We start from the raw sequence: 63,396 nt of genomic DNA, 5'->3' as shown, positions 1-63,396 counted from the left end.
ACACAGCGAGAGAGAGAGACACACAGCGAGAGAGAGACACACAGCGAGAGAGAGAGAGACACAGCGCGAGAGAGAGAGACACAGCGCGAGAGAGAGACACACAGCGAGAGAGAGAGACACACAGCGAGAGAGAGACACACAGCGAGAGAGAGAGACACACAGCGAGAGAGAGAGAGACACAGCGCGAGAGAGAGAGAGACACAGCGCGAGAGAGAGACACACAGCGAGAGAGAGAGACACACAGCGAGAGAGAGAGAGACACAGCGAGAGAGACACAGCGAGAGAGAGAGAGAGACACACAGCGAGAGAGAGACACACAGCGAGAGAGAGAGACACACAGTGAGAGAGAGAGAGACACAGCGCGAGAGAGACACACAGCGAGAGAGACACAGCGAGAGAGAGACACAGCGAGAGAGAGAGACACACAGCGAGAGACACACACAGCGAGAGAGACACACAGCGAGAGAGACACACAGCGAGAGAGACACACAGCGAGAGAGACACACAGCGAGAGAGACACACAGCGAGAGACACAGTGAGAGACACAGTGAGAGAGACAGCGAGAGAACCAGCGAGAGCGACATTTACAACAACTCAATTCCTCTGATTAACCTATTTTATTGTTACGTTCCTTTTTAAAAATGTTTATTTTATTTATAAAATACAAAAAAAAAGTCCAACCATACAACAATCAGGACAGGAATAGGACAAGCCTGCATTTCCCATTCCAGCAGGTGTTTCTCTCCACAGATCAACAACAACCACCTGTCTGTCAAGTATTCAAAGCCCCAGCCTGAACAACTCACGGACGGAATCTTCCAGAAGATCCATCTCAAGTAAAAGACTACCAAGGTGGATGGAAACATCTGATCTGTGGTTAAAGGGGGACATGTCGGGTTGCGTAACACCGGCAACTCTCCCAGAATTCACAGGTTTTCAAGAAATCACAGTAGGAAGTTTCCCCGGAAAAGGATGGAAGAAACAGGTCATCTGGAATCGTCCGACCGAGATTTTCGGAGAACCTGGGAATTTGTGGAAAGTTACAGGAATTTTGTAATCCCGGTGATTTGAATAGAGCAGATGACTACAGGGTCTAAAAACAAGGCTCTGTTCAACATCACGGTCAAATGGGACTTTCAAAGCTTCTTATGGAAATGTATGTTATGTCATGTTCTGTTAAAACCCTCGTTCTGTGGGACAGGTCATGTTGAAGACTGGTCTGTCATGTTCTGTTAAAACCCTCGTTCTGTGGGACAGGGTCATGTTGAAGACTGGTCTGTCATGTTCTGTTAAAACCCTCGTTCTGTGGGACAGGTCATGTTGAAGACTGGTCTGTCATGTTCTGTTAAAACCCTTGTTCTGTGGGACAGGTCAGGTTGAAGACTGGTCTGTCATGTTCTGTTAAAACCCTCGTTCTGTGGGACAGGGTCATGTTGAAGACTGGTCTGTCATGTTCTGTTAAAACCCTCGTTCTGTGGGACAGGGTCATGTTGAAGACTGGTCTGTCATGTTCTGTTAAAACCCTTGTTCTGTGGGACAGGTCATGTTGAAGACTGGTCTGTCATGTTCTGTTAAAACCCTCGTTCTGTGGGACAGGTCATGTTGAAGACTGGTCTGTCATGTTCTGTTAAAACCCTTGTTCTGTGGGACAGGGTCATGTTGAAGACTGGTCTGTCATGTTCTGTTAAAACCCTTGTTCTGTGGGACAGGGTCATGTTGAAGACTGGTCTGTCATGTTCTGTTAAAACCCTTGTTCTGTGGGACAGGTCATGTTGAAGACTGGTCTGTCATGTTCTGTTAAAACCCTTGTTCTGTGGGACAGGTCATGTTGAAGACTGGTCTGTCATGTTCTGTTAAAACCCTTGTTCTGTGGGACAGGTCATGTTGAAGACTGGTCTGTCATGTTCTGTTAAAACCCTCGTTCTGTGGGACAGGTCATGTTGAAGACTGGTCTGTCATGTTCTGTTAAAACCCTCGTTCTGTGGGACAGGTCATGTTGAAGACTGGTCTGTCATGTTCTGTTAAAACCCTTGTTCTGTGGGACAGGTCATGTTGAAGACTGGTCTGTCATGTTCTGTTAAAACCCTCGTTCTGTGGGACAGGTCAAGTTGAAGACTGGTCTGTCATGTTCTGTTAAAACCCTTGTTCTGTGGGACAGGTCATGTTGAAGACTGGTCTGTCATGTTCTGTTAAAACCCTCGTTCTGTGGGACAGGTCAAGTTGAAGACTGGTCTGTCATGTTCTGTTAAAACCCTTGTTCTGTGGGACAGGTCAAGTTGAAGACTGGTCTGTCATGTTCTGTTAAAACCCTTGTTCTGTGGGACAGGTCATGTTGAAGACTGGTCTGTCATGTTCTGTTAAAACCCTTGTTCTGTGGGACAGGTCAAGTTGAAGACTGGTCTGTCATGTTCTGTTAAAACCCTTGTTCTGTGGGACAGGTCAGGTTGAAGACTGGTCTGTCATGTTCTGTTAAAACCCTTGTTCTGTGGGACAGGTCAGGTTGAAGACTGGTCTGTCATGTTCTGTTAAAACCCTTGTTCTGTGGGACAGGTCAGGTTGAAGACTGGTCTGTCATGTTCTGTTAAAACCCTTGTTCTGTGGGACAGGTCAGGTTGAAGACTGGTCTGTCTGCCCATGCATTAAAACCCTTGTGTGTTCCAAATGACAGCCTATTCTCTACATAGTGCACTACTTTAGACCAGGACCCTATTCTCTACATAGTGCACTACTTTAGACCAGAGCCCTGTGCAGTACTTTAGACCAGGACCCTATTCCCTACATAGTGCACTACTTTAGACCAGAGCCCTGTGCAGTACTTTAGACCAGGACCCTATTCCCTACATAGTGCACTACTTTAGACCAGGACCCTATTCTCTACATAGTGCACTACTTTAGACCAGAGCCCTGTGCAGTACTTTAGACCAGGACCCTATTCCCTACATAGTGCACTACTTTAGACCAGAGCCCTGTGCAGTACTTTAGACCAGGACCCTATTCCCTACATAGTGCACTACTTTAGACCAGAGCCCTGTGCAGTACTTTAGACCAGAGCCCTATTCCCTACATAGTGCACTACTTTAGACCAGGACCCATGAAAGTAGTACACTATATAGGGAATAGGCTGCCATTTGGAACACAACCGTGACATCATCAAATCTAAAATAATAAGGAATCATGGTTGGCTTGGAGAGTCCCGCCCCTTCTAGTGTGAATCAGTCACTGGAGCAGCCATCATTGGCTGGCTGGCTGGCTGCTAAAGGTGAAAGGTTAGAGGTCATCCTGTAGAGGTCATCCAGGGTCAAAGTTCAGAGGGCGTAGCTGTCACCAAGACAACAGGTCATTGGACAGTAGGAGGACGGAAGCTGCCTTTCTGACTTCCTGGACAAATCCAGCCAATCAGGACAAAGGCCCAGACTGTTGCCGGGGCAGACAAGTTGAGGATAATACAATGCATCCAATGGATGAGGTGCTTTTTAGCCTCTGTCTTTCTCTCTCCATTTCGTTCTTGTTTTTCCCGTGTGTGTTATTTGCGGAGGGGTTTCTGACACTCTAACAGCATGGGGTAGATGTGCTCTACAGCCGTGGCTACAGCCTGCACATTTGGTCCTGAGAGAGACAGACAGACGAGACACAGACAGACAAAGTTAGTCATATGAAATGCGTTGGGTGTGGTTGGACACGGTTTTCAAGTTTCCACAAAAGTGACAAGACGTAAAAGTAAAGTTTGATTGTGGACGGTGTGTGTGTGTACCTGTGAAGGTAAGGCTGTCGCTGGACGGTGTGTGTGTGTACCTGTGAAGGTAAGGCTGTCGCTGAACGGTGTGTGTGTGTACCTGTGAAGGTAAGGCTGTCGCTGAACGGTGTGTGTGTGTACCTGTGAAAGTAAGGCTGTCGCTGAACGGTGTGCGTGTGTACCTGTGAAGGTAAGGCTGTCGCTGAACGGTGTGTGTGTGTACCTGTGAAGGTAAGGCCGTCGCTGAACGGTGTGTGTGTGTACCTGTGAAGGTAAGTCTGTCGCTGAACGATGTGTGTGTGTACCTGTGAAGGTAAGGCTGTCGCTGGACAGTGTGTGTGTGTACCTGTGAAGGTAAGGCTGTCGCTGGACGGTGTGTGTGTGTACCCGTGAAGGTAAGGCTGTCGCTGAACGGTGTGTGTGTGTACCCGTGAAGGTAAGGCTGTCGCTGGACGGTGTGTGTGTGTACCTGTGAAGGTAAGGCTGTCGCTGAACGGTGTGTGTGTGTACCTGTGAAGGTAAGGCTGTCGCTGGACGGTGTGTGTGTGTACCCGTGAAGGTAAAGCTGTCGCTGAACGGTGTGTGTGTGCACCTGTGAAGGTAAGGCTGTCGCTGGACGGTGTGTGTGTGTACCCGTGAAGGTAAGGCTGTCGCTGGACGGTGTGTGTGTGTGTACCCGTGAAGGTAAGGCTGTCGCTGGACGGTGTGTGTGTGCACCCGTGAAGGTAAGGCTGTCACTGGACGGTGTGTGTGTGTACCTGTGATGGTAAGGCTGTCGCTGGACGGTGTGTGTGTGTACCTGTGATGGTAAGGCTGCCGGTAGAGAAGACCTGGACGGTGGCCTTGAGGGTTTTGATCCTGTAGGTGGCAGCGGGGTGGAGCTCTGGCTCATAGCTACACACACACACACACACACACACACACACACACACACACACACACACACACACACACACACACACACACACACACACACACACACACACACACACACACACACACACACACACACACAGCCTTTCAGAAAGTATTCCCCTTGACGTTTTCACATTTTGTTGCGTCACAGCTTGAATTTAAAAACAGATTAAATTGAGATGGTGTCACTGATCTACACACAACCACATAATGTCAAAGTGGAATCGTTTAGACATTTTTTACAAATTAATTGAAAAAATGAACAGCTGAAATGCATTGTGTCAATAAGTATTCAACCTCTTTGTTATGACAAGCCTAAACAAGTTCAGGAGTAAACAAACATAAGTTGTATGGACTCACTCTGTGTGCAATAATAAGTGTTTAACATGATTTGTGAATGACTACTTCATCTCTGTACCCCCACACAAACAATTATCTGTCAGGTCCCTGAGTCGAGCAGTGAATTTCACAACACAGATTCAAGCACAAAGACCAGGGAGGTTTTCCAATGTCTCACAAAGAAGGGAACCCAACACAGAGTACCACTTTTCAAGTATGGTGGTGGCTGCATCATGTTATGGGTATGCTTGTCATCGGCAAGGACTTTTGAGTTTTTTTTAGGATAAAAATAATCACTGGGAGACAAATTCACTTTTCAACAGGACAATAACCTAAAACACAAGTGATTCTAACATGTATTGACTCAGGGGTGTGAATACTTATGTAAATTAATTTTCACTAAATTAGCAACAAATTCAAAAAACATGTTTTCACTACGTCATTATAGAGTAGTGTGTGAGTGAGCCGATGTGAGTTAGACCTTTAAAACAGGTCAACATTCACAAGGCCGCAGGGCCAGACGGATTACCAGGACGTGTGCTCCGGGCGTGTGCTGACCAATTGGCAGGTGTTGAAAATATCAGTGAAGACATGTCCCTCCCTGATTGAGTCTGTAATACCAACATGCTTCAAGCAGACCACCATAGTTCCTGTGCCCAAGAACACTAAGGTAACCTGACCCGTAAGCACTCACGTCTGTAGCCATGAAGTGCTTTGAAAAGCTAGTAAATGGCTCACATCAACACCATTATCCCAGAAACACCTAGACCCACTCCAATTTGCATACCGCCCCAACAGATCCACAGATGGCGCAATCTCTATTGCACTCCACACTGCCCTTTCCCACCTGGACAAAACTAACACCTATGTGAGAATGCTGTTCGTTGACTACAGCTCAGCGGTTCAACAATAAAGCTCATCACTGAGCTAAGGACCCTGGGACAACTTTTTATATTTTTTTCATTTTTGAATTAATGTCCTGCAAGTCTACACATTTTGCCAGTGGGTGTAGAGAAAATGTTGCAATTTTAAAGCAAGTTTGCTGCAAGTCTACACATTTTACCATGAAATTTGACATTTTAGCCATTTAGCAGAAGCTCTTATCTTAAGATAAGCCAGGTGGGACAACTACATCACACATTCGTAATAATTAATTTTTTACCTCAACAAAAAGTAGCAAGATCAGAGCTAGTAAGGGGGGGGGGGGGGGGTTTGGCGTGGTTGCTGTAGGACTGCTTAAGATACTATTTGAAGAGGGCGGGTTTTTAGAAGACGGGAAGGGACTCTGCTGTCCTAGCTTCAGGGGTAAGCTGCTTCCATCATCGGGGTGGGAGGGTCAAGAGACCAGCGGGAACATCCCTCCTGTAGGGGTGGGAGGGTCAAGAGACCAGCGGGAACATCCCTCCTGTAGGGGTGGGAGGGTCAAGAGACCAGCGGGAACTTCCCTCCTGTAGGGGTGGGAGGGTCAAGAGACCAGCGGGAACTTCCCTGCTGTAGGGGTGGGAGGGTCAAGAGACCAGCGGGAACTTCCCCTCCTGTAGGGGTGGGAGGGTCAAGAGACCAGCGGGAACTTCCCTCCTGTAGGGGTGGGAGGGTCAAGAGACCAGCGGGAACTCCCCTCCTGTAGGGGTGGGAGGGTGAAGAGACCAGCGGGAACCTCCCTCCTGTAGGGGTGGGAGGGTCAAGAGACCAGCGGGAACTCCCCCCCTGTAGGGGTGGGAGGGTCAAGAGACCAGCGGGAACATCCCTCCTGTAGGGGTGGGAGGGTCAAGAGACCAGCGGGAACATCCCTCCTGTAGGGGTGGGAGGGTCAAGAGACCAGCGGGAACATCCCTCCTGTAGGGGTGGGAGGGTCAAGAGACCAGCGGGAACCTCCCTCCTGTAGGGGTGGGAGGGTCAAGAGACCAGCGGGAACATCCCTCCTGTAGGGGTGGGAGGGTCAAGAGACCAGCGGGAACTTCCCTCCTGTAGGGGTGGGAGGGTCAAGAGAATAGCGGGAACATCCCTCCTGTAGGGGTGGGAGGGTCAAGAGACCAGCGGGAACTTCCCTCCTGTAGGGGTGGGAGGGTCAAGAGACCAGCGGGAACTCCCCTCCTGTAGGGGTGGGAGGGTCAAGAGACCAGCGGGAACTCCCCTCCTGTAGGGGTAGGAGGGTCAAGAGACCAGCGGGAACCTCCCTCCTGTAGGGGTGGGAGGGTCAAGAGACCAGCGGGAACTCCCCTCCTGTAGGGGTGGGAGGGTCAAGAGACCAGCGGGAACCTCCCTCCTGTAGGGGTGGGAGGGTCAAGAGACCAGCGGGAACTCCCCTCCTGTAGGGGTGGGAGGGTCAAGAGACCAGCGGGAACTCCCCTCCTGTAGGGGTGGGAGGGTCAAGAGACCAGCGGGAACCTCCCTCCTGTAGGGGTGGGAGGGTCAAGAGACCAGCGGGAACCTCCCTCCTGTAGGGGTGGGAGGGTCAAGAGACCAGCGGGAACTCCCCTCCTGTAGGGGTGGGAGGGTCAAGAGACCAGCGGGAACTCCCCTCCTGTAGGGGTGGGAGGGTCAAGAGACCAGCGGGAACATCCCTCCTGTAGGGGTGGGAGGGTCAAGAGACCAGCGGGAACATCCCTCCTGTAGGGGTGGGAGGGTCAAGAGACCAGCGGGAACATCCCTCCTGTAGGGGTGGGAGGGTCAAGAGACCAGCGGGAACTTCCCTCCTGTAGGGGTGGGAGGGTCAAGAGACCAGCGGGAACCTCCCTCCTGTAGGGGTGGGAGGGTCAAGAGACCAGCGGGAACATCCCTCCTGTAGGGGTGGGAGGGTCAAGAGACCAGCGGGAACATCCCTCCTGTAGGGGTGGGAGGGTCAAGAGACCAGCGGGAACATCCCTCCTGTAGGGGTGGGAGGGTCAAGAGACCAGCGGGAACCTCCCTCCTGTAGGGGTGGGAGGGTCAAGAGACCAGCGGGAACCTCCCTCCTGTAGGGGTGGGAGGGTCAAGAGACCAGCGGGAACATCCCTCCTGTAAGGGTGGGAGGGTCAAGAGACCAGCGGTGGCAGATATAGAGTGCTCGGGATAGAGAGATTTGAGCAGAGCCTGAAGGTAGGGAAGGGGTAGTTCCTCTTGCTGCTCTGTAGGCAGGTACCATGGGGCTGAGAGGAGATGTAGGAAATGTATACAAGGCATTTCGTGCAATTCTTATTTTTGCCATGGCGCGGAAATCAATTTGACATTTTACAAGTCATTTCTTGCAATTCTATTGATTTTGTCATTGGGTGGAGAGAAATGTTTGCAGTTTTGAATAGGATATCTGAGTGAGCGTGACTAAGAAAATGAATGGGGGGCCCCTAGGTCAGTAAATCCACCATGATTACTACAAGTTTAGATAGCTGGCTAGACCAACTTACCAATCTGAAACAATATTAGCTGAGTGACTGTCAGTACCCACGTTTCCGTCAGTACCCACAGTTTATGTGGGTACAGGGGCTAATTGAGTGACTGTCAGTACCCACATTTCCATCCACAGTTTATGTGGGTACAGGGGCTAATTGAGTGACTGTCAGTACCCACATTTCCATCCACAGTTTGTGGGTACAGGGGCTAATTGAGTGACTGTCAGTACCCACATTTCCATCCACAGTTTATGTGGGTACAGGGGCTAATTGAGTGACTGTCAGTACCCACATTTCCATCCACAGTTTATGTGGGTACAGGGGCTAATTGAGTGACTGTCAGTACCCACGTTTCCATCCACAGTTTATGTGGGTACAGGGGCTAATTGAGTGACTGTCAGTACCCACATTTCCATCCACAGTTTATGTGGGTACAGGGGCTAATTGAGTGACTGTCAGTACCCACATTTCCATCCACAGTTTATGTGGGTACAGGGGCTAATTGAGTGACTGTCAGTACCCACATTTCCATCCACAGTTTATGTGGGTACAGGGGCTAATTGAGTGACTGTCAGTACCCACATTTCCATCCACAGTTTATGTGGGTACAGGGGCTAATTGAGTGACTGTCAGTACCCACATTTCCATCCACAGTTTATGTGGGTACAGGGGCTAATTGAGTGACTGTCAGTACCCACGTTTCCATCCACAGTTTATGTGGGTACAGGGGCTAATTGAGTGACTGTCAGTGCCCACGTTTCCATCCACAATTTATGTGGGTACAGGGGGCTAATTGAGTGACTGTCAGTACCCACATTTCCATCCACAGTTTATGTGGGTACAGGGGCTAATTGAGTGACTGTCAGTGCCCACGTTTCCATCCACAGTTTATGTGGGTACAGGGGCTAATTGAGTGAGTCAGTACCCACATTTCCATCCACAGTTTATGTGGGTACAGGGGCTAATTGAGTGAGTCAGTACCCACGTTTATGTGGGCACAGGGGCTAATTGAGTGAGTCAGTACCCACGTTTATGTGGGCACAGGGGCTAATTGAGTGAGTCAGTACCCACGTTTATGTGGGCACAGGGGCTAATTGAGTGACTGTCAGTGATTTGACACAACAATTAGTATAATTAAAACGGTGCAATAGCTAAATGTGTTTGTGCATCAGCAGTTTCTCTCTCAAGTTGGGCTGAGTTAACACCCCTGCCCAATGTTTCATTTATTTATTTTATATTTTGGAAATTGATCCACAAAAGGGGGCATCTGTCGGCCCATCAAAAGAAACAGGAGATAGACTAGTGTCCTGTCCAGGGGGTGTCCTGGTACATCAGAAACAGCAGATAGACTAGTGTCCTGTCCAGGGGGTGTCCTGGTACATCAAGCTGTCTCACTACAGTAACAGGAGACAGACTAGTGTCCTGTCCAGGGGGTGTCCTGGTACATCAAGCTGCCTCACTACAGTAACAGGAGACAGACTAGTGTCCTGTCCAGGGGGTGTCCTGGTACATCAAGCTGTCTCACTACAGAAACAGGAGACAGACTAGTGTCCTGTCCAGGGGGTGTCCTGGTACATCAAGCTGTTTCACTACAGAAACAGGAGACAGACTAGTGTCCTGGTACATCAAGCTGCCTCTCAACAGAAACAGGAGACAGACTAGTGTCCTGTCCAGGGGGTGTCCTGGTACATCAAGCTGTCTCACTACAGAAACAGGAGACAGACTAGTGTCCTGGTACATCAAGCTGCCTCTCAACAGAAACAGGAGACAGACTAGTGTCCTGTCCAGGGGGTGTCCTGGTACATCAAGCTGTCTCACTACAGAAACAGGAGATAGACTAGTGTCCTGTCCAGGGGGTGTCCTGGTACATCAAGCTGTCTCACTACAGTAACAGGAGATAGACTAGTGTCCTGTCTAGGGGGTGTCCTGGTACATCAAGCTGTCTCACTACAGAAACAGGAGATAGACTAGTGTCCTGTCCAGGGGGTGTCCTGGTACATCAAGCTGTCTCACTACAGAAACAGGAGACAGACTAGTGTCCTGTCCAGGGGGTGTCCTGGTACATCAAGCTGTCTCACTACAGAAACAGGAGATAGACTAGTGTCCTGTCCAGGGGGTGTCCTGTACATCAAGCTGTCTCACTACAGAAACAGGAGATAGACTAGTGTCCTGTCCAGGGGGTGTACTGGTACATCAAGCTGTCTCACTACAGTAACAGGAGATAGACTAGTGTCCTGTCCAGGGGGTGTCCTGGTACATCAAGCTGTCTCACTACAGAAACAGGAGATAGACTAGTGTCCTGTCCAGGGGGTGTCCTGTACATCAAGATGTCTCACTACAGAAACAGGAGACAGACTAGTGTCCTGTCCAGGGGGTGTACTGGTACATCAAGCTGTCTCACTACAGAAACAGGAGATAGACTAGTGTCCTGTCCAGGGGGTGTCCTGTACATCAAGCTGTCTCACTACAGAAACAGGAGATAGACTAGTGTCCTGTCCAGGGGGTGTCCTGGTACATCAAGCTGCCTCTCAACAGAAACAGGAAATGGACTCCTGCCCTATGGGTTGTTCTGGCTGGGACACCCTTTACTATAGAAAGGCCTCATCTACACGGTCACACACTGCTGTGTTGAGAGTGGAGATCTGTGGAAACGTTTGGCAATGGTTGTTGCAGTGACAGTGTGTGTGTTATCCATTGCTGGGGTGACGACGTAGTCTGTTTTACCTGGCGATGGGCCGGTTGTTCTTGGTGAAGTCGATGAGTCGGATGGCGAAGGGCATGGAGCACACTGCCAGGACATTCACCACCTTGAACTCTGAGAACCTCACCTACACACACACACACACACACACACGATAGTTTGTGGTGGGCTGTAGTTAGGGCTCGATTTACAATTTCTTAAGGAATCAACACTTTCGTAAGGAATCGATTCCTGTCATTCCTGTCATGAACAGGTTAGTACCACGCTCTACCAACTGAACCCAACGGGTCATTAACAGGTTAGTACCACGCTCTACCAACTGAACCCCACGGGTCATTAACAGGTTAGTACCACGCTCTACCAACTGAACCCCACGGGTCATGTACAGGTTAGTACCACGCTCTACCAACTGAACCCCACGGGTCATGTACAGGTTAGTACCACGCTCTACCAACTGAACCCCACGGGTCATGTACAGGTTAGTACCACGCTCTACCAACAACCACACGGGTCATGTACAGGTTAGTACCACGCTCTACCAACTGAACCCCACGGGTCATGAACAGGTTAGTACCACGCTCTACCAACTGAACCACACAGGTCATGAACAGGTTAGTACCACGCTCTACCAACTGAACCCCACGGGTCATTAACAGGTTAGTACCACGCTCTACCAACTGAACCCCACGGGTCATGTACAGGTTAGTACCACGCTCTACCAACTGAACCCCACGGGTCATGTACAGGTTAGTACCACGCTCTACCAACTGAACCCCACGGGTCATGTACAGGTTAGTACCACGCTCTACCAACAACCACACGGGTCATGTACAGGTTAGTACCACGCTCTACCAACTGAACCCCACGGGTCATGAACAGGTTAGTACCACGCTCTACCAACTGAACCACACAGGTCATGAACAGGTTAGTACCACGCTCTACCAACTGAACCCCACGGGTCATGAACAGGTTAGTACCACGCTCTACCAACTGAACCCCACGGGTCATGAACAGGTTAGTACCACGCTCTACCAACTGAACCCCACGGGTCATGTACAGGTTAGTACCACGCTCTACCAAATGAACCCCACGGGTCATGTACAGGTTAGTACCACGCTCTACCAACTGAACCCCACGGGTCATGTACAGGTTAGTACCACGCTCTACCAACTGAAACCCACGGTCATGAAAAGGTTAGTACCACGCTCTACCAACTGAACCCCACGGTCATGAACAGGTTAGTACCACGCTCTACCAACTGAACCCCACGGGTCATTAACAGGTTAGTACCACGCTCTACCAACTGAACCCCACGGTCATGAACAGGTTAGTACCACGCTCTACCAACTGAACCCCACGGGTCATTAACAGGTTAGTACCACGCTCTACCAACTGAACCCAACGGGTCATTAACAGGTTAGTACCACGCTCTACCAACTGAACCCCACGGTCATGAACAGGTTAGTACCACGCTCTACCAACTGAACCCCACGGGTCAGGTACAGGTTAGTACCACGCTCTACCAACTGAACCCCACGGTCATGAACAGGTTAGTACCACGCTCTACCAACTGAACCCCACGGGTCATTAACAGGTTAGTACCACGCTCTACCAACAACCACACGGGTCATGTACAGGTTAGTACCACGCTCTACCAACTGAACCCCACGGTCATGAACAGGTTAGTACCACGCTCTACCAACTGAACCCCACGGGTCAGGTACAGGTTAGTACCACGCTCTACCAACAACCACACGGGTCATGTACAGGTTAGTACCACGCTCTACCAACTGAACCCCACGGGTCATGTACAGGTTAGTACCACGCTCTACCAACTGAACACCACGGTCATGAACAGGTTAGTACCACGCTCTACCAACTGAACCCCACGGTCATGAACAGGTTAGTACCACGCTCTACCAACTGAACCCCACGGGTCATGTACAGGTTAGTACCACGCTCTACCAAATGAACCCCACGGGTCATGAACAGGTTAGTACCACGCTCTACCAACTGAACCCCACGGTCATGAACAGGTTAGTACCACGCTCTACCAACTGAACCCCACGGGTCATGTACAGGTTAGTACCACGCTCTACCAAATGAACCCCACGGGTCATGAACAGGTTAGTACCACGCTCTACCAACTGAACCCCACGGGTCATGAACAGGTTAGTACCACGCTCTACCAACTGAACCCCACGGGTCATGAACAGGTTAGTACCACGCTCTACCAACTGAACCCCACGGGTCATGAACAGGTTAGTACCACGCTCTACCAACTGAACCCCACGGGTCATGAACAGGTTAGTTCTCGTACCTTGAAGCCCAGTTTCTGCAGGGTGCGGGCTAACCTCCGGGCTCCCTGCTTAGCCTCATCCTCGCTGGGGAGACAGAGAGACAGTGACACAGATCAGTGTGTGTGTAAATGATAGCGTTGGTGTGTTGCGTGTGTGTATATTGTGGTGTGTGTGTGTATTGTGGTGTGTGTATTGAGGTGTCTGTGTGTGTATTGAGGTGTGTGGTGTGTGTATTGAGGTGTGTGGTGTGTGTATTGAGCTGTGTGGTGTGTGTATTGAGGTGTGTGTGTGGTGTGTATTGAGGTGTGTGTGTGGTGTGTATTGAGGTGTGTGTGTTGTGTGTATTGAGGTGTGTGTGTGGGTGGTGTGTGTATTGAGGTGTGTGTGGTGTGTGTATTGAGGTGTGTGTGTGGGTGTGTGTGGTGTGTATTGAGGTGTGTGTGTATTGATGTGTGTGTGTGTGTATTGAGGTGTGTGTGTGTGGTGTGTATTGAGGTGTGTGTGTGTGTATTGAGGTGTGTGTGTGTGTGTATTGAGGTGTGTGTGTGTGTGTGTATTGAGGTGTGTGTGTGTGTGTGTGTGTGTATTGAGGTGTGTGTGTGTATTGAGGTGTGTGTGTGTGTGTGTATTGAGGTGTGTGTGTGTATTGAGGTGTGTGCGTGTGTGTGTGTATTGAGGTGTGTGTGTGTGTGTGTGTATTGAGGTGTGTGTGTATTGAGGTGTGTGTGTGTGTGTATTGAGGTGTGTGTGTGTGTATTGAGGTGTGTGTGTGTGTATTGAGGTGTGTGTGTGTGTATTGAGGTGTGTGTGTGTGTATTGAGGTGTGTGTGTGTGTATTGAGGTGTGTGTGTGTGTATTGAGGTGTGTGTGTGTGTATATTGAGGTGTGTGTGTGTGTATATTGAGGTGTGTGTGTATTGAGGTGTGTGTGTGTGTATTGAGGTGTGTGTGTGTGTATTGAGGTGTGTGTGTGTGTGTGTATTGAGGTGTGTGTGTATATTGAGGTGTGTGTGTGTGTATATTGAGGTGTGTGTGTGTATATTGAGGTGTGTGTGTGTGTATTGAGGTGTGTGTGTGTGTATTGAGGTGTGTGTGTGTGTGTGTGTATTGAGGTGTGTGTGTGTGTGTATTGAGGTGTGTGTGTGTGTGTATTGAGGTGTGTGTGTGTGTGTATTGAGGTGTGTGTGTGTGTGTGTGTATTGAGGTGTGTGTGTTGAGGTGTGTGTGTGTTGAGGTGTGTGTGTGTTGAGGTGTGTGTGTGTTGAGGTGTGTGTATAGTGAGGTGTGTGTATAGTGAGGTGTGTGTATAGTGAGGTGTGTGTATAGTGAGGTGTGTGTATAGTGAGGTGTGTGTATAGTGAGGTGTGTGTATAGTGAGGTGTGTGTATAGTGAGGTGTGTGTATAGTGAGGTGTGTGTATAGTGAGGTGTGTGTATAGTGAGGTGTGTGTATTGAGGTGTGTGTATAGTGAGGTGTGTGTATAGTGAGGTGTGTGTGTGTGTGTTGAGGTGTGTGTGTGTGTGTGTGTGTTGAGGTGTGTGTGTGTGTGTGTGTGTGTGTTGAGGTGTGTGTACCTGGTAGCGCCGGTACAGATGATTTTCCCTGAAGACCAGATGGAAGCGGTGATCCTGGGTTTGCGGAGTTTCATCAGGACTTTCTAGAAGTTACACACACACAGGATAGGACTATACAATACACACTGTCCTCACATAGTTACTAGTCACAGAGCACCTAAAGGACTCTAGATACTCTACGCAAACAGAACCACGGAGAGTCGTATATGGCCCGGTCCAAAAATTCATCTGCACAGAAGTGCATAGAACTAAAGCAGAGTAACACAGTTTGTAGATCAATTAAGATAAGGGCACCAGGTTCCCTCAAAACGCCCCGGGTTCCCTCAAAGCAAAACGTACCGGGTTCCCTCAAAGCGAAACGCACCGGGTTCCCTCAAACGCACCGGGTTCCCTCAAACGCACCGGGTTCCCTCAAACGCACCGGGTTCCCTCAAACGCACCGGGTTCCCTCAAACGCACCGGGTTCCCTCAAACGCACCGGGTTCCCTCAAACGCACCGGGTTCCCTCAAACGCACCGGGTTCCCTCAAACGCACCGGGTTCCCTCAAACGCACCGGGTTCCCTCAAAGCAAAACGCACCGGGTTCCCTCAAACGCACCGGGTTCCCTCAAAGCAAAACGCACCGGGTTCCCTCAAACGCACCGGGTTCCCCTCAAACGCACCGGGTTCCCTCAAAGCAAAACGCACCGGGTTCCCTCAAACGCACCGGGTTCCCTCAAACACACCGGGTTCCCTCAAAGCAAAACGCACCGGGTTCCCTCAAACGCACCGGGTTCCCTCAAAGCAAAACGCACCGGGTTCCCTCAAAGCAAAACGCACCGGGTTCCCTCAAACGCACCGGGTTCCCTCAAAGCAAAACGCACCGGGTTCCCTCAAACGCACCGGGTTCCCTCAAAGCAAAACGCACCGGGTTCCCTCAAACGCACCGGGTTCCCTCAAAGCAAAACGCACCGGGTTCCCCTCAAACGCACCGGGTTCCCTCAAACGCACCGGGTTCCCTCAAAGCAAAACGCACCGGGTTCCCTCAAACGCACCGGGTTCCCTCAAACGCACCGGGTTCCCTCAAACGCACCGGGTTCCCTCAAACGCACCGGGTTCCCTCAAACGCACCGGGTTCCCTCAAACGCACCGGGTTCCCTCAAACGCACCGGGTTCCCTCAAACGCACCGGGTTCCCCTCAAACGCACCGGGTTCCCTCAAACGCACCGGGTTCCCTCAAAGCAAAACGCACCGGGTTCCCTCAAACGCACCGGGTTCCCTCAAACGCACCGGGTTCCCTCAAAACGCCCCAGGTTTCCTTGAGATCACAAAAAAACTCTAGAAACGTTGAGAGGAATTCTGGAAAAACCAATTCTCTGGCCAACTGAGTTGAAAGGTGAAACAACATTACAGGTCACAGGTGGTGTCCTCACCATAGACATAGAACAGGCTTGGAACCTACAACCCTGGCAATTTGACTGGTAAACTCACAATGGCTGGCTGGTATTGTGATGCAATAATTTCCATGGTAACGTAGAATTTTCATTCAAATGATGCTAACTGATGTGGCTCATGCAATGTATTGTAAAGTCAGTTGAGTTGATTCGACAAATTACAGAAAAAGATTGAGGGGTACACTTTCTGATTTTACTTCCTGCTTTCCTCCTAAACTATGTTTAAAAAAAATACAGGTTAAGACACTAATAATTCCATGCGGGAGTGTTTGAAAAGTGCTAGCGCCGTTGCTAACAAGCAAATCTGGTTCCATTGCTGCAAAGAGTTATGGGATATTAGAATCCTGTAGTCTTAAGAGCTAAGTCAAATAATACAGGTTATGTGTACACTCAAAATGGCCGCCAGTCCACCCATTATGCATCTGTCCTTACCCCATATTCAGGTTTATAGATTACGTTGACCCCCTCTAGAGCGATGGTGCGCAGGTTGAGGTGGCAGCGTGTCCTGAATACAGCCACCACATTGGTGATAATGATATCCAACGCTACGTCATTACTGGGCTCCATGGGGACCCACTGGACCGGAGCTCTGTGGCTGGGTCTGGGTGGCTGGGCCCGGCTGTCTGGCTGACAGGAAGTGGATTACAGGTGCATGACAACCGCCTGGATGCGAACACTAGAAATCACAGAGACAGACATCCCTAGTATTAGATATCTCATTCCGCTAGCTAGATGAATGAAGCCTTCACCAATAGCCATTCGATATCCCAGCATCTCAGAGTAGGAGTGCTGGTCTAAGATCAGTTTTACATTTTAGATCACAGTGTATCAGATTACATGGAGAGGGGAACTGATCCTAGATCAGCACTTCTACACTGAAAGGCTTGATACATGTACAGTTGAAGTTGGAAGTTTAAATACAACTTAGCCAAACACAATTAAACTCAATTTCACAATTCCTGACATTTAATCCTAGTAAAAATCCCCTGTTTTAGGTCAGTTAGAATCACCACTTTATTTTAAGAAATGTGAAATGTCAGAATAATAGTAGAGAATTATTTATTTCAGGTTTTATTTCTTTCATCACATTCCCAGTGGGTCAGAAGTTTACATACCAAATACTAATTGAGTGTAGCATTGCCTTTAAATTGTTTCACTTGGGTCAAACGTTTCAGGTAGCCTTCCACAAGCTTCCCACAATAAGTTGGGTGAATTTTAGCCCATTCCTCCAGACAGAGATGGTATATTTGTAGGCCTCCTTGCTCACACACACTTTTTCAGTTCTGCCCACAAATGTTCCATAGGATTGAGGTCAGGGCTTTGTGATGGCCACTCCAATACCTTGACTTTGTTGTCCTTAAGCCATTTTGCTACAACTTTGGAAGTATGCTTGGGGTCATTGTTCATTTGGAAGACCCATTTGCGACCAAGCTTTAACTTCCTGACTGATGTCTTGAGATGTTGCTTCAATATATCCACATAATTTTCTTCCCTCATGATGCTATCTACTTTGTGAAGTGCACCAGTCCCTCCCGCAGCAAAGCACCCCCACAACATGATGCTGCCACCCCCGTGCTTCACGGTTGGGATGATGTTCTTCGGCATGCTAGCCTACCCCTTTATCCTCCAAACATAAAAAGATGGTCATTTTGGCCAAACAGTTCTATTTTTGTTTCAACAGACCAGAGGATATTTCTCCAAAAAGTACAATATTTGTCCCCATGTGCAGTTGCAAATCGTAGTCTGGCTTTTTTATAGCGGTTTTGGAGCAGTGGCTTCTTCCTTGCTGAGCAGGTTATGTCGATATAGGACTCGTTTTTACTGTGGATATAGATACTTTTGTACCCGTTTCCTCCAGCATCTTCACAAGGCTTCATTTTGCTTTATCTTGGCCAGGTCGCAGTTGTAAATGAGAACTTATTCTCAACTAGCCTACCTGGTTAAATAAAGGTGAAATATATATATATTTTTTTAAAAGGTCCTTCGCTGTTCTTCTGGGATTGTTTCTCACTTTTCGCACCAAAGTACGTTTATCTCTAGGAGACAGAGCGCGTCTCCTTCCTGAGCGGTATGACGGCTGCGTGGTCCCATGGTGTTTATACTTGCGTACTATTGTTTGTTCAGATGAACATGGTACCTTCAGACGTTTGGAAATTGCTCCCAAGGATGAACCAGACTTGTGGAAGTCTACAATTTTTTTCCCCTGAGGTCTTGGCTGATTTCTTTTGATTTTCCCATGATGTCAAGCAAAGAGGCACTGAGTTTGACGGCAGGCCTTGAAATACATCCACAAGTACACCTCCTATTGACTCAAATTATGTCAATTAGCCTATCAGAAGCTTCTAAAGACATGACATCATTTTCTGGAATTTTCCAAGCTGTTTAAAGGCACAGTCAACTTAGTGTATGTAAACTTCTGACCCACTGGAATTGTGATACAGTGAATTATAAGTGAAATAATCTCTCTGTGAACAATTGTTGGAAAAATGACTTGTGTCATGCACAAAGTAGATGCCCTAACCGACTTGCCAAAACTACAGTTTGTTAACAAGAAATTTGTGGAGTGGTTGAGAAACTAGTTTTAATGACTCCAACCTAAGTGTATGTAAACTTACTACTCCAACTGTATATGGACCAAAGTCTCGATTGATACAGAAAATGTACAGATTCTGTCAAAAGTTGGGACATACCTCTCATTACAGGTTTTTATTTTTTACAATTCTCTAAAATTGTAGAATAATAGTGAAGACATCAAAACAATGAAATAACATATGGAATCATGTAGTAACCAAAAAAAGTGTTCCATCTAAATATATTCCATATTCTTCAAAGTAGCCACCCTTTGCCTTGACAGCTTTGCACACTCTTGGCATTCTCTCAACCAGCTTCACCTGGAATGCTTTTCCAACCATCTTGAAAGAGTTCCCACATATGCTGAGCACTTGTTGACCGCTTTTCCTTCACTCTTCGGGTCAACTCATCCCAAACCATCTCAACTGGGTTGAGATCGGGTGTTTGTGGAGGCCAGGTCATCTGATGCAGCACTCCTTCACTATCCTTCATGGTTAAAATAGTTGTACACAGCCTGGAGGCGTTTTGGGTCATTGTCCTGTTGAAAAACAAATTATATTCCCACTAAGTGCAAACCAGATGGGATGGTGTATCACTGCAGAATGCTGTGGTAGCCATGCTGGTTAAGTGTACCTTGAATTCTAAATAAATCACTGACAGTGTCAACAGCAAAGCACACCATCACACCTCCTCCATGCTTCAAGGTGGGAACCACACATGCGTAACCAAAAATCTCAAATTTGGACCAAAGGACAGATTTCCACTGGTCTAATGTCCATTGCTCATGTTCCTTGACCCAAGCAAGTTCGGTCTTCATATTGGTGTCCTTTAGTAGTGGTTTCTTTGCAGCAATTCCACCATGAAGGCCTGGTTCACGCAGTCTCCCCTGAACAGCTGATGTTGAGATGTGTCTGTTACTTGAACTCTGAAGCATTTATTTGGGCTACAGTTTCTGAGGCTGGTAACTCTAATGAACTTATCTTCTGCAGCAGAGGTAACTCTGGGTCTTCCTTTCCTGTGGCGGTCCTCATGAGAGCCAGTTTTATCATAGCACTTGATGGTTTTTGCCACTGCACTTGAAGAAACGTCCAAATACATTTTCAGGATTGACTGACCTTCATGTCTTAAAGTAGTGATGGACTGTCGTTTCTCTTTTCTTATTTGAGCTGTTCTTGCCATAAAATCGACTTGGTCTTTTACCAAATTGGGCCATCTTCTGTAAACCACCCCTACCTTGTCACAACAGAACTGATTGGCTGGAACGCATTGAGAAGGAAAGAAATTCCACAGGCACACCTGTTAATTGAAATGCATTCCTGGTGACTACCTCGTGGAGCTGGTTGAGAGAATGCCAAGAGTGTGCAAAGCGGTCATCAAGGCAAAGGTTGGCTTCTTTGAATAATCTCAAATATAAAAATATATTTTGATTTGTTTAACACTTTTTTTTGGTTACTACATGATTACATATGTGTTATTTCATAGTTTTGATGTCTTCACTATTAAAATAAAAACCCTGGAACGAGTAGGTGTCCAAACATTTGACTGGTACTGTATACCTGACCATGTATATTAACTATCCACTTCAGCTTTGTTTTATGAAGTTGTTTTGTGTACCATAACATACCGGGTTTGTCTGTAGATGTTCTTGTTCTTCTATCAGACTCGTCTCAAGTAGAAAATAGAGACAATTAGTTCCACAGATGGACGTCAATGACAATGAGGATTTATCCGGGAACTCCTCAACAGCTGCTCCTTGCAGCACACAGACCAGGGATGTTCATACGACCCCGGTCAGAAAAAACGATATACTGCAAATGTTAAAACATTACATTCAAAACATTACATTCAAGTTTCACAATTAACATCAGAATGGTACAGAGAGACATTATCTAAGTAAGATAAAAGGGGGAATAACGTTAAGCTAATTAGTAAGTCAAGTGAACTAGCTAGCTAGCATCACCAGAGTAGCACTGGCTAACTTACCACGGCGTCTAGACACACCGCTCTGTTATATTATTACAAAATAAGTTGGTTGTCAGGTTTCTGCATCATTAAAATCAACAACAACAACAAAAAGTCTAAAGATATTGAATAGGAGTTGAGCTTAGCTTAGCTAGGTCAGTTTAGTTGCTACCCGGCGTTGCGTAGTAACGTACCCGTGTACGCCTGACCTGCACAATCACCTCGTAACTCATTGGTCGTTAACGTTAGTTCGCTTGTTACCTAGTTACATCAATAGTTAGTTAGACACACAGGCTTGCAAACAAAGAGGAAATTGACATGTAGCCCGGTACACGTTTCAGCTCGCTAGCCAGCCAATTAACAAAGAAAATGGCTAACGTTGTTAGCTCTTCAGGGGCAACTTGCTTTTTATTTTTATTTTTAATTTTACATTAGTTAGCTAGTTTGATGGGATTCGCCAAGACTGTATTTTCTTCTTAAGTGGAGATATACCTCACTGAACTGTTGCCAAAATAAAAAACAAACGCCATTATCACGGGGCGAAATGTAACGTTATTTGCTCTCGCTTCTGTGTTCAGCCGATAACCTTCTGGCTAACTGCTTCCTGTTTAGAGTTTGGTTTTAAAAAAGGGAGGAGTTTTTCCGACATAAGAATCTCTGTGGTTATATCACCCTCTTGTGGACAAAGATGTCTCCAATTGATATTTCAATGATGGTTAATTAAATCCAATTGTTGGATGTCCCACCCGGAGAGAATGAACAAAAATAATAATAATAATAAAACAATTTAATTATAGAATTGACACATCGTATATAATGAAAATGGAGAGAGTATGGAAGAAAAAAATATATTATAGAATTGACACATCGTATATAATGAAAATGGAGAGAGTATGGAAGAAAAAAATATATTATAGAATTGACACATCGTATATAATGAAAATGTCGTGCAAGTAATGGACTGTGTTGAATTACAAATAGCATTTATAAAAACACACGTCGAATGTCAACGTCGCAATGCTTGTAATTGAGCAACACCAATGTTTATATGAAAGCTCGTGTCCCATTCGAGATATGTCTTCTAGTCTGGGAACGCGTTTCCATGTTACAGTGCGCCTCTTTAATTGTTCAGAGCTTTTCAACGGAGGAGAGCACGGTCACACAGGTAGGAGGAGCGATCTCTGTCAATCATAAACTCTGCCTCTACACCGTAAATTCGCAAAAATCGACATTTGATCAAAAGGACTTTTATCAGAGCAACCAATGAGGGAATTAGTATCCGGTTTAGTTCCAAGACCGTGTGTTTCCGCTCACAGTGTTGCCAATGTCGCAGTTTTTTTTTTGCAATTGGGTAACTTTGAAAAAAGATGTCTCCGGTGGAAAATGTGAAATGGAAGTTATGGAACTCCCTCTTGTGGCGAAAAGTCCTCACTGAAACTGACAGGAGGCTAAATGTGGAGAAGGATACACAATGAGATCGGGTGCAGGCCAGGCAACAGGCTGTTAGCCAGCCTGCCAGCTTAGTGGAGTCTACCATTAGTAGCACAGTCAGTGTAGTCAGCTCAGCTATCCCCATTGAGACCGTGTCTGTGCCTCGACCTAGGTTGGGCAAAACTAAACATGGCGGTGTTCGCTTTAGCAATCTCACTGGAATAAAGACCTCCTCCATTCCTGTCATTATTGAAAGAGATTGTGGTACCTCACATCTCAAAATAGGGCTACTTAATGTTAGATCCCTTACTTCCAAGGCAGTTATAGTCAATGAACTAATCACTGATCATAATCTTGATGTGATTGGCCTGACTGAAACGTGGCTTAAGCCTGATGAATTTACTGTGTTAAATGAAGCCTCTTCTCCTGTTTACACTAGTGACCATATCCTACGTGCATCTCGCAAAGGAGGAGTTGTTGCTAACATTTTCGATAGCAAATTTCAATGTACAAAAAAATAAATGACTGTGTTTTCATCTTTTGAGCTTCTAGTCGTGAAATCTATGCAGCCTACTCAATCACTTTTTATAGCTACTGTTTACAGTCCTCCTGGGCCACATACAGCGTTCCTCACCGAGTTCCCTGAATTCCTATCGGACCTTGTAGTCATGGCAGATAATATTCAAATTTTTGGTGACTTTAATATTCACATGGAAAAGTCTACAGACCCACTCCAAATGGCTTTCAGAGCCATCATCGACTCAGAGATGCTTGTTCTATGACCCAATAAACAAAGATATCTTCTGTTGGATCTGACAATTCATCTTAATGGTTGTACAGTCGTCTCAAATAAAACTGTGAAGGACCTCGGCGTTACTCTGGACCCTGATGCAGAAAAGGTAATCCATGCTTTTGTCACTTCTAAATTAAACTACTGCAATGTTCTACTTTCCGGCTAACCGGATAAAACACTAAATAAACTTCAGTTCTTACTAAATACGGCTGCTAGAATCCTGACTAGAACCACAAGATTTGATCATATTACTCCAGTGCTAGCCTCCCTACACTGTCTTCCTGTTAAGGCAAGGGCTGATTTCAAGGTTTTACTGCTAACCTACAAAGCATTACATGGGCTTGCTCCTACCTATCTCTCTGATTTGGTCCTGCCGTACATACCTACACGTACGCTACGATCACAAGACGCAGGCCTCCTAATTGTCCCTAGAATTTCTAAGCAAACAGCTGAAGGCAGGGCTTTCTCCTATAGAGCTCAATTTTTATGGAACGGTCTGCCTACCCATGTCAGAGACGCAAACTCGGTCTCAACCTTTAAGTCTTTACTGAAGACTCATCTCTTCAGTGGGTCATATGATTGAGTGTAGTCTGGCCCAGGAGTGTGAAGGTGAACGGAAAGGCTCTGGAGCAACGAACCACCCTTGCTATACCCTACCGTTACCCCCTGCTCTCACCTAGCCCCTGACAACACCCTACCACTACCCCCTACTCTCACCTAGCCCCTGACTATACCCTACCACTACCCCCTACTCTCACCTAGCCCCTGACAACACCCTACCACTACCCCCTGCTCTTACCTAGCCCCTGACTTTACCCTACCACTACCCCCTGCTCTCACATAGCCCCTGACTATACCCTACCACTACCCCCTGCTCTCACCTAGCCTCTGACTACACCCTACCACTACCCCCTGCTCTCACCTAGCCCCTGACTACACCCTACCGTTACCCCCTGCTCTCACCTAGCCCCTGACAACACCCTACCATTACCCCCTACTCTCACCTAGCCCCTGACTATACCCTACCACTACCCCCTACTCTCTACTCTCACCTAGCCCCTGACTATACCCTACCACTACCCCTACTCTCTACTCTCACCTAGCCCCTGACTATACCCTACCACTACCCCCTACTCTCACCAGGCCCCTGACTATACCCTACCGCTACCCCCTACTCTCACCTAGCCCCTGACTATACCCTACCGCTACCCCCTACTCTCTACTCTCACCTAGCCCCTGACTATACCCTACCACTACCCCCTACTCTCTACTCTCACCTAGCCCCTGACTATACCCTACCGCTACCCCCTACTCTCACCTAGCCCCTGACTATACCCTACCTCTACCCCTACTCTCACCTAGCCCCTGACTATACCCTACCGCTACCCCCTACTCTCACCTAGCCCCTGACTATACCCTACCACACCATAAACTTCAGTTAGTGCTAAATACGGCTGCTAGAATCCTGACTAGAACCCAAAGATGTGATCATATTACTCCAGTGCTAGCCTCTCTACACTGGCTTCCTGTTAAGGCAAGGTCTGATTTCAATGTTTTACTGCTAACCTACAAAGCATTACATGGGCTTGCTCCTACCTATATCTCTGATTTGGTCCTGCCGTACATACCTACACGTACGCTACGGTCACAAGACGCAGGCCTCCTAATTGTCCCTAGAATTTCTAAGCAAACAGCTGGAGGCAGGGCTTTCTCCTATAGAGCTCCATTTTTATGGAACGGTCTGCCTACCCATGTCAGAGACGCAAACTCGGTCTCAACCTTTAAGTCTCTACTGAAGACTCATCTCTTCAGTGGGTCATATGATTGAGTGTAGTCTGGCCCAGGAGTGGGAGGGTGAACGGAAAGGCTCTGGAGCAACGAACCGCCCTTGCTGTCTCTGCCTGGCCGGTTCCCCTCTTTCCACTGGGATTCTCTGCCTCTAACCCTATTACAGGGGCTGAGTCACTGGCTTACTGGGGCTCTCTCATGCCGTCCCTGGAGGGGGTGCGTCACCTGAGTGGGTTGAGTCACTGATGTGGTCATCCTGTCTGGGTTGGCCCTCCCCCCTTGGGTTGTGCCGTGGCGGAGGTCTTTGTGGGCTATACTCAGCCTTGTCTCAGGATGGTAAGTTGGTGGTTGAAGATATCCCTCTAGTGGTGTGGGGGCTGTGCTTTGGCAAAGTGGGTGGGGTTATATCCTTCCTGTTTGGCCCTGTCTGGGGGTGTCCTCGGAATGGGCCACAGTGTCTCCTGACCCCTCCTGTCTCAGCCTCCAGTATTTATGCTGCAGTAGTAGTTTATGTGTCAGGGGGCTAGGGTCAGTTTGTTATATCTGGAGTACTTCTCCTGTCCTATTCGGTGTCCTGTGTGAATCTAGGTGTGCGTTCTCTAATTCTCTCCTTCTCTCTTTCTCTCTCTCGGAGGACCTGAGCCCTAGGACCATGCCCCAGGACTACCTGACATGATGACTCCTTGCTGTCCCCAGTCCACCTGGCTGTGCTCCTGCTCCAGTTTCAACTGTTCTGCCTTAATATTATTCGACCATGCTGGTATTTCATGAACATTTGAACATCTTGACCATGTTTTGTTATAATCTCCACCCGGCACAGCCAGAAGAGGACTGGCCACCCCACATAGCCTGGTTCCTCTCTAGGTTTCTTCCTAGGTTTTGGCCTTTCTAGGGAGTTTTTCCTAGCCACCGTGCTTCTACACCTGCATTGCTTGCTGTTTGGGCTTTTAGGCTGGGTTTCTGTACAGCACTTTGAGATATCAGCTGATGTACGAAGGGCTATATAAATACATTTGATTTGATTTGATTTGATTTACCACTACCCCCTACTCTCACCTAGCCCCTGACTATACCCTACCGCTACCCCCTACTTTCACCTAGCCCCTGACTATACCCTACCGCTACCCCCTACTCTCTACTCTCACCTAGCCCCTGACTATACCCTACCACTACCCCCTACTCTCACCTAGCCCTTCACTGTTAAACCACTGAGCCCCAAGTTTCCGTCATGACCTGTTGTGTGTATTAGATTAATGAGTTGAAGACGGAGCATGTCTCACACCTGCAGCATCACCCTGGAGCTCTCCACCATGATGGCCTACATCTCGGTCAATGCCTCCCGTCGCCCCTCAGAGGGGGGGGGGGGGGGGGGGGGGGGGTTCAACCCCTCAGTTAGAGGACACACACTGTCGCTGCGTCTCAATAGTCTATTATCTTCTGCCAACAGGTCCTTTTTATTGAGGACAACACTCTGCTGGTTAGCAGTTGAGATCATCCAATCTAGAATGATTATTTGGATGTTTTTTGTTTTCATGAGCTGCACTGAAACACATTCTAATTAACTCTGTTGATATGACAATTACAAGAGTTACAGTTGTGTCAGTCGGTGTGAATAAAATGTATTATTTAATATCTTGTACGTTTACCTTATTTATGTTATTATAACTTTATCCTGTTGTGTTGGGATCAGACCACAGAGCCTGTTTTAGGATCAGGCCATAGAGCCTGTAGGGATTAGACCCCAGAGCCTGTGTTGGGATCAGGCCCCGGAGCCTGTATGGACCAGGCCCCAGAGCCTATAGGGATCAGACCCCAGAGCCTTTAGTGATCTGACCCCAGAGCCTGTAGGGATCAGACCCCGGAGTCTGTAGGGATTAGACCCCAGAGCCTGTATGGATCAGACCCCAGAGCCTGTAGGGATCAGACCACAGATCCTGCATGGATCAGGCCCCAGTGCCTGTGTTGGGATCAGGCCCCAGAGCATGTGTTGGGATCTGAGTAGGTTAGACCAATAGAAGGAGTACATTCGACTTTTGTTCTTTGAGAATAATATAAGTATGTTTATTAAAGTATCTCAGTTTTTACCCTCTCCAGTAGGTGGCGGCAATACACCTTTTTTTGGATGTAATCCGCCAATAAAAACTTGAAGAAGATACAGAAGAAGAAGAAGATACAGAAGATACAGAAGATACAGAAGATACAGAAGATACAGAAGATACAGAAGATACAGAAGAAGAAGCAGCCTCACCCTCACCTTCATTCTAATAGATGGATGTCAATGTTAGCATGTACACCCTCCCTTTCCACATACCTCCCATCTGCTGCAGCTTCTTGCACAATTGCGAGGCTGATTTAGCTAGACACACTTATGTGAAACACAGACAGGTTTCTAAACGAGATACAAGATGGAATCCATGTTTGGGTTTGATTAGGAAGGGTGTGGTAGCGTCAGACTATGCACTTTCCATCGGAACCGTCTACGGGATTTATCTGTGGTCTTGGGAAAAGTGTTGTCACAGCAACGGGTCTGTGGTTGGTTAAATGATATACAACTAGACACCTGGGCTAGTTAGGCCTGCTGCAATTATGCACTTTAGTTGGTTCCTTGTGCTTGTAGCTAGGCTTTGTGTGTGTGTGTGATTTAAATAGATGTTACATTTAACTTCTACTTAGTTCGGCCTATCTCGTTATTAGGCCTTGTCAAGTCACTGATCTAAGATGATGTAACGTGAAAAACATTTTATAGATAAAAAAGAATATGTCTTTGTTGCTATTTAGATTTATTACGATTAGTGTTTAGGATGATTGCTAACAATCATATTTAGGGCTAGGCCCAGATGCCGTAAGTATGGCCAGGTGACTAGGCCTAACTTGGATCACATAAGTTTAAAAAACGCTGACACTGTCCTAACTCAAGGAGAGTGTTGTTGACACGTGAAATCCTGCTGATTCCCTACTTAAAGTCTCCCTGCCAATACTGCACTTTATGGTAGTAGTGTTTGACACCCCGTAGTGGGAATTGGCTACGTTGCTGGTTACTTTGGATGTGTCCTAAATGGTACCCTATTCTCCATTTGGTCAACTGTAGTGCACTATATAGGGAATAGGGCTCTGGTCTAAAGTAGTGCACTATATAGGGAATAGGGCTCTGGTCTAAAGTAGTGCACTATATAGGGAATAGGGCTCTGGTCTAAAGTAGTGCACTATATAGGGAATAGAGCTCTGGTCTAAAGTAGTGCACTATATAGGGAATAGGGCTCTGGTCAACAGTAGTGTTCTATATAGGGAATAGGGCTCTGGTCTAAAGTAGTGAACTACTTAAGGAATAGGGCTCTGGTCTAAAGTAGTGCACTATATAGGGAATAGGGCTCTGGTCAACAGTAGTGTTCTATATAGGGAATAGGGCTCTGGTCTAAAGTAGTGTACTATATAGGGAATAGGGCTCTGGTCTAAAGTAGTGTACTATATAGGGAATAGGGCTCTGGTCTAAAGTAGTGTACTATATAGGGAATAGGGCTCTGGTCTAAAGTAGTGAACTATATAGGGAATAGAGCTCTGGTCTAAAGTAGTGCACTATATAGGGAATAGGGCTCTGGTCAACAGTAGTGTTCTATATAGGGAATAGGGCTCTGGTCTAAAGTAGTGCACTATATAGGGAATAGGGGCTCTGGTCTAAAGTAGTGCACTATATAAGGAATAGGGTTCTATAGGGCTCTGGTCAAAAGTAGTGTACTATATAGGGAATAGGGTTCCATAGGGCTCTGGTCTAAAGTAGTGTACTATATAGGGAATAGGGTTCCATAGAGCCCTGGTCAAAAGTAGTGAACTATATAGGGAATAGGGTTCCATAGGGCTCTGGTCAACAGTAGTGCACTACCGTAGACCCATAGAGCCCTGGTCAACAGTAGTGCACTATGAAGGGAATAGGGTGCCATAGAGCTCTGGTCAACAGTAGTGTACTATATAGGGAATAGGGTGCCATAGAGCCCTGGTCAACAGTAGTGCACTATATATAGGGAATAGGGTACCATAGAGCCCTGGTCAACAGTAGTGCACTATATAGGGAATAGGGTGCCATAGAGCCCTGGTCAACATTAGTACACTATCTAGGGAATAGGGTGCCATTTGAAAAGGCAGGGTTTTGTGTTTTGTTGTCCGTTGTCGCCTAGAGAGCAGTGTGGATTGATAACATATGGAAACGTTTTGCTTTGTGCCAACCCACGTGGTTAGAAAAGCTATGTCTGGCGTTGAGGACAGGTTATAGAGGAGGGGTCGGTGGTGGAGGAGCAGAACGTTGGATGAGGAAATGTTGTTATCAATGAGAGAATCCACAGCTGGCTATAATATGGAGTGAGATTCATTTCTTTATTCTGTAAATATGTCTAGCACGATCCGAACGTATATATTAAAAATAAATCATAAATAAAACTCTGATTTGTCAAAATATTAAAATATTTTGTAAATAAAACCATAATCCGTCAAAATAAAAACAATTATGAAAAATATTTCACAAATTAAACCATAATCCGTCAATATGCTGAAATTTTGTGATTATTTTTATTTTTTTTTACAAGTCACAAACTAACATTCAACCTAGCTCACAAATAAAACTACAATGAGAAGAAATGTAGAACGATTTCTGAGCAAATGTTCAGAAATCCCTAACATTTACAACTGTGAAATGTGCTTGTGAATCTGTATTCTGTGTTTACAACCATTGTTTTCTTGTCTTGCCTCTCTCTCCATTTATTGGGATAATCTTTGTGTCAAGTAAAGCGCAGAATGAAGCAGTGTCTCATTCATATATATTTTTTTGGGGGGTAGAATGCTTTCTATCTAGAATAGCTAGCTAATAAAATAATAACTTCATGAAATGTGAGTAAATGTGAGTAAAAAAGCTTATTTATTCAACAATTTATGTTAATTAAAAGGTTAAACAAATGACATTCATATGAATGTCACGTTTGACCATTGGGGCATGCAACCAGAGGTTAGAGTTTTAGTGAGGTCCCCTCCAGGAAATTATTTGAAAGTTGAAACTCATTTACTGAATTTCTCCATGCCATTTGGAGAACAAGAAAACGACAAGAGAAAATACCCCCAGCCATTATCACCTTGACCGCTGTAGGTTCAGTCACACCAGTCCATCTACAAACACATTAGCCTATTAGCTACACAGCTGTCATGTTATACCCAGAAAGAGGGTATAAATATGTGAACTGATTCACACTGACACGTAGCATCAGTGATGGTTCAGTCAATTGTGAAGATAAATTGCATAAAATCATAAACTCTTTACGTACCTCTTTTCTCAAATGACATAGTATTCACATATGTATTCCTAGGCATTAGTAATCAAGCTCGGCACAATCAGACGTCAATAGTGCACACAGACTTTCGTATTATCACTTTCACATGAATTATTTTGAACATGACTTCCAATTCTGTTAATATAAGCGATGCTGTGGTGAAAACAAAAGGTGGGTATACTATAATCTATAAACTATAATCTATAAACTATAATCTATAATCTATAAACTATAAACTATAATCTATAATCTATAATCTATAATCTATAAACTATAAACTATAAACTATAATCTATAATCTATAATCTATAATCTATAATCTATAAACTATAATCTATAATCTATAAACTATAATCTATAATCTATAAACTATAATCTATAATCTATAAACTATAATCTATAATCTATAAACTATAATCTATAATCTATAAACTATAATCTATAATCTATAAACTATAAACTATAAACTATAATCTATAATCTATAATCTATAATCTATAAACTATAATCTATAATCTATAAACTATAATCTATAATCTATAAACTATAAACTATAATCTATAAACTATAATCTATAAACTATAATCTATAATCTATAATCTATAAACTATAATCTATAATCTATAATCTATAAACTATAATCTATAATCTATAAACTATAATCTATAATCTATAATCTATAAACTATAATCTATAAACTATAATCTATAAACTATAAACTATAATCTATAATCTATAATCTATAAACTATAAACTATAATCTATAAACTATTATCTATAATCTATAATCTATAAACTATAATCTATAATCTATAAACTATAAACTATAATCTATAATCTATAATCTATAAACTATAATCTATAAACTATAATCTATAAACTATAATCTATAAACTATAAACTATAATCTATAAACTATAAACTATAAACTATAATCTATAATCTATAATCTATAAACTATAAACTATAATCTATAATCTATAAACTATAAACTATAAACTATAATCTATAAACTATAAACTATAAACCAAAATCTATAAACTATAAACTATAATCTATAAACTATAATCTATAAACTATAATCTATAAACTATAATCTATAATCTATAATCTATAAACTCTAAACTATAATCTATAAACTATAAACTATAATCTATAAACTATAAACTATAACATTCACTTGGCAATCGGGATAAGATGAACAACCACCGATATAAACAAAAACGTTTAGACATTTTTAGACCTGTACTGTTTGCATTTTGATGAAGGAAAGATGTTCATATATAAAACATATATACTTTTTTTTTTAAGTTCTTAACTTGTTTAATAAGATTAGCACAGATTTCTTTAAGGGGACCCCACATGGGGCCCCGACCCCACATGGGGCCCCGACCCCACATGGGGCCCCGACCCCAAGTTTGGGAACCACTGTACTAATCTCTCTTTCTGATTTGCTTCTTCTTCTCTCTCTGTCTCCTCTGCTTCCTCCTGCGTTGCAGCCTGCCTCAGCCTCACCACTCATCACTGTCTGTCTCAATACTTGTCACGTTCGCTGGAATGACGCAGCGTACTTCGAGTTCCACATACTTTTAATGAATAAAGTGAAACTTAAGCAAATACAAAACAAATAAAGGAACCGTGACGTCAATGCAGTGGCAACAGGCAACTAAACATAACACGTGTAAATTATGAAGATCCTCTTAAACCTCTCCTCTTAAAATCCTGAATTGGTGATCTGGCTAGCCAGCTACCTAACGAGAAATATTGCAAAAAATATTTTAAATTCAGTTTTCATCCAGGGACTAAACGAAGCAATTGATTGGTTCGGCAGGACGAAGTGTGTGGCGTTAAGAAATTGTAACATTATCTGATTTTTAAAAACGTTATAAATTCAGTTCGCTTTTTTATGCTCCGTGTAGGCTGCGTGCTAACTAGTCATGTCATTTGTTGTGCATCCTTAGCTATATTTATTATATGTTGTTGTGTCCTAGTCAATACGTGCATTCCGTATCCGATTACTGTCAATTCAATCTCTCTCCGTGTGTTGATGTAACAGTATAACTTTAGACCATCCCCTCGCCCATACCCGGGCGCGAACCAGGGACCCTCTGCACACATCAACAACAGTCACCCACCGAAGCATCGTTACCCATCGCTCCACAAAAGCCGCGGCCCTTGCAGAGCAAAGGGGAACTACTACTTCAAGGTCTCAGAGCAAGTGACGTCACCGATTGAAACGCTATTTAGCGCGCACCACCGCTAACTAAGCTAGCCGTTTCACATCCGTTACATTGAGGGGCAGAGAAATGTCAAAAGTTAAATTAAAGGCTAAGTTATTCTACTCATACTGTAAAGACCTTAATCAGTAAACATGATTAACCTGACAATAATAAATGCGAGGGTTTAATCGTGTAACAATGCGTAGTCCACGTTTGATTATGGTTCAAGATTGTCTGATAATTGTTTATTAAGAAGAAAATGTTTTAAAATGAAATGACCAAATAAAAGTAAGTTTGTGATGAAGCTTATGAATATTTAAAACTGTTTAATGATGGAACATTGAAGTGCACACACACACACACACACACACACACACACACACACACACACACACACACACACACACACACACACACACACACACACACACACACACACACACACACACACACACACACACACACACACACACACACATTCCTCGCGCCTCCTTTTTTTATTGAGTTGACTGCTGTTTCTAAGTTTGATAAAATAGCTTAATAACATGTTATTTCAAATGTCTTGTTTTGTGTAACAAGTGGTGCCCAATAAACATCATATTGTTATTATGTTCCCACAGAGTTGTCCATACTGACTCAACGTATGAACCATGACCCCGCTTGGCCGCTTCTACCACTGACCAGCTGCTTTTGGAGCAGCTCTCCACTAGTCAAGCGTCCGTTTCTTTCAGGCCCTTCCTGAGTTGTTTGATGTGACTGCTGACTCGGCCAGGGACCAGGGACCTATAGCAAACGCTTCCCGAACTCGGTCCTGGGGACCCCAAGGTGTGGACATTTTGTGGAGGGGTTTAATCTCTAGCATGACTACACAGCTGATTCAATTAATCAATTTGTAATCAAGCTTTGATTATTTGAATAAACTGTGTGATGTACCACGTTCCAAGTCGCTTAGGTCACTGGTTTTGCCCATTCTAACGTTCAATCAGTAACTGAATGCCTTGATGCCTGTCTGCCTGGTTAATATAGCAAGGCAAGGCCACATGACTCACTGTCTGTAGGAGCGATACATTTTCATGAAAGGTTGGTGTACCTAATAAATTGTCTGGTGAATGTATATCACCGGTAGTAGCCTACAGTTACCGTTAATTCCCATCATTTACAGTTGAAGTCGGAAGTTTACATACACCGGAGCCAAATACATTTAAACTCAGTTTTTCACAATTCCTGACATTTAATCTTTGTAAAAAATCCCTGTATTAGGTCAGTTAGGATCACCACTTTATTTTAAGAATGTGAAATGTCAGAATAATGGTAGAGGGAATGATTTATTTAAGCTTTATTTCTTTCATCACATTCCCAGTGGGTCAGAAGTTTACATACACTCAATTAGTATTTGGTAGCATTGCCTTCAAAATGTTTAACTTGGGTCAAACATTTCGGGTAGCCTTCCACAAGCTTCCCACAATAAATTGGGTGAATTTTGGCCCATTCCTCCTGACAGAGCTGGTATAACCGAGTCAGGTTTGTAGGCCTCCTTGCTCGCACACACTTTTTCAGTTCTGCCCACAAATGTTCCATAGGATTGAGGTCAGGGCTTTGTTATGGCCACTCCAATACCTTGACTCTGTTGTCCTTTAGCCATTTTGCCACAACTTTGGAAGTATGCTTGAGGTCATTGTCCATTTGGAAGACCCATTTGTGACCAAGCTGTAACTTCCTGACTGATGTCTTGAGATTTTGCTTCAATATATCCACATCATTTCCCCCCCTCATGAAGCCATCTATTTTGTGAAGTGCACCAGTCCCTTCTGCAGCAAAGCACCCCCACATGATGCTGCCACCCCTGTGCTTCACGGTTGGGATGTCGTTCTTCGCCTTGCAAGCCTCCACCTTTTTCCTCCAAACATAACGATGGTCATTATGGCCGAACAGTTCAATTTTTGTTTCATCAGACCAGAGGACATTTCTCTGGGTGGCTTTTTTATGGCGGTTTTGGAGCAGTGGCTTCTTCCTTGCTGAGGGGCCTTTCAGGTTATATCAATATAGGACTCATTTTACTGTGGCGATAGATACTTTTGTACCTGTTTCCTAGAGCATCTTCACAGGTCCTTTACTGTTGTTCTGGGATTGATTTGTACTTTTCACACCAAAGTACGTTTATCTCTAGGAGACAGAATGCGTCTCCTTCCTGAGTGGTATGACGGCTGCGTGGTCCCATGGTGTTTATACTTGCGTACTATTGTTTGTACAGATGAACGTGGTTCCTTAAGGCATTTGGAAATTGCTCCCAAGGATAAACCAGACTTGTGGAGGTCTACAGTTTGTTTTCTGAGGTCTTGGCTGATTTCTTTTGATTTTCCCATGATGTCAAAGAGGCACAGAGTTTGAAGGTAGGCCTTGAAGTACATCCACAGATACACCTCCAATTGACTCAAATTATGTCAATTAGCCCATCAGAAGCTTCTAAAACCATGACATAATTTTCTGAAATTTTCCAAGCTGTTTAAAGGCATAGTCAACATAGTGTATGTAAACTTCTGACCCACTGGTAATACAGTGAATTAAAAGTGAAATAATTTGTCTGTAAACAACTGTTTGAAAAATTACACGTGTCATGCACAAAGTAGATCCCACTAACCCACTTTCCCAAAACTATAGTTTGTTAACAAGAAATGTGTAGCGTGGTTGAAAAACGAGTTTTAACCTCTCCAACATAAGTGTATGTTAACTTCCTACTTCAACTGTACGCTGATGACTCTACAATGTTCAGCGCATCATCGGAATGTAATGAGCTAACAGATGTCCTGAGCAGTGAACTAAGAATGGTGTCTGAGTGGGTTGATATGAACAAATTGGTGTTGAACATTTCTAAAAAAAAAACAATCTATGTGTTGTGTTTGGTTCAAGATATATGCTTGCTGATGATCCCCAATTGAATTTGTCGATGAATAGAACGCATGTAGAGCAACTGAAAAAAAACGAAACAGCTTTATCACGGTCAGAACACATAGATAATAGTGTTATTAAGATGGGCAAGGGGAATTGCTGTTACAATAAAATGTTCATAGTGTGTAACATCTAGCACACTGAATCAGGTGATTCAATCCCTGGTCCTACCTATCCATCTAGCACACTGAATCAGGTGATTCAATCCCTGGTCCTACCTATCCATCTAGCACACTGAATCTGATGATTCAAATCAAATCAAATCAAATGTATTTGTAAAGCCCTTCGTACAACAGTTGATATCTCAAAGTGCTGTACAGAAACACAGCCTAAAACCCCAAACAGCAAGCAATGCAGGTGTAGAAGCATGGTGGCTAGGAAAAACTCCATAGAAAGGCCAAAACCTAGGAAGAAACCTAGAGAGGAACCAGGCTATGTGGGGTGGCCAGTCCTCTTCTGGCTGTGCCGGGTGGAGATTATAACAGAACATGGCCAAGATGTTCAAATGTCAGTAAATGACCAGCATGGTCAAATAATAATAATCACAGGCAGAACAGTTGAAACTGGAGCAACAGCACAGCCAGGTGGACTGGGGACAGCAAGGAGTCATCATGTCAGGTAGTCCTGAGGCATGGTCCTAGGGCTCAGGTCCTCCGAGAGAGAGAAAGAAAGAGAGAAAGAGAGAATTAGAGAGAGCATACTTAAATTCACACAGGACACCGGATAGGACAGGAGAAGTACTCCAGATATAACAAACTGACCCTAGCCCCCCGACACATAAACTGCAGCATAAATACTGGAGGCTGAGACAGGAGGGGTCAGGAGACACTGTGGCCCCATCCGATGACACCCCCGGACAGGGCCAAACAGGAAGGATATAACCCCACCCACTTTGCCAAAGCACAGCCCCCACACCACTAGAGGGATATCTTCAACCACCAACTTACCATCCTGAGACAAGGCCGAGTATAGCCCACAAAGATCTCTGCCATGGCACAACCCAAAGATTAAATCCCTGGTCCTATCACACTTAGAGAACTGTCCCTTGTCCTATTACACTTAGAGTACTGTCCAGTTATATGGTCAATCCCTGGTCCTATCACACTTAGAGTACTGCCCAGTTATATGGTCAATCCCTGGTCATATCACACTTAGGGTACTGTCCAGTTATACGGTCAATCTCGGGTCCCATCACACTTAGAGTACTGTCCCTGGTCCTATCACACTTAGAGTACTGCCCCTGGTCCTATCACACTTAGAGTACTGTCCCTGGTGCTATCACACTTAGAGTACTGTCCCTGGTCCTATCACACTTAGAGTACTGTCCCTGGTCCTATCACACTTAGAGTACTGCCCCTGGTCCTATCACACATAGAGTACTGTCCCTGGTCCTATCACACTTAGAGTACTGTCTAGTTATATGGTCAATCCCTGGTCCTATCACACTTAGAGCACTGTCCCTGGTCCTATCACACTTAGAGTACTGTCCAGTTATATGGTCAATCCCTGGTCCTATCACACTTAGAGTACTGTCCCTGGTCCTATCACACTTAGAGTACTGTCCCTGGTCCTATCACACTTAGAGTACTGTCCCTGGTCCTGTCACACTTAGAGTACTGTCCCTGGTCCTATCACACTTAGAGTACTGCCCCTGGTCCTATCACACTTAGAGTACTGTCCCTGGTCCTATCACACTTAAAGTACTGTCTAGTTATATGGTCAATCCCTGGTCCTATCACACTTAGAGCACTGTCCCTGGTCCTATCACACTTAGAGTACTGTCCAGTTATACGGTCAATCTCGGGTCCCATCACACTTAGAGTACTGTCCCTGGTGCTATCACACTTAGTGTACTGTCCCTGGTCCTATCACACTTAGAGTACTGCCCCTGGTCCTATCACACTTAGAGTACTGTCCCTGGTGCTATCACACTTAGAGTACTGTCCCTGGTCCTATCACACTTAGAGTACTGTCCCTGGTCCTATCACACTTAGAGTACTGCCCCTGGTCCTATCACACTTAGAGTACTGTCCCTGGTCCTATCACACTTAGAGTACTGTCTAGTTATATGGTCAATCCCTGGTCCTATCACACTTAGAGCACTGTCCCTGGTCCTATCACACTTAGAGTACTGTCCAGTTATATGGTCAATCCCTGGTCCTATCACACTTAGAGTACTGTCCCTGGTCCTATCACACTTAGTGTACTGTCCCTGGTCCTGTCACACTTAGAGTACTGTCCCTGGTCCTATCACACTTAGAGTACTGTCCAGTTATACGGTCAACCCCTGGTCCTATTACACTTAGAGTACTGTCCAGTTATATGGTCAATCCCTGGTCCTATCACACTTAGAGTACTGTCCAGTTATATGCTCAATCCCTGGTCCTATCACACTTAGAGTACTGTCCCTGGTCCTATCACACTTAGAGTACTGTCCCTGGTCCTATCACACTTAGAGTACTGTCCCTGGTCCTATCACACTTAGAGTACTGTCCAGTTATATGGTCAATCTCTGGTCCTATCACACTCAGAGTACTGTCCCTGGTCCTATCACACTTAGAGTACTGTCCCTGGTCCTATCACACTTAGAGTACTGTCTCTGGTCCTATCACACTTAGAGTACTGTCCCTGGTCCTATCACACTTAGAGTACTGTCCAGTTATATGGTCAATCCCTCAAAACAGGGCTGCCAGATGACCTTCATCACTCTATAGGTATAAATATTATACATCAGAATCTCTCATGGTTTCACGTTAAAAATAAAAACTCCATCCAGTCTTCTGATTGTCTTTAGGAATGTTAAATAAAAAATAAAAAACACAGGCCAGTTAGTACATACTAGCAACACACATAACCACCAAGACAACCCAAGCCAAGGACAAATTGCCTTAAATCTACAGTTTTGTATAGAGCCATAGCTGAATGGAACTCTTTACCAATCCATATTTCTCAGGCAAAACGTAAATCCACCTTCAAGAAGAAAAATAAAGAACATCTAATGTGATAGACCATGTGACTGGACAGGAAATAGAAAGAACATCTAGTGTGATAGACCATATGACTGGACAGGAAATAGAAAGAACATCTAATGTGATAGACCATATGACTGGACAGGAAATAGAAAGAACATCTAATGAGATAGACCATATGACTGGACAGGAAATAGAAAGAACATCTAATGTGATAGACCATATGACTGGACAGGAAATAGAAAGAACATCTAATGTGATAGACCATATGACTGGACAGGAAATAGAAAGAAAATCTAATGAGATAGACCATATGACTGGACAGGAAATAGAAAGAACATCTAATGAGATAGACCATATGACTGGACAGGAAATAGAAATAACATCTAATGAGATAGACCATATGACTGGACAGGAAATAGAAAGAACATCTAATGTGATAGACCATATGACTGGACAGGAAATAGAAAGTATCAACTGAATGTTAAATGTGTTCCCTGTCAGGTATTTTAATTATCAGTCCTGTCTAGTTGGTACGACATCCACATCATATAAAACTTAGCTATTAAGCTTTACATTTTTTTTTTACATTTTCTACATGTCCCACGCTGGGACACTTAAAGCAGCGAAGTGACGCTTGCACAAGCTTCCTAACAGAAAAGCTGATGAATCCTAGATGTACTGGTCGCTGAAGATTCTCTTCAAACTCTAACAGCACTGTAGGGCTTTCTACTCCAGCCTCTCTATTCTTACTGCTCGTTCACTTCAACCACAGCCCCCCCACAACCTTTGGGATCTCCCAAGGATCCAAAGGTAGTCACTTCCCTCTTAAACTCCTCCAACGGTACTCCATCGGACTCAACTCCTTGTGAGAATGACTCAACTCCTTGTGAGAAAGACTCAACTCCTTGTGAGAACGACTCAGCTCCTTGTGAGAACGACTCAACTCCTTGTGAGAACGACTCAACTCATTGTGAGAATGACTCAACTCCTTGTGAGAACGACTCAACTCCTTGTGAGAACGACTCAACTCCTTGTGAGAAAGACTCAACTCCTTGTCAGAACGACTCATCTCCTTGTGAGAATGACTCAACTCCTTGTGAGAACGACTCAACTCCTTGTGAGAATGACTCAACTCCTTGTGAGAATGACTCAACTCCTTGTGAGAATGACTCAACTCCTTGTGAGAATGACTCATCTCCTTGTGAGAACGACTCATCTCCTTGTGAATATGACTCAAATCTAACTGAGACTGAGAGCATCCTAATATGGACACCGTACTCTGTAGTACAGTGCTTCACACCTCTAAGCGGGCAGCTTGCTGCTATCAAATAAATAAGCCAGACACCGAATAGACAAGAACAAACACACAGCAAGATTTCATCATCTAAACAAACTGACACATCTGTAGTGTTGTCTGGCTCACACCGCAAGGTCAGGGGTGACAAAGGGGTCAAAGGTAGTCTTGGGTTCATGTGCAGCTGTCAGTGTGATTAGTGCTATCTGAGATCCTAAAAGTCCCTACCCTTAGCCCTTACTTTAACTGTTTTAAAAGTCAACCTTTGGGATGTCCCAAGGATCCCAGATAGCAAGCAGCCTCTTCACTGATCAAAAGACCAAAGACATATAGAAGATAATTATTCCTTCTTCTTCTTCATCTTCTTCTTCTTCTTCTTCTTCTTGACAATTAACTGGATGAGGTTGTGTCAACACAAGTTGGACACATAGTTGGACTACCATAGAGTTAGGATCATCCTGTTACACCATAGAGTTAGAATCATCCTGTTATACTGTAGAGTTAGGATCATCCTGTTATACTGTAGAGTTAGGATCATAGAGTTAGGATCATCCTGTTATACCATAGAGTTAGGATCATCCTGTTATACCATAGAGTTAGGATCATCCTGTTATACCATAGAGTTAGGATCATCCTGTTATACTATAGAGTTACGATCGTCCTGTTATACCATAGAGTTAGGATCATCCTGTTATACCATAGAGTTAGGATCATCCTGTTATACCACAGTTAGGATCATCCTGTTATACTATAGAGTTAGGATCATAGAGTTAGGATCATCCTGTTATACCATAGAGTTAGGATCATCCTGTTATACTATTGAGTTAGGATCATCCTGTTATACCACAGAGTTAGGATCATCCTGTTATACTATAGAGTTAGGATCATAGAGTTAGGATCATCCTGTTATACTATAGAGTTAGGATCATCCTGTTATACCATAGAGTTAGGATCATCCTGTTATACCACAGAGTTAGGATCATCCTGTTATACTATAGAGTTAGGATCATAGAGTTAGGATCATCCTGTTATACTATAGCGTTAGGATCATCCTGTTATACCATAGAGTTAGGATCATAGAGTTAGGGTCATCCTGTTATACCACAGAGTTAGGATCATAGAGTTAGGATCATCCTGTTATACCACAGAGTTAGGATCATCCTGTTATACTATAGAGTTGGGATCATCCTGTTATACCATAAAGTTAGGATCATGCTGTTTTACTGTAGAGTTAGGATCATCCTGTTATACCATAGAGTTAGGATCATCATGTTATACCATAGAGTTAGGATGATCCTGCATCCTGTTACACCATAGAGTTAGGATCATATAGTTAGGATAATCCTGTTATACCATAGAGTTAGGATCATCCTGTTATACTGTAGAGTTAGGATCATCCTGTTATACTATAGAGTTAGGATCATCCTGTTATACTGTAGAGTTAGGATCATCCTGTTATACTATAGAGTTAGGATCATCCTGTTATACTGTAGAGTTAGGATCATCCTGTTATACTGTAGAGTTAGGATCATCCTGTTATACTGTAGAGTTAGGATCATCCTGTTATACTATAGAGTTAGGATCATCCTGTTATACTGTAGAGTTAGGATCATATAGTTAGGATCATCCTGTTATACTGTAGAGTTAGGATCATCCTGTTATACTGTAGAGTTAGGATCATCCTGTTATACTGTAGAGTTAGGATCATCCTGATATACTGTAGAGTTAGGATCATCCTGTTATACTGTAGAGTTAGGATCATCCTGTTATACTATAGAGTTAGGATCATCCTGTTATACTATAGAGTTAGGATCATCCTGTTATACTATAGAGTTAGTATCATCCTGTTATACTATAGAGTTAGGATCATCCTGTTATACTGTAGAGTTAGGATCATCCTGTTATACTGTAGAGTTAGGGTCATCCTGTTATACTGTAGAGTTAGGATCGTCCTGTTATACTGTAGAGTTAGGATCATCCTGTTATACTGTAGAGTTAGGATCATCCTGTTATACTGTAGAGTTAGGATCATCCTGTTATACTGTAGAGTTAGGATCATCCTGTCATACTGTAGAGTTAGGATCATCCTGTTATACTGTAGAGTTAGGATCATCCTGTTATACTATAGAGTTAGGATCATCCTGTTATACTGTAGAGTTAGGATCATCCTGTTATACTATAGAGTTAGGATCATCCTGTTAGTTCGATGTATAGAAGGTATAGAAGGTTTCCGTCAGCTAAATGGACCTTCTTATCTCCTCCTGAGAGTTGAATTAAACATAATACACCTGCTTATCTCCTCCTGAGAGTTGAATTAAACATAATACACCTGCTTATCTCCTCCTGAGTTTCACAGCCTCACTGTTACCTCTTCTCACACACACACACACACACACACACACACACACACACACACACACACACACACACACACACACACACACACACACACACACACACACACACACACTTACCATTGCGTTCTCAAAGCAATGAACAGACCAGCTGGCGAGTGTCTTCACAGACATTTTCACTCACTCCTTGTCCCAGTGTATTATCCCAACAGATTTCAAGCTGACCACCGGGAACTCTTAAGGTAACCAGCCTGAATGACTATCGCCATGTTGCACACACATCTGTATTTATGAAGTGCTTTATAAAGGCTATTACATCAACTCCATCATCCAGGACACCCTATTCCCTATTTAGTGCACTACTTTTGACCAGAGCCCTATGTAAAGCAGTGCACTATCTAGGGAAAAGGGTGCCATTTGTACTTTACACTGCCCTTTCTCACGTGGACAAGAGGGGAAGTGACTACCTGAAAATGCTGACTTACAGAGCAGCGTTCAACGCCCTTCGTCCCAAGGTCATCACCAAGCCGGGGACCCTGGGAGTGAACACCTCACTCTGCCACTGGATGCTCAAAGCGCTTCATGAATACAGATGTGAGTGCTACAGGGCGATAGTCTTTCAGGCGGGTTACCTTGGAGCTCTTGGGAACAGGGACAATGGTGGACGAAGAGTCACCTGACACCTGGTCTTTGAGAATTCGTCCTGGTATCCTCCCGTCTCTTATAGGACTCCACCTCCTGTACGCTAGTAGTCAGGAAGCAGGCGCAGTAGGTGAGTTTAATCATGAGAATAAGCAGATAAACAAAACAGGAGGAGTGTAACAATGGGGAGCAGGTGTGTGTAATGATGGGGAGCAGGTGTGTGTAATGATGGGGAGCAGGTGTATGTAATGATGGGGAGCAGGTGTGCTTAATGCTGGGGAGCAGGTGGCGTAACGGTGGGGAGCAGGTTTGCTTAATGATGGGGAGCAGGTGTGCTTAACGATGGGGAGCAGGTGTGCTTAATGATGGGGAGCAGGTGTGCTTAACGATGGGGAGCAGGTGTGCTTAATAATGGGGAGCAGGTGCGTGTAATGATGGGGAGCAGGTGTGTATTGATGGGGAGCAGGTGTGCTTAACGATGGGGAGCAGGTGTGCTTAATGATGGGGAGCAGGTGTGTGTAACGATGGGGAGCAGGTGTGCTTAATGATGGGGAGCAGGTGTGCTTAATGATGGGGAGCAGGTGTGTGTAACGATGGGAGCAGGTGTGCTTAATGATGGGGAGCAGGTGTGCTTAATGATGGGGAGCAGGTGTGTGTAACGATGGGGAGCAGGTGTGTGTAACGATGGGGAGCAGGTGTGTGTAACGATGGGGATTAGCTGTACGTAACAATGGGGAGCAGGTGTGTGTAACGATGGGGAGCAGGTGTGTGTAATGTTGGGGATTAGGTGTGCGTAACGATGGGGAATACCTCATGGTAACCTGTAGACCCTTTAATCTACCAAGAGAGTTCTCATCCGTAATTATCACGGCAATCTACATCCCTCCACAAGCCAACACCACTCTGGCAACTCAACAAACTGTATGGAGCCATAAACAAACTAGAAACCACTCACCCAGAGACAACGTTTCTGGTGGGCGGAGAATTTAACACGGGGGAGACTTAAAACCGTCCTACCTCGCTTCTACCAACACTTCTGCTGCGCCACTAGGAGTGATAAACCTCTAGACCAATTATATTCTACACACAGAAACACATACAAGCCCCTCCCTCCTCCTCCCTTCAGCAAATCTGACCATGATTCCATTATCATGCTTCCTGTTTACAAACCAACGCTCAAACAGGAAGTACCAGTGATGCGCTCAATACAGAAGTGGTCGGATAAAACAGACGTGAGGCTACAAGATTGTTTTTCTAGTGCGGAACTGGGATATGTTCCGGGATTCATCCGATAGCATTGAGGAGTTAACCACAACAGTCACAGGCTTCATCAATAAGTGCTTAGACAATGTTGTCCCCCACAGTGACTATAAGAGCATATCCAAAACAAAAAACATGGACCACAGGCAATATCTGCCCATGGCTAAAGGCTAGAGCTACCACGTATAAGGGTAGGGACACGGACATGGACGCATACAAGAAAGCCCACTACGACCTCCGATGAGACATCAAACATGCAAAAGGACATTACAGGAGGAAGGTGTCATGCCTACTGCCGTTCCGGTCTACTAAACACCGATCCTGGCAACCATCATTACACACACCTGGCAACCATCATTACACACACCTGGCAACCATCATTACACACACCTGGCAACCATCATTACACACACCTGGCAACCACCATTACATACACCTGGCAACCATCATTACAAACACCTGGTAACCATCATTACACACACCTGGCAACCATCATTACACACACCTGGCAACCATCATTACACACACCTGGTAACCACCATTACACACACCTGGCAACCATCATTACATACACCTGGCAACCATCATTACACACACCTGGCAACCATCATTACACACACCTGGCAAGCATCATTACACACACCTGGCAACCATCATTACACACACCTGGCAACCATCATTACACACACACCTGGCAACCATCATTACACACACACCTGACAACCATCATTACACACACCTGGCAACCATCATTACACACACCTGTGTCCGTGTCCTGTCCCTTATAAGAGGTTAAGGCCATGCAATCTGAGTTGAAACCTGAGCGAGGTGCCCATGTACAGTACATAAACAGATGCATGCACCATATATTTATGTGGTGGACACTTGATACGGTCACGTGACATTGTTGTGGTATGTCACAAAATCATGTTACGACCACACACATCAATATTCATTTTATATATCAATATTTCTTCTGTCTCGCTAAGTGGATGGGTCTCTACAGAAGGTGAATACGGTACAGCCAAATGGTTACTTGTATAGTATCAATATCAGAAATAGATAGTGTCAATATAAATAACATATACACTATGTTCAAGAACAATATCAATAACGATATCAGTGATAGACGAGGTAGTTATTTGCATACAATCAGGGGTAAAGTGGCTGAGCAGCAGGATAAATAATAGCAGCAGCAACGTGTGGAGTGTGTGTTAGGAGAGAGTCATGTGAATAGAGGCACTGTAAATAGTGCTGATGACCGGTCTGTCCGAACCACGCATGAACAAGGGAATCTATATTCGGAGAGCCTGTTTCTGTCCTGCCCTTGACTTTGGTGCAGGGCACGTGATGTCCCATAGCCTCTTCGTCACAAAACTCCCCGATCTTCTCAAAAAAATTACTTTGTCTAGCTGTGTCCAGTCCATGTGCAGCTTGTACAGGCAGACCATCTATGGGAGGAAGGATGTCAGCGTTGTGCAGCAGCTGAAACCTGGTCCTGAAACCTGGTCCCGCCTCCCCTCATAGCCTGGTTCCTCTCTAGGTTTTGTCCTAGGTTCTTGCCTTTCTAGGGAGTTTTTCCTAGCCACTGTGCTTCTACACCTGCATTGCCTGCTCTTTGGGGTTTTAGGCTGGGTTTCTGTACAGCACTTTGTGACATCAGCTGATGTAAGAAGGGCTTTATAAATACATTTGATTGATTGATTGATTGATTGATTGAGTCCAAACGCTCCTTGGTGACAATGCTCCAGAACATCGAAGCTGTAAAACAGGGAATAACAAAACATCAGAAGACATTGCAACCCTGCACAACATCAATTCACCTCCCATGTTTAGATAAGAAGAATAACCTAATTCAATGAAAATGATATTCACCTGAAGTGCTGGTACTTCTTTATCTGTGGCAGCAGCCTGAAGAACGGAGTCAGGTGTTGTTGCCAGCCATAGCTTTCCACCAGCACCGTACCATCCTCCAGTCCAACCAGCTGTGGGATGTTGACCTCTGTCACAGTGCTGCCCTTCACAACACCAGCAATCTCTTACAAAGTGTTCACTCTGGTCTTTCTGAAGCGCTGCTTGATGAGGCCGAAGCACCAGTCAGTCGGGGGCAAACTTGGTGTGGCCTGTGATCAGGAAGTGAAGGTAGAGATTACGGTGGAGCTTGTGCATGGACCACCAGGCACAATACCAGAGCACAGACTTGTTCTTGTTTTTGTTTTGGCCACTGCAGTTTCACATTTCAGGTCCACACGTTGTTTTCCCCAACTTCGTAGTTGGTGAAGAAATGGTGCATGTTGATGACTGTGCTGCTACCTGCTAGCTTGCTCTCTTGTTGATGACTGCGCTGCTACCTGCTAGCTTGCTCTCTTGTTGATGACTGCGCTGCTACCTGCTAGCTTGCTCTCTTGTTGATGACTGTATGACTGGTGGATTAGAGTCTGGAGTGTTCTACTGATGCTGAAAGACAAATTCCAGATACCAATATTTTAGCAATATTATACAATCGATACAAAATAGCATTCTGAGATAAGATCACTACACGCAGTTCATACAGGTACTGCTAGCTATTGTAGCTAGCCAGCCATCTAACGTCAGCTGGCTAGCTAACAGCAAGCTTTTACTATCAATACAAACCAATTGTCATAGCTAGCTAAAGTTAATCAATAGGTTCAATGTTAGCTAGTTAACATCAGGCTATAACTAGCAATGGGAAATGTAATTCTGAGAAAAGATCACTCATGTTACACACACTTCATATGTAACAGCTTCCGTCCCTCTCCTGGGCTCGAACCTCTGCACACATCAACAACTGACACCCAGGAAGCATCGTTACCCATTGCTCCACAAAAGCGGCGGCTCTTGCAGAGCAAAGGGGAACCACTACTTCAAGGTTTCAGAGCGAGTGACGTCGCCGATTGAAACGCTATTTAGCGCGAACCACCGCTAACTAGCTAGCCATTTCACATTGGTTGCACATAAGTTAATGTTAGCTAGCAAGCCAACCACCTAACCACAGCTAACGTTAGCTAGCTAACAGCAGGCTTTGACTCGGGATCTTGTGTTTAGACATGTCACGTTAACGTTAGCTAGCTAAAAAAAATGAACTATAATATGAAAAAATGAACTATATAACGTTACTAGCAATACAAACTGATTGTCATAGCTAGCTAAAGTTAACCAAATAACGTTAGGTTCATTGTTAGTTAGCAAGCCAGCTATCGAACTCCAGCTGGCTAGCTAACAGCAAGCTTTAGCTTGCAATGAAACCAACTTACATTAGAAAAGTATAATATCTGAATCTGTAGCTATATTCTTACCTGTATACGTGGATGAAAGCTTCACGGCAGACTGCAAACCCTTTCATCAGACATCCTGTGCTGTTTCCGTTTAGTTTGCACAGCTGGTTTGGCCGGTTGCGTTCCACTGATTTCAATACGTGTTATGAAATGAGAGAGTCAGCATTGCAGAAAGTAGTCCATTACAACTTTTTTCCCACTGACCTTTGTCGATAGCGCCTGATAAATTCAGGGCAGTAATGTTATTGAGAGCAGAAGCAACATAGCTGCGGTTCTCCATGGCTAACGCAATATCTTTCGGACAAAAAAAAAAAACTGCAGTAGAAAGGATGATTTGCTCATTACGAGCAGCTCATTTTATAGACACAAGATGCAACACCACAGACCAATCCAAACTCATCTCTTGGCATGTCCAGCCCACTCATTATCTCAGCCAATCATGGCTAGCGGGAAGGTTGCTGGCTTTTTCTGTGGCTAAACCAACTAGACTCGTAATAAAAAAATAAAAAATTGTATTTACAGATTACATACACGTTTGATATTAAGACACATGAAAGTTCACATGTTCGAGAAGGCATTTCTGCCCCCCCCCAAAAAAAACATTTTGATAAAAAGTATTTAAAGTAAAAGTTCAAACAGCTCTCCTGTGAAGGAGACTCTGGAACAAAACTCATCCATGTTATTCTCCAGTGACTGGACATTTGCCAACAGAACAGAGGGGATCGCCATTCACTTTTCTCTTCGCTTCAATTTCATCAGGACTCCACCGCGTCTACCCCTGCTGTGTTTTGGTAACCCATGGAACAAAGGAATAGGGCCCGGTATGAACAGTGTAATAGCTGAGTCTGAGATGAAGTCTAATTTTTATGTTGAAAATGAGGTTAGAAACTATTTATCTGATGTCCAGAAGTGCTTGGTGGTCATGTGTGATACCAGAATGAACTTTCTGTACTATATAGCAAAGTTGGGTTGGAACTCGTAAGATGTTGCCCTTCTCCGTCAGCGCCATCTGTGTATCCCATACATATGATAATAATAAATACTATTAGATACCCAGAGCAGGTGAGTACTGGTAGGGTGGCCAGATCAGGTGAGTACTGGTAGGGTAGCCAGAGCAGGTGAGTACTGGTAGGGTAGCCAGAGCAGGTGAGTACTGGTAGGGTAGCCAGAGCAGGTGAGTACACGTAGGGTAGCCGGACAAGGTGAGTACTGGTAGGGTAGCCAGAGCAGGTGAGTACAGGTAGGGTACCCAGAGCAGGTGAGTACAGGTAGGGTAGATAGAGCAGGTGAGTACAGGTAAGGTGAACAGAGCAGGTGAGTACTGGTAGGGTAGCCAGAGCAGGTGAGTACTGGTAGGGTAGCCAGAGCAGGTGAGTACAGGTATGGTAGATAGAGCAGGTGAGTACTGGTATGGTACCCAGAGCAGGTGAGTACTGGTAGGGTAGCCAGAGCAGGTGAGTACAGGTATGGTAGCCAGAGCAGGTGAGTACTGGTATGGTACCCAGAGCAGGTGAGTACTGGTAGGGTAGCCAGAGCAGGTGAGTACTGGTAGGGTAGCCAGAGCAGGTGAGTACTGGTAGGGTAGCCAGAGCAGGTGAGTACTGGTAGAGTAGCCAGAGCAGGTGAGTACTGGTAGAGTAGCCAGAGCAGGCGATGGTTACAGCCCTATTCCACCCTTTTATGTTAATTAATTCATATATATAAGTACACCCCATCTACTTATGCAAATGAGGCAAATATAAAAACAAATATTTTAACACAAAATATTAAACAAATTCCTGCTACAATAAGAAAATGTATAAATGAGTGCATTCTAAAAAGAACAAAAGTTAATAATTATCATTATTTGTCTGTGCTATTCAGTCAAACCAACACGCACGCTCTGACACAAACACCAACATACTTACCAGTTCGTTTTCGGATAGAGAGAGAAAAAGAGGTACACACACAGACACGACACACACATACATCCATATTGTGTAGTCCTGGGTTGTATTTATCCTTAAACCATAACAGAGAGATAATGGCTGAGGGGACACTCGTAAAAATAGCCTGCCACATGTCTGTTTGGATTAACTTCTTTGTCTCTCTCCTCAACTCCCTCCTTCCCTTCCTCATGCCCCTTTCTGTCTCTCTCCTCCCTCCTAACCTTCCGTATGCCCCCCTCGTCCCTCCTCCATCCTTCCTCTTAACCTTCCGTTTGCCCCCCTCTCTCTGTCTCTCTCCTCCCTCCTAACCTTCCGTATGCCCCCCTCGTCCCTCCTCCATCCTTCCTCTTAACCTCCCGTATGCCCTCTCTCTGTCTCTCTCTCTCTCTCTCTCTGTCTCTCTGTCTCTGTCTCTCTCTCTCTCTCTCTCTCTCTCTCTCTCTCTCTCTCTCTCTCTCTCTCCCCGTCTCTCCCTCTCTCTCTCTCTCTCTCTCTTTGTCCCTCATTTTCTCTCTCTCTCTCTCTCTCTCTCTCTCTCTCTCTCTCTCTCTCTCTCCCATTGTCCCTCATTCTCTCTCTCTCTCTCTCTCTCTCTCTCTCTCTCTTTCTCCCTCATTCTCTCTCTCTTTGTTGTCCTTTCTTTGCACTTGTCTCTCTTGCTCATGTAGGTTAGGTGCAACGGTAAATACGGTCTGATAAAGATGGATCTCCACTCTAAGAACTGAAGTTTTCATAGACAACAGTTCCTCCCCTGCTTCTTCAGTAAATTATTACTGTCATATTTGGTTTGGATGCCGGATGAGTGTCCTTATCAACAGAAAGAGGACAGGGTATGTTTCTCCTAGCCTCTGTCCTTGCTGGGTTAAAGCAGAGCTTGACTTATTAATGATAATAAAACTAGACAAACGGATATTGTAGGAGAACAGAGCAGGATATTGTTCCCGAACAGAGCAGGATATTGTTCCCGAACAGAGCAGGATATTGTTCCCGAACAGAGCAGGATATTGTTCCTGAGCAGAGCAGGATATTGTCCCTGAACAGAGCAGGATATTGTTCCTGAACAGAGCAGGATATTGTTCCCGAACAGAGCAGGATATTGTTCCCGAACAGAGCAGGATATTGTTCCTGAGCAGAGCAGGATATTGTCCCTGAACAGAGCAGGATATTGTTCCTGAACAGAGCAGGATATTGTTCCCGAACAGAGCAGGTTATTGTTCCTGACCAGAGCAGGATATTGTTCCTGAGCAGAGCAGGATATTGTCCTTGAACAGAGCAGGATATTGTTCCTGAACAGAGCAGGATATTGTTCCCAAACAGAGCAGGATATTGTTCCTGACCAGAGCAGGATATTGTTCCTGAACAGAGCAGGATATTGTTCCTGAACAGAGCAGGATATTGTTCCTGAACAGAGCAGGATATTGTTCCTGACCAGAGCAGGATATTGTTCCTGACCAGAGCAGGATATTGTTCCTGACCAGAGCAGGATGTTGTTCCCGAACAGAGCAGGATATTGTTCCTGACCAGAGCAGGATATTGTCCCTGAACAGAGCAGGATATTGTTCCTGAACAGAGCAGGATATTGTTCCCGAACAGAGCAGGATATTGTTCCTGAACAGAGCAGGATATTGTTCCTGAACAGAGCAGGATATTGTTCCCGAACAGAGCAGGTTATTGTTCCTGACCAGAGCAGGATATTGTTCCTGAACAGAGCAGGATATTGTTCCCGAACAGAGCAGGATATTGTTCCTGACCAGAGCAGGATATTGTCCCTGAACAGAGCAGGATATTGTTCCTGAACAGAGCAGGATATTGTTCCCGAACAGAGCAGGATATTGTTCCTGACCAGAGCAGGATATTGTTCCTGAACAGAGCAGGATATTGTCCCTGAACAGAGCAGGTTATTGTTCCTGAACAGAGCAGGATATTGTTCCTGAGCAGAGCAGGATATTGTTCCTGAACAGAGCAGGATATTGTTCCTGAACAGAGCAGGATATTGTTCCTGAGCAGAGCAGGATATTGTTCCTGACCAGAGCAGGATATTGTTCCTGAACAGAGCAGGATATTGTTCCTGAACAGAGCAGGATATTGTTCCTGAACAGAGCAGGATATTGTTCCTGAACAGAGCAGGATATTGTTCCTGAACAGAGCAGGTTATTGTTCCTGACCAGAGCAGGATATTGTTCCTGAACAGAGCAGGTTATTGTTCCTGAACAGAGCAGGATATTGTTCCTGAACAGAGCAGGATATTGTTCCTGAACAGAGCAGGTTATTGTTCCTGACCAGAGCAGGATATTGTTCCTGAACAGAGCAGGTTATTGTTCCTGAACAGAGCAGGATATTGTTCCTGAACAGAGCAGGATATTGTTCCTGAACAGAGCAGGATATTGTTCCTGAACAGAGCAGGATATTGTTCCTGAGCAGAGCAGGATATTGTTCCTGACCAGAGCAGGATATTGTTCCTGAACAGAGCAGGATATTGTTCCTGAACAGAGCAGGATATTGTTCCTGAACAGAGCAGGATATTGTTCCTGAACAGAGCAGGTTATTGTTCCTGACCAGAGCAGGATATTGTTCCTGAACAGAGCAGGTTATTGTTCCTGAACAGAGCAGGATATTGTTCCTGAACAGAGCAGGATATTGTTCCTGAACAGAGCAGGTTATTGTTCCTGACCAGAGCAGGATATTGTTCCTGAACAGAGCAGGTTATTGTTCCTGAACAGAGCAGGATATTGTTCCTGAACAGAGCAGGATATTGTTCCTGAACAGAGCAGGATATTGTTCCTGAACAGAGCAGGATATTGTTCCTGAGCAGAGCAGGATATTGTTCCTGACCAGAGCAGGATATTGTTCCTGAACAGAGCAGGATATTGTTCCTGAACAGAGCAGGATATTGTTCCTGAACAGAGCAGGATATTGTTCCTGAACAGAGCAGGATATTGTTCCTGAACAGTGCAGGATATTGTTCCTGAACAGAGCAGGATATTGTTCCTGAACAGAGCAGGATATTGTGAGTAGTAAAAAGCTGATATGTTTGTTTTAGGCCAACGTTGATGTTGTATTACAGAGGTCCCTGATGATACAATATATCTGACAGACTTTTATTGGTTCACAGTTTAACAACTTCCCGTTGGTTCTGCTTCTTGGGAGTCTTGCTTCAAATATACTCCTCTTCCTCTCACTCTTTGCCTCTCTCTCTCTCCCTCTATCTTTCTCTCTCTGTCTCTCTCTCCTATCTAACCCTCAATCTCCCTCTATCTCTCTTCCTATTTATCCCTCTCTCTCTCTCCCCCCCCATCTATCACTATTTCTCTTCCTCAGCATCTCTCTGTCTCTCTCTCTCTCTCTCTCTCTCTCCCCTTCTCTCTCTCTCTCTCTCTCTCTCTTTCTCTCTCCATAGTTCGGGTGGGATTGGGTTACTAATGAGGGCGGCGTTCGATGATGAAGCTTTTTTCCGGGAATCTTTTCTCCCAAATGCCTGCGGCCCTTGGCTGACTCCCTGAGGAGGACATTCATTTAGATACCAGGCTGACTCCCTGAGGAGGACATTCATTTAGATACCAGGCTGACTCCCCGAGGAGGACATTCATTTAGATACCAGGCTGACTCCCTGAGGAGGACATTCATTTAGATACCAGGCTGACTCCCTGAGGAGGACATTCATTTAGATACCAGGCTGACTCCCCGAGAAGGACATTCATTTAGATACCAGGCTGACTCCCTGAGGAGGACATTCATTTAGATACCAGGCTGACTCCCCGAGGAGGACATTCATTTAGATACCAGGCTGACTCCCTGAGGTGGACATTCATTTAGATACCAGGCTGACTCCCTGAGGTGGACATTCATTTAGATACCAGGCTGACTCCCTGAGGAGGACATTCATTTAGATACCAGGCTGACTCCCCGAGGAGGACATTCATTTAGATACCAGGCTGACTCCCCGAGGAGGACATTCATTTAGATACCAGGCTGACTCCCCGAGAAGGACATTCATTTAGATACCAGGCTGACTCCCTGAGGAGGACATTCATTTAGATACCAGGCCGACTCCCTGAGGAGGACATTCATTTAGATACCAGGCTGACTCCCTGAGGAGGACATTCATTTAGATACCAGGCTGACTCCCTGAGGAGGACATTCATTTAGATACCAGGCTGACTCCCTGAGGAGGACATTCATTTAGATACCAGGGTGACTCGCGGACCGACAGTTGAAGTCGCAAGTTTACACTTAAATTGGAGCCATTAAAACCACTTTTTTTTTTTCAGTCAATTGGACGTGTAACCGTGGATATATTTCAAGGCCTACCTTCAAACTCAGTGCCTCTTTGCTTGACATCATGGGAAAATCAAAAGAAATCAGCCAAGACCTCAGAAAAAAAATTGTAGCCCTCCACAAGTCTGGTTCATCCTTGGGAGCAATTTCCAAACACCTGAAGGTACCACGTTCAACTGTACAAACAATAGTACGCAAGTATAAACACCATGGGACCACGCAGCCGTCACACCACTCAGGAAGGAGATGTGCTCTGTCTCCTAGAGATGAACCTGCTTTGGTGCGAAAAGTGCAAATCAATCACAGAACAACAGAAAAGGACCTTGTGAAGATGCTGGAGGAAACAGGTACAAAAGTATCTATATCCACAGTAAATGAGTCCTATATCGACATAACCTGAAAGGCCGCTCAGCAAGGAAGAATCCACTGCTCCAAAATCGTCCTAAAAAAGCCAGACTACGGTTTGCAACTGCACATGGGGATAAAGATCATACTTTTTGGTCTCAAATGGGTCTTTCAAATGAACAATGACCGCAAGCATACTTCCAGAGTTGTGGCAAAATGGCTTAAGGACAACAAAGTCAAGGTATTGGAGTGGCCATCACAAAGCCCTGACCTCAATCCTATAGAAAAAATTGTGGGCAGAACTGAAAAAGCGTTTGCGAGCAAGGAGGCCTACAAACCTGACTCAGTTACACCAGCTCTGTCAGGAGGAATGGGCCAAAATTCACCCAACCTATTGTGGGAAGCTTGTGGAAGGCTACCCGAAACGTTTGACCCAAGTTAAACATTTTAAAGGCAATGCTACCAAATACTAATTGAGTGTATGTGAACTTCTGACCCACTGGGAATATGATGAAAGAAATAAATAAAAGCTGAAATAAATAATTCTCTCTACTATTATTCTGACATTTCACATGCTTAAAATAAAGTGGTGATACTAACTGACCTGAGACAGAGATTTTTTTACTTAGATTAAATGTCAGGAATTGTGAAAAAATAAGTTTAAATGTATTTGGCTAAGGTGTATGTAAACTTCTGACTTCAACTGTATTTGTTCTATTCCAGCACTAACCAGCACTAACCAGGCAACACTAGGAAAGATGCCCCAATCTCAACAACCCTTCCCCCTATCTCTCCTCACCATCCCCCAACCCCCATCCCTCCCTCCCTCCCTCCCTCCCTCTCTCCCTCCATACCACCCCAAAACATCCTTCTATGTCAAGTACCCCCACCCCAACCCTAAACCCATGACAACCTCCAACTCACTCACACACACTCTCACACACACACACTTGGTATCTCAGAGGGTAACCAGGCATGTAATTGGAGTGAGATCTGATAACCTCCTCCCTCCCTCTCTCTCTGCCATGCTCCCTCCCTCCCTCCCCATCTCTCTCTATACATGTTTCCTCCCTTTCTCTCTCTCCCTGTATCCTTTCCTAGACCATCACTGTTTAGAAAAGTGTTTTCATTATTTATTTATTTATTTTACCTTTATTTAACTAGGTAAGTCAGTTAAGAACAAATTCTTATTTTCAATGACGGCCTAGGAACAGTGGGTTAACTGCATGTTCAGGGGCAGAACGACAGATTTGTACCTTGTCAGCTCGGGGATTTGAACTTGCAACCTTCCGGTTACAACGCTCTAACCACTAGGCTACCCTGCCGCCCCATTGACATCCTGAGTTCTAAATATAATAGATGAAAGTGTGAGAGCATGTGTCTTTCTTTCTGTCTGTCTGGCTGTCTGTCTGTCTTTCTGTCTGTCTGTCTGTCTGGCTGGCTGTCTGGCTGTCTGTCTGATGTCATTGCACCCAGCTCCACTCCTCCACTCCTCTTAAGCAGTTTGTTTGTGTGAGCTGGGAGCTGGGCTGAGGAGCTATGGGACTGCTATAATGTGTGGTGGGAAAGAGAGATAGAGAGAGAGAGAGAGACTTTAAATACTTTAACTATTTGTGCATAATATGACACTTGAAATGTCTTTATTCTTTTGGAACTTTTGTGTGTTTATTGTAAAAGAAAATGTATTTATTGTTTATTTCACTTTTGCTTATTATGTTAATTCTTATTAATTTGCTTTGTCAATGTAAACATATGTTTCCCATGCCAATAAAAAACCCTTTAAATTGAATAGAGAGAGAAAGAGACTGGGAAAATACTGCACAAACAAGAACACGAATAGTTATCTATCCAAAACAGAGATGTATGGCTAAACCACTTCTCCTATCTTTTTGGCCCTAAAACAAAGAAGAAACTACAAAAACATATAAATGATGAAATACAAATCTTAGAACTGACTTTTAAAGACCAGAACCCACTGGATTCCAGAACCCACTGGATTCCAGAACCCACTGGATTCCAGAACACACTGGATTCCTGAACCCACTGGATTCTCCAATTACATTGAATGAACTACAGGAAAAAATACAAACCCTCCAACCCAAAAAGGCCTGTGGTGTTGATGGTATCCTCAATGAAATTATAAAATACACAGACCACAAATTCCAATTGGCTATACTTAAACTCTTCAACATCATCCTCAGCTCTGGTATCTTCCCCAATATTTGGAACGTAGGACTGATCACCCCAATCCACAAGAGTGGAGACAATTTGACCCCAATAACTACCGTGGGATATGCGTCAACAGCAACCTTGGGAAAATCCTCTGCATTATCATTAACAGCAGACTCGTCCATCTCCTCTGAAAACAATGTACTGAGCAAATGTCAAATTGGCTTTTTACCAAATTAGAAAGAGAAAGAGACCAAGAGAGAACCAAGTTTCTGTATTAATTGACAAAAAAAAATTGAATTTGTCACTTGAGACGCTAGCGTAACAGCAGACTCGTACATTTCATCAATGAAAACAATGTACAGAGCAAATGTCAAATTGGCTTTTTACCAAATTACAGTACAACAGACCATGTATTCACCCTGCACACCCTAATGGACAACCAAACAAACCAAAACAAAGGCAAAGTCTTCTCATGCTTTGTTGATTTCAAAAAAAGCTTTTGACTCAATTTGGCATGAGGACCTGCTATAGAAATTGATAGAAAGTGGTGTTGGGGGTAAAACATACGACATTATAAAATCCATGAACACAAACAACAAGTGTGGGTTAAAATTGGCAAAAAACACACACATTTCTTTCCACAGAGCCGTGGGGTGAGACAGGGATGCAGCTTAAGCCCCACCCTCTTCAACATATATGTCAACGAATTGCCGAGGGCAATAGAACAGTCTCCAGCACCCGGCCTCACCCTACTAGAATCTGAGGTCAAATGTCTACTGATGATCTGGTGTGTCTGTCCCCAACCAATGAGGGCCTATACCAGCACCTAGATCTTCGGCACAGATTCTGTCTGACCAAGGCCCTGACATTAAATCTCAGTATGACAAAAACAATGGTGTTCCAAAAAAGGTCCAGTCACCAGGACCATGAATACAAATTCCATCTAGACACCATTGCCCTAGAGCACACAAAAAAACTAGACATACCTCGGCCTAAACATCTGCACCACAGGTAACTTCCACAAAGCTGTGGCGATCTGAGAGACAAGGCAAGAAGGGCATTCTATGCCATCAAAGGGAACATCAAATTCAACATACGAATTAGGATCTAGCTAGAACACTTCAATCAGTTATAGAACCCATTGCACTTTATGGTTGTGAGGTCTGGGATCCGCTCACCAACCAAGACTTCACAAAATGGGACAAATACCAAATTGAGACTCCGCATACAGAATTCAGCAGAAATATCCTCCGTGTACAACGTAAAACACCAAATAATGCATGCAGAGCAGAATTAGGCCGATACCCGCTAATTGTCACAATCCAGAAAAGAGACGTTAAATTCTATAACCACCTAAAAGGAAGCGATTCCCAAACCTTCCATAACAAAGCCATCACCTACAGAGAGATGAACCTGGAGAAGAGTCCCCTAAGCAAGCTGGTCCTGGGGCTCTGTTCACAAACACAAACACACCCTACAGAGCCCCAGGACAGCAACACAATTAGACCCAACCAAATCATGAGAAAACAAAAAGATAATTACTTGACACATTGGAAAGAATTAACAAAAAAACAGAGCAAACTAGAATGCTATTTGTCCCTAAACAGAGAGTACACAGTGGCAGAATACCTGACCACTGTGACTGACCCAAACTTAAGGAAAGCTTTGACTATGTACAGACTCAGTGAGCATAGCCTTGCTATTGAGAAACGCCAAATAATGCATGCAAATCAAATCAAATTATATTTGTCACATGCGCCGAGTACAACAGGTGTAGTGGACCTTATAGTTAAATAATGACTTACAAACCCTTAACCAAGAATGCAGTTTTAAGAAAAAAAATGTAAAATAACAAATAGTTAAGGAGCAACAATAAAATAACAGTAGTGAGGCTATATACAGGGTGTTACGGTACAGAGTCAATGTGGAGGCTACATACAGGGTGTTACGGTACAGAGTCAATGTGGAGGCTATATACAGGGTGTTACGGTACAGAGTCAATGTGGAGGCTATATACAGGGTGTTACGGTACAGAGTCAATGTGGAGGCTATATACAGGGTGTTACGGTACAGAGTCAATGTGGAGGCTATATACAGGGTGTTACGGTACAGAGTCTGTGTGGAGGCTATATACAGGGTGTTACGGTACAGAGTCTGTGTGGAGGCTATATACAGGGTGTTACGGTACAGAGTCAATGTGGAGGCTATATACAGGGTGTTACTGTCCGGAGTCAATGTGGAGGCTATATACAGGGGTACCGGTACAGAGTCAATGAGCGGGGAGCCCGAGCAGTTGCCATACCAGGCGGTGATGCAACCATGCTCTCGACGGTGCAGCAGAATAACTTTTTGAGGATCTGGTTGAATCTTCTCAGTCTCCTGAGGTGGAATAGGCGTTGTCATGCCCTCTTCACAACTGTCTTGGTGTGTTTGGACCATTCTAGTTGAAACGTGAAGCTCTCAACCTGCTCCACTACAGCCCAGTTGATGAGAATGGAGGTGTGCTCAGTCCTCTTTTTCCTGTAGTCCACAATAATCTCCTTTGTCTTGATCACGTTGAGGGAGAGGTTGTTGTCCTGGCACCACACTGCCAGGTCTCTGACCTACTCCCTATAGGCTGTCTCATCGTTGTCAGTGATCTGATCGGGTCTACCACTGTTGTGTCACCAGAAAATTTCATGATGGTGTTGGAGTCGTGCTTGGCCATGCGGTCATGGGTGAACAGGGAGTACAGGAGGGGACTGAGCATGCATCCCTGAGGGGTTCCGTGTTGAGGATCAGCGTGGCAGATGTGTTTTTACATACCCTTACCACCTGGGGGCGGCCCGTCAGGAAGTCCAGGATCCAGTTGCAGAGGGAGGTGTTTAGTCCCATGGTCCTTAGCTTAGTGATGAGCTTTGAGGGCACTATAGTGTTGAATGCTGAGCTGTAGTCAATGAACAACATTCTCACATAGGTGTTCCTTTTGTCCAGGTCGGAAAGGGCAGTGTGGAATGCAATAGAGATTGCATCATCTCTGGATCTGTTGGGGCGGTATGCAAATTGGAGTGGGTCTAGGTGTTTCTGTGATAATGGTGTTGATGTGAGCCATGACCAGCCTTTCAAAGCACTTCATGGCTACAGACGTGAGTGCTACGGGTCGGTAGTCATTTAGGCAGGCTACCTTAGTGTTCTTGGGCACAGGGACTATGGTGGTATGCTTGAAGCATGTTGGTATTACAGACTCGGACAGGGAGAGGTTAAAAAATGTCAGTGAAGACACTTGCCAGTTGGTCAGCTCATGCTCGGAGTACACGTCCTGGTACTCTGTCTGGCCCTGTGACCTTGTGAATGTTGACCTGTTTAAAGGTCTTACTCACATCGGCTGCGGAGAGCGTGATCACGCGGTCGTCCAGAACAGCTGATGTTCTCATGCAGCCCCTGGACAGCAACACAATTGGATCAAATCAGGAGAAAACAAAAAGATAATTACTTGACACATTGAAAGACTTAACAAAAAAACAGAGCAAACTAGAATGCTATTTGTCCCTAAACAGGGAGTACACAGTGGCAGAATACCTGACCACTGTGACTGACCCAAACTTATGGAAAGCTTTGACTATGTACAGACTCAGTGAGCATAGCCTTGCTATTGAGAAACGCCAACGTAGACAGACCTGGCTCTCAAGAGAGAAAGGCTATGTGCACACTGCCCACAAAATTAAGTGGAAACTGAGCTGCACTTCCTAACCTCCTGCCAAATGTATGACCATATTAGAGAAACATTTTACCCTCAGATTACACAGACCCACAAAGAATTTGAAAACAAACTCAATTTTGATAAACTCCTAAACTCCCAAATCTGTTGGGTGAAATACCACAGTGTGCCATCACAGCAAAAATATCAACCAGTCCAGAACAAACACCATTGTAAATACAACCCATAATTATGTTTATTTATTTTCCATTTAGTACTTTAACTATTTGGTAATATAACATTTGAGATGTCTTTATTCTTTTTGAACTTCTGTGAATGCAATGTTTACTGTACTTAAAAAAAAAATGTTTATTTCACTTTTGTTTATTATCTATTTCACTTGCTTTGGCAATGTAAACATAAACTTCCTATGTCAATAAAGCCCTTAAATTGAAATTGAATTGAGGGGGGGGGGGGGGGGGGCAGAGAGAGAGAGAGAGAGAGATTCCACTCCGCGCTGCTTACAGCACGTCCCCCCCATCCAAACACTGGCTGAGGCCTCAGAACATGGCTGCAGACGCTGAGATGCTCCAGTGGAAATGTCCCATCAATCTACTGCACCATGCAGAGATAATCAACTACATTCAGAGCGCATCTCAACAGTCTAATGTAGAGATAATCAACTACATTCAGAGGGGCATCTCAACAGTCTAACGTAGAGATAATCAACTACATTCAGAGGCGCATCTCAACAGTCTAACGTAGAGATAATCAACTACATTCAGAGGCACATCTCAACAGTCTAATGTAGAGATAATCAACTACATTCAGAGGGGCATCTCAACAGTCTAACGTAGAGATAATCAACTACATTCAGAGGCGCATCTCAACAGTCTAACGTAGAGATAATCAACTACATTCAGAGGGGCATCTCAACAGTCTAACGTAGAGATAATCAACTACATTCAGAGGGGCATCTCAACAGTCTAACGTAGGGCATCTCAACAGTCTAACGTAGGGCATCTCAACAGTCTAACGTAGAGATAATCAACTACATTCAGAGGGGCATCTCAACAGTCTAACGTAGAGATAATCAACTACATTCAGAGGCGCATCTCAACAGTCTAACGTAGAGATAATCAACTACATTCAGAGGGGCATCTCAACAGTCTAACGTAGAGATAATCAACTACATTCAGAGGCGCATCTCAACAGTCTAACGTAGAGATAATCAACTACATTCAGAGGGGCATCTCAACAGTCTAACGTAGAGATAATCAACTACATTCAGAGGGGCATCTCAACAGTCTAACGTAGGGCATCTCAACAGTCTAACGCAGGGCTAATCAACTACATTCAGAGGGGCATCTCAACAGTCTAACGTAGAGCTAATCAACTAGATTCAGAGGGGCGTCTCAAAAGTCTAACGTAGAGATAATTAACTACATTCAGAGGGGCATCTCAACAGTCTAACGTAGAGATAATCAACTACATTCAGAGGGGCATCTCAACAGTCTAACGCAGGGTTAATCAACTACATCAACTAAAGTCCATGGAGAATAAGAACACCTCCTCCCAGCTGCCCACTGCACTGAAGATAGGAAACACTGTCACCACTGATAAATCCACCATAATTGAGAATTTCAATAAGCATTTTTCTACGGCTGGCCATGCTTTCCACCTGGCTACTCCTACCCCGGTCAACAGCACTGCACCCCCCACAACAACTCGCCCAAGCCTTCCCCATTACTCCTTCTCCCAAATCTGCTCAGCTGATGTTCTGAATGAGCTGCAAAATCTGGACCCCTACAAATCAGCCGGGCTAGACAATCTGGACCCTTTCTTTCTAAAATTATCTGCCGAAATTGTTGCCACCCCTATTACTAGCCTGTTCAACCTCTCTTTCTGAGATTCCCAAAGATTGGAAAGCAGCTGCGGTCATCCCCCTCTTCAAAGGGGGTGACACTCTTGACCTAAACTGCTACAGACCTATATCTATCCTACCATGCCTTTCTAAGGTCTTCGAAAGCCAAGTCAACAAACAGATTACCGACCATTTCGAATCTCACCATACCTTCTCTGCTATGCAATCTGGTTTCAGAGCTGGTCATGGGTGCACCTCAGCCACGCTCAAGGTCCTAAACGATATCTTAACCGCCATCGATAAGAAACATTACTGTGCAGCCGTATTCATTGATCTGGCCAAGGCTTTCGACTCTGTCAATCACCACATCCTTATCGGCAGACTCGACAGCCTTGGTTTCTCAAATGATTGCCTCGCCTGGTTCACCAACTACTTCTCTGATAGAGTTCAGTGTGTCAAATTGGAAGGCCTGCTGTCCGGACCTCTGGCAGTCTCTATGGGGGTGCCACAGGGTTCAATTCTTGGACCGACTCTCTTCTCTGTATACATCAATGAGGTCGCTCTTGCTGCTGGTGAGTCTCTGATCCACCTCTACGCAGACGACACCATTCTGTATACTTCTGGCCCTTCTTTGGACACTGTGTTAACAACCCTCCAGGCAAGCTTCAATGCCATACAACTCTCCTTCCGTGGCCTCCAATTGCTCTTAAATACAAGTAAAACTAAATGCATGCTCTTCAACCGATCGCTACCTGTACCTACCCGCCTGTCCAACATTACTACTCTAGACAGCTCTGACTTAGAATACGTGGACAACTACAAATACTTAGGTGTCTGGTTAGACTGTAAACTCTCCTTCCAGACCCATATCAAACATCTCCAATCCAAATGTTAAATCTAGAATTGGCTTCCTATTTCGCAACAAAGCATCCTTCACTCATGCTGCCAAACATACCCTTGTAAAACTGACCATCCTACCAATCCTCGACTTTGGCGATGTCATTTACAAAATAGCCTCCAATACCCTACTCAACAAATTGGATGCAGTCTATCACAGTGCAATCCGTTTTGTCACCAAAGCCCCATATACTACCCACCATTGCGACCTGTACGCTCTCGTTGGCTGGCCCTCGCTTCATACTCATCGCCAAACCCACTGGCTCCATGTCATCTACAAGACCCTGCTAGGTAAAGTCCCCCCTTATCTCAGCTCGCTGGTCACCATTGCATCTCCCACCTGTAGCACACGCTCCAGCAGGTATAACTCTCTAGTCACCCCCAAAACCAATTCTTTCTTTGGCCGCCTCTCCTTCCAGTTCTCTGCTGCCAATGACTGGAACGAACTACAAAAATCTCTGAAACTGGAAACACTTATCTCCCTCACTAGCTTTAAGCACCAACTGTCAGAGCAGCTCACAGATTACTGCACCTGTACATAGCCCACCTATAATTTAGCCCAAACAACTACCTCTTTCCCTACTGTATTTAATTAATTAATTTATTTTGCTCCTTTGCACCCCATTATTTTTATTTCTACTTTGCACATTCTCCCATTGCAAATCTACCATTCCAGTGTTTTACTTGTTATATTGTATTTACTTTGCCACCATGGCTTTTTTGCCTTTACCTCCCTTATCTCACCACATTTGCTCACATCGTATATAAACTTGTTTCTACTGTATTATTGACTGTATGTTTGTTTTACTCCATGTGTAACTCTGTGTCGTTGTATCTGTCGAACTGCTTTGCTTTATCTTGGCCAGGTCGCAATTGTAAATGAGAACTTGTTCTCAACTAGCCACCTGGTTAAATAAAGGTGAAATAAAATAAAAAATAAATAAAAAACATTCAGCCGAGGGGGCCGGAATATACTTACAAATATTTTGAAGACTGCAAATTGACCGCAAGAAGCTGTCCCCTTCTGGTTCTGTTTAACC

The 63,396-nt window shown here is 44.7% G+C and overlaps 1 protein-coding gene across 2 annotated transcripts; it reads right to left on the bottom strand.

The window, feature by feature from the left end:
• Nucleotides 1-3,013: 3,013 nt before the first annotated feature.
• On the bottom strand, nt 3,014-21,536 carry tbpl1 (TBP-like 1). 2 transcript variants are annotated; one of them, XM_036976408.1, is made up of 8 exons: nt 21,090-21,536; nt 20,558-20,741; nt 16,795-17,038; nt 14,930-15,012; nt 13,377-13,440; nt 11,080-11,183; nt 4,533-4,627; nt 3,014-3,606 (listed from the first exon to the last, which is right to left on the bottom strand). In XM_036976408.1, the coding sequence occupies exons 3-8, from the start codon at nt 16,927-16,929 to the stop codon at nt 3,524-3,526; spliced, it is 564 nt and encodes a 187-aa protein (XP_036832303.1). In that variant the 5' UTR covers nt 16,930-17,038; nt 20,558-20,741; nt 21,090-21,536; the 3' UTR covers nt 3,014-3,523. The 2 variants fall into 2 exon arrangements, with proteins under 2 accessions (XP_036832303.1, XP_036832304.1); XM_036976409.1 differs by lacking the exon at nt 21,090-21,536 and adding an exon at nt 20,917-21,066.
• Between the last annotated feature and the right edge of the window lie 41,860 nt (nt 21,537-63,396).

This window comes from Oncorhynchus mykiss, chromosome 4 (genome assembly GCF_013265735.2).
Source record: "Oncorhynchus mykiss isolate Arlee chromosome 4, USDA_OmykA_1.1, whole genome shotgun sequence".
Classification (NCBI taxonomy): Eukaryota; Metazoa; Chordata; class Actinopteri; order Salmoniformes; family Salmonidae; genus Oncorhynchus; species Oncorhynchus mykiss.
Note: the sequence above shows the minus strand (reverse complement) of the source record. Positions and strands in the feature narration are given on the sequence as shown.

What these genes read in the sequence shown, in the direction of transcription:
- tbpl1 (XM_036976408.1), bottom strand. Translation starts at nt 16,929, where the DNA reads ATGGAGCCCAGTAATGACGTAGCGTTGGATATCATTATCACCAATGTG. An exon ending in TGCAGAAACTGGGCTTCAAG is followed by an intron (nt 11,184 to 13,376) that starts GTACGAGAACTA and finishes GTGTGTGTGTAG; the next exon opens with GTGAGGTTCTCAGAGTTCAA. An exon ending in AACAACCGGCCCATCGCCAG is followed by an intron (nt 4,628 to 11,079) that starts GTAAAACAGACT and finishes GTGTGTGTGTAG; the next exon opens with CTATGAGCCAGAGCTCCACC.